At 39.7% G+C, this 56252-nt stretch overlaps 1 pseudogene across 14 annotated transcripts; it reads left to right on the top strand.

Annotated features, from left to right (window-relative positions):
• The first annotated feature begins 2346 nt into the window (after positions 1-2346).
• LOC143439766 (THO complex subunit 2 pseudogene) lies at positions 2347-39169 on the top strand (annotated as a pseudogene). Of its 14 annotated transcripts, XR_013107797.1 has the most exons (10): positions 2347-2572; positions 8561-8641; positions 17181-17357; positions 18293-23586; positions 24953-26237; positions 29702-29860; positions 32282-32442; positions 34054-34148; positions 34444-34558; positions 35735-39169. The product of XR_013107797.1 is annotated as a THO complex subunit 2 pseudogene, transcript variant X4 (transcript). The 14 variants fall into 14 exon arrangements; XR_013107802.1 differs by lacking the exons at positions 8561-8641; positions 17181-17357 and having other exon boundaries at positions 24953-24993; positions 26068-26237; XR_013107801.1 differs by lacking the exons at positions 8561-8641; positions 17181-17357 and having other exon boundaries at positions 24953-24993; positions 26050-26237.
• Positions 39170-56252: the final 17083 nt, after the last annotated feature.

Below are 56252 nucleotides of genomic sequence, written 5' to 3'. Positions count from 1 at the left end.
TGGGACATGTAGGTAACATGATTGTTAGAGTCAGGGGGACACTTGGGACATGTAGGTAACATGATTGTTAGAGTCAGGGGGACACTTGGGACATGTAGGTAACATGATTGTTAGAGTCAGGGGGACATTTGGGACATGTAGGTAACATGATTGTTAGAGTCAGGGGGACACTTGGGACATGTAGGTAACATGATTGTTAGAGTCAGGGGGACATTTGGGACATGTAAGTAACATGATTGTTAGAGTCAGGGGGACATTTGGGACATGTAGGTAACATGATTGTTAGAGTCAGGGGGACACTTGGGACATGTAAGTAACATGATTGTTAGAGTCAGGGGGACATTTGGGACATGTAGGTAACATGATTGTTAGAGTCAGGGGGACACTTGGGACATGTAGGTAACATGATTGTTAGAGTCAGGGGGACACTTGGGACATGTAGGTAACATGATTGTTAGAGTCAGGGGGACATTTGGGACATGTAGGTAACATGATTGTTAGAGTCAGGGGGACATTTGGGACATGTAGGTAACATGATTGTTAGAGTCAGGGGCACATTTGGGACATGTAGGTAACATGATTGTTAGAGTCAGGGGCACATTTGGGACATGTAAGTAACATGATTGTTAGAGTCAGGGGGACATTTGGGACATGTAGGTAACATGATTGTTAGAGTCAGGGGGACATTTGGGACATGTAGGTAACATGATTGTTAGAGTCAGGGGGACATTTGGGACATGTAGGTAACATGATTGTTAGAGTCAGGGGCACATTTGGGACATGTAGGTAACATGATTGTTAAAATGAGAAAGATGAGAAGGGGAGACGTTAGTAAAGGGCATGCTAGTGCATGGTAACATTGTTGGCTGCTGAGCACTGAGAATCTGAGAAATGGTGTGCAATGCACACTCATTCACTCTATCCTCCAATATTGACAGTAATTCTCTTGTACTAATAGTAAACAAGGTAAACCTTCTTGAGCTCTGCATAAGGAAACCTTGTAGACCTGATAGCTGAAAATCAGAGGGCACACTCTACAGGGGGACGCCAGAAGGAGTCCGCCTGTGTTCTGTAATGTGCATAATCATGTATGGCTCATGTCTTAGGGTTTCTATTCCTACACACAACATCATGACCAAGAAGCAAGTTGGGGAGGAAAGGGTTTATTCAGCTTACACTTCCACATTGCTGTTCATCACCAAAGGAAGTCAGGACTGGGACTCAAGCAAGTCAGGTAGCAGGAGCTGATGCAGAGGCCATGGAGGGATGTTACTTACTGGCTTCCTTCTGGCTTGCTCAGCTTGCTTTCTTATAGAACCCAAGACTACCAGCCCAGGGATGGCACCACCCGCAATGCTCCCCCCATCACTAATTGAGAAAATGCATTACAGCTGGATCTCATGGAGGCATGTTCTCAACTGAAGCTCCTCTCTTTGATAACTCCAGCATGTACCAAGTTGACACAAAACCAGCCAATACAGTGGGCAAAGACATCTAAATACAAATAATTGCCTGAAAAGTAACCAAGCCACTTATACAGTACCCACTGTTACATGCAAGGCAATGTATTAGATCCTAATCATAGTAAGATTTTAAAAAAAAGTGGGTCTCTATTGAGACAAAATCTTATTAAGTCATGTGTTTGAGATACATGCACATCTTACTTGATTTTTTTACATATTCAACATAATAACTGGAGAACAACAGAAATGGCATTTTTTGGAGATAATGTCAAAATACGAGTCCTATTCTTCATGTATTTAAAACCTGATGCTTTTGTACATTAAAAATAATGTTAATCCAAAAATAAAAGAGAAGTGTAGCTCTCACCCCTCATCAAAGCTTCTTTTCATAGTGGATGGGGAGCATGGCAGAACCCCACAACTAACAATATCCCAGTTCCCCCGGTTTAATGTCCGATAACTGTAAAATATCAACTTTCTGTATGATGCATACATCCCTCTGATAAAAAGTTTTATAAATGGCTTTAAGGATTTGGTTGGGAACAAATTTTGACCACAGTGTCTACAGTGAACAAGTATTTTAGTCATGCTTCCCTAGCTCATGGCTTGTTTTGTAGTCTTGAGACTCAGCATACTTCTCAACAGATTTTTCCATAACACACTACCAGTTGGGCCACATCATTTCAGAAAGCTTGCAGAATTGTTTGGTTTTATCAGTCACTTTCAAATGAAACCGCGAGTGCACATCACTCAGCAAGGCATTTTTCTAACAAAGGTGCAGTCATGACCTAAGGCCTCAGTTCCCCCCGCCCACCACCACCACCCAGCGGGCAACCGAAGTGCAGCCGCGCGTGCGCAGAGGAGACGCTGCGCCGCCGCTGTCCCTCGGCAGTGACGTCAGCCGAGCGCCAAGGAGCTCCCGACTCGTTTTCCACCGCTCTGTGAGGTTGCGGGTGTATCGTTGGTGTCCCTGTCGAGGTGGGTTAGGAGGGTGCGGAGCGGCGAAGCCCTTCCGGAGCTGCGGCGTGGAGGCGGTTTCCGGCGGCTGGAGTCGGGAGGCGCGAGCCGGCGCGGCCGCGGACGGCGACCCGGGCCGAGCGCGAGTGGTGGTGAGTCGGCATGGCGGCCCCCAGGCGAGCGGGCGGGCTGCGGCCTCCGTCCTGCTCGGCCGAGGCTCAGCGGACCGGGCTGTGCTGACACACGTAGGGAAAAGCCGCGGACCCCCGAGTCTTTCCGGGGCGTTCTCGAAGCGAACAGGCCCTTAATGAGCTCTGGTGTCACCAGGCGCTTCCTCAGCCCGGGCGTTTGGTGGCTCCCGTGAGCGTCACTGGGCGCGGAAAATGCCCACCTGGCCAGCAGTAGGTGATTTCTGACCGCCAGCTTCGAAGAGTGCAGTCAACTCAGGAACTGGAGCGAAAAGGGTCTAGAGTTGAAAGCATTACCGGGAATGGCTTCAGTATTCCTCACCCGGTTGTAATAAGTAGTTTAATGCAATATTCTGAAGCGGTGGAAATGCTGGGTACGGGGGAGTACGATTGGATTAAGAAAAAAGACGGGGTGCCTGGATTTTAGAAGTGTGTTTTGCCGTCCCTAGGTTTGCCTACTGCATCTACCCTCAGAAATTTAGCGCCTGTAGATTATTTTCAGGATCATATTCATAACCAAAATCAGAATATTATCAGCTGTGCTAAATTGTCACTGTTCATTATTGTTAATTCTTCCCCCAGTTCAAGAAACTTAGCCAAGGTGATTGGACAAGAACGTTGGTTGTTTATACAGCACTGAAAATACTACAGTATGCTTTAAACAAACTCGAAGGCATGTCTCCATAATATGCCCAAATATTTGGCAAAAGTTATTCTTTTAGATGCTTTTCAGAAGACGTCTTAATCTTAAAGACTTATATAAAAGTACTCACATGCTTCATTTCAAGCCAAACTTGGGATAAAAGCTTCTTCATACTTAACAGTTATTTTGATACCAGCAAGCTTTGTAGTTCCAAAAGAGGACATAAGCAGCATGGGTCGCTAAGAACATTGGAAACCATATTTACATTACAGTTCATAACAGTAGGCGAAATTACAGTTATAAAGTTGCAACAAAAATAATTTTATGTTTGGGGTCACCACAACATGAGAAACTGTATTAAAGGGTCGCAGCATTAGGAAGGTTGAGAACTGCTGACATAGAAGTAAAAGAAATTAAAGAACATCACAGAATAGAGACCAAGATAGAGGAATGAAACATTCTGGTACTATGAAAATAAATCATGTAGGCCAAGTTTAATTCCCACCACTGCCAGTATGGAGAGGCATGCATGTGTGTATCAAATACTGTATGTAGTATAGGGGGTTCCCATCCTCCTCCTTTTCCTCTCCTCGTAATTAGAATCGGTATAAACCATTAAACCCAACCACAGCAAAGAAGCTTGTAGAGTTACTGATCCTAGAACCTCATGGCATGTTGAACAGAATACCTAATTTGATACTGTAAAGTGTACTCATTAGGAAACTTCTGGACCTTTCTTGGAGAGTGAAATTATTAGGAAGGTACCAGGGATAGGTGTAAGGTGACTGACTGTTTTATACAGTCCAACTAATTGCCCTTAAGTTAGTTAGTTTGTTTTTTCAAATTTTTATAAAACTCACTTTACATTCCTATTGTTGTCTTCTCCCCATCTCCCCCTCCCATAGTTCATCCTCCTCATCCCTTTTTCCCTCCTCTGAGTGGAGCTTCCCCACCCACCCCCAAACCCTGGCACATCAAGTCTCTGAAGGGTTACATACTGCTTCTCCCACCGAGGCTAAACAAGACAGCCAAGTTAGGGGAACAGATTCCACAGACAGGTAACAGCTTTTGGGATAGCCCCTGCTGCAGTTGTTCAGGACCCAACATGAAGACTGAGCTGTACATTTGCAGGGGGCAAGGGGCTTAGTCCCGTCCATGTATGGTTTTTGGTTGGTGGTTCAGTCTCGGAGAGCCCCCTAGGGTTCAGGTTAGTTAACTGTTAGTCTTCCTGTGGAGTTTCTATTCCCTTCAGGGTCCTCAATCCTTCTCCCAACTCTTCCATAACAGTTTACAAGCTCCATCCAGGTGGAGCCTCTCAGAGGACAGCCAGGCTAGGCTCCTGTCATGCCTATCCTTTTGGGTCTGGGTTACCTTGCTCAGAATGATATCCTCAAGGTTCATCCTTTTGCCTGAAAAATTCTTGATGTCTTTATTTTTAATAGCTGAATAGTATTCCATTGTGTAGATGTACTACATTTTCTTTATCCATTCTTCAGTTGAGGGACATCTAGGTTGTTTCTAGTGTCTGGCTGTTACAAATAAAGCTTCTATGAACATAGTTGAGCAAATGTCCCTATAGTATAATGGAACATCTTTTGGATATATGCCCAGGAGTGGTATAACTGAGTCTTTAGGTAGATGGATAGGGCTATGTTTAAGAAAGGTTAGTAATAGAGTTTGAGACTAGTTTTGTTCTTTCAGTAGGTACTCTCAAATTTGGAGTTTTTAACTTAGTACTAAGTTTATCATGCATAAGCACTGCCTAGTTTGTCCATTCTGAGCTTCCCTTCCAACCAGAAGGCATGGGTATGTAGGCAACTTCTGAGATCTCTGGTCATGCCTAACCAGAGTCTTCTGCAATCCTTACTTCAGGCAGTGAGTGAAAGTCTTTCAGGTCTGTTTACTTTGAGAGTGGAGTCAACATAGCAGTTTTCCTTTGCTTTGGTGTTTCCTTCATGTTCCCACATTTTGGCTGTTGGCTTGCTTTCCGGAAAACACTATTAACAAGCCACAGCATAGTTAAATTTTAATTGCCTTTCATTGCCAGAATGAGCTTGTTCCTGTTACTGGCCTGATCGGTTCCTACTTTGGAGTAATAATGATTAACAGAGTCAGTGTTATGAAAATAATTGGGAAGGTTGAGAACCACTGCTGTAGGGGATGGATATTATCTCAAACTGGGTCAATGCTACTTTGCTAGGCATTGTACTATTAAATGAAGGAAAAATAGATAACAAACCAAATGCCAAATAGGTTTAGTTTGTAGACTCAATTTGAACCACAAAACAATTATTTTTAGTTATAGTAATTTAAAGAAAAACAATGCAAGAACAGTTAATTTTTAAACTTCAGTAGTTTTTAGTTAAAAGGTTCATTTGAACATACTTGTTAACTTTGGTTTTTGTTTAAATGAATCTAATTGTCAGTGTTTTAGAGAAGAAACGAAACTAGATGAGAAGGCTTAGAATAGCCATGTCACAGAAAACAGCGTAAAAAATTATTGTTCCTTGTAATGGCTGGTTTTGTATGTCTACTTGCCACAAGCTGTAGTTATCACAGAGAAAGGAGCTTCAGTTGAGGAAATTCCCCCATGAGATCCAGCTGTAAGGCATTTTCTCAATTAGTGATCAAGTGGGTAGGGTCCGTTGTGGGTGGTGCCATCCCTGGTCTGGTAGTCTTGGGTTCTATAAGAAAGCAAGCTGAGCAAGACAGGGAAAGTAAGCCAGTAAGTAACATCCCTCCATGGCCTCTGTATCAGCTCCTGCTACCTGACCTGCTTGAGTTCCAGTCCTGACTTCCTTTGGTGATGAACAGCAATGTGGAAGTGTAAGCTAAATAAACCCTTTCCTCCCCAACTTGCCTCTTGGTCATGATGTTTGTGTAGGAATACAAACCCTGACTAAGGCATTCCTTATCACTTAACATTTTATTAAGAGAAGGTCTGTTTTAAGAAACTGGTTTTAAACATAGAGAATCAAGTTTTGGTATATATTATTTCATCAAAATTTTGTCTCTTTAGAAAAACATAAGTATGTATCTAATTATAGCTCACTAAATTATGCATATATTTCCTTCTATAAACCTTGTTGTGGAGGCTGAAGTGATGGCTCAGCAGTTTAAGAGCACTAGCTGCTCTGTTCTTTTAGAAGTCCTGAATAATATTTAACAACCACATGGTGGCTTATTGGCTTATGGTCATCTATAATGGGATCTTCTGATGTGTAGGTGTACATGCAGACAAAGCACTCATATATAACTGTTACATTCAACTTATTTTTTATCATTTTTTTAATCAAAAGGTATGTTGTCTTTATAACCATTTATTTTCCTTTATTCCTTAGTTCTGTCTTTAAATTTACATTTTGAAGCATTACATACACATTTAGTAAATTTGGACACAATTATATTTTAAAACCAAAATAATAGACTTTACATCTTTTTCTAGATTTCTGATTTAAAATATAGCCACTTTCTTTTTATAATCTTTGCCATTAAATTGAATGTTATTTAGTTTTTTTAACTGTCTCTTCTTAGTTAAGGACCCATGAAAAGAGCTATTTAAAACTTACTCACATACCAACAGTTTATAAAGGTTCATTAATTAATGTAAACATATATCTTCCTTTCATAGAAATTAAGGAGCCAAGATTACTTGAATATGTATTTAGCCATTGATATTTTTATATTTCAATTTAGAGCTGATTCAAATATTTTACTTCTATTAGTTTCTTTTTTTAGATAAAGCACTCTTTTAGCACAGTGGTTTGTTTGTTTGTTTGTTTGTTTAATTTGATATTTTATTTATTTACATTTCAAATGTTAGCGCCTTTTCTAGTTTCCCTTCCAGAAACCTCCCATCTGATCCCCCTCCTCCTGCTTCTATGAGGGTGCTCACCCACCCACTCTCACCTCCCCACCCTGGCATTCCCCTATACTGGGGCATCAAGCCTTCCCAAGACCAAGGGCCTCTTTTCCCATTGATGACTGACAAGGCCATCCTCTGCTACATATGTGGCCGGAACCATGGGGTCACTCCCTCTGTACTCTTTGGTTGGTGGTTTAGTCCCGGGTAGCGCTGGGGGTTCTGATTGGTTGATATTGTTGTTCTTTCTATGGGTTGCAAGCTCTTTCAACTCCTTCAGTCCTTTCTCTAACTCCTCCATTGGTGATCCTGTCCTCAGTCCATCAGTTGGCTGCAAGCATCCACCTCTGTATTTGTCAGGCTGTGGGAGCGCCTCTAAGGAGACAGCTATATCAGGCTCCTGTCGGCAAGCACTTCTTGGCATCTACAATAGTGTCTGGATTTGGTGTCTATACTCAGCTATTAAAAACAATGACTTCATGAAATTCTTAGGCAAATAGATAGAACTAGAAAATATCATCCTGAGTGAGGTAACCCAATCACAAAAGAACACACATGGTATGTACTCACTGATAAGTGAATATTAGCCCAAAAGCTCGGAATACCCAAAATACAATCCACAGACCACATGAAGCTCAAGAAGAAGGGAGACCAGAGTGTGGATGTTTCAGTCCTTCTTAGAAGGGGGAACAAAATACTCAGAGGAGGAAACACGGGGACAAAGTGTAAAGCAGAGACTGAAGGAAAGGCCATCCAGAACACAGTGGTTTTTAATGTCCTGTTTGTTCCACTCTTACCCTCTCTTTTTCCTGGTTCTCAAATGAACATTTTGATGTTTATATTCCAGTTAGGTCTACTTGAAACAGAAAACTCCAGCTGACCTTAAATAACAAAAGAGTTAGCAAAAGATAAAGGAAAACTGCTTACGTAATAATCCTACAAATTGTAATTTAATGTCTTATAAGTGTTTGTGGTCAAACAGAATACTAAATTAGATGATGAAAACAGAAAAGAATTTACCAGAAAAAGAGTAACTAACAACAACAAGTCAAATGATTTAAAATCTTACAGGAGAAACCCTTTCGGAAAAGTATGATGCCTTTGGAAACTGCCAGCAAAGCTACACATGCTGTGGGCACCAAAGGTACACATGCCATGAACAGTTTACCTGGGAACCCTTCCTTTCATTTTTCACTTGCTTAGTCAGCATACAAACTCCTCAGCACCTCTAGCTGTTCAACAGGCTTCTGCATCTGCATTTGTGCACGGTAAATCTTGTCTGCTCTTGTCATTCTGTGTCTACTGTAAGCTTCCAGGTTGTCACCCACTGGACCTAAGTCTTACTTAATTAACTCATTTATTTTAGTCCATGCCCTACCTACCCCATTACCTATTTCTCAGTCCCTGCAACTTGGTGTCACACTCTCTCATCTGATTCTACCCATAGAGCCTCTCTGTGCTGGAAGTCCCGCCTTTCCTCTCCTGACACAGCTATTGGTCATCAGTTCTTTATTAAACCAGTCAGAAGGTAAGGGAATTCTGTATTTTCAAAATACTGAGGCAGGTGATAATCCATAAAAACAGTAATACCAGAGACCTGAGCAGTGCTCAGCAACTCTCTGCTGGTACAGAAATCAACATCTGAATAACACAAAGACAACCTTTACACGGTGCAAAATTACAAAAAAATTACCCCAATAAGTGAAAACCACAGTAAATATGGCTTTCTCATTTATAAAGGTAAATTAAATAAACTCTAGGATATAGTCCTGCTAAGATTGAGGACTAGAGCAAGAGAGTTATCTAGAAAACATTTCATCATCCTAGTAAAGCCAGAAATTAGCAGGTAGAATGTTCTGTGGAGACTGAAGCAGCTGAGGCAAGAAGTTTGGAGTCACTGGGTAGGACATAAGTTTAGTACTGGTATTCCACAATATGACACACTTCCATTGAACATGAGAGTCATGTTATGGAAAGGCGAATTGTATTTGTTTTCACTATAAAATAATAGATTACTACTAAGTATATGAAAACAACATCTACTCTGTAACATTTTTTTTTGTGATCAAGACTTAAAGCTAATCTAGGCTCTGTTTAGATTCCCAGAGACCAAATCGGTGTCAGCCATCTGGACTCAGCTAAAGAATTGTACTTGAAACTGCTTCCAATCAGAGTCCAGTTGTAGGTGGAATCAAATTACATTTGATATTAGCACTAAAGTCCCTGTCACCTATGATGGTTGTCTACTAGCCCAGCTGCCCTAACTTCTTCAGGCTTCCAGCAGGTTTTCCTAAGTGATCCCTTTCACCTTCAAAACAAGTTGAGTTCTTCTGAAAAGTAGGGTTTCTCTGATTTCTAGTTCTTGCCTTTAAAGGAATTTATGTGATTAAATCAGGCCTACCTTTATAATCTCACCTTTGTAGTGCTCACTGATTTAGAGTTTTAGTTGCAACCATAAAATCTTTCTGTTTAGTCTATTAGTGTTTGATGAAATAACTAGAGGATGTTTCTTGGAGAAGAATCATGGTGTGGTTAATGCCTGTGAGTAACAGATATTTGAGAAGCTAAGGTGGGTACCACTAGAGATAGCAAAGACTCCTTGAAAATAACAAAAGCATAAGGACTGTAGACGACAGCTCATAGATAAACACTGAGTGAGCGATAGGTACCATTTAGCAGTGCATGCCCAGACTTCGGGGCTTTGCATTGATAAATGCATGCTTGCAATTACTCACAAGAAACAGAATTCAGAAAAAAATACCCATGAAGAGCTAGCTTGTTTTTTCCTTTATCATCACTGATCTATGGGAGTGATTGTTTAAATTTTTGTTTTGCCCTCCGGGATACAACTTTATTCAGTGCAGAATACCTGTCAGTCTATACATACGTACATATATGCTCCCTCAAGCAACTTTCCATTGTGAGTTGTATTTATAATCCATTCATTAGGGTTGAAGTCACTTTATGTGCCTCATGGATATATACTTACCAGAAGTACATTTTATGTATGTATATTTTAAGACATTTTAATGCCCAAAAGGAACTCTTTCATGATCTTCAGTGTCTAGAAAAAATATGTTCAAATTAACATTTGGAACAATGAACCATGTTTGTTTGAAAGGTAAGCTTTTATGTGTTTTCAAGTCCAAGCAGATCAAGGACCTCCACATAAAACCAGATATAGTGAAACTAATAGAAGAAAGTGGGAAGAGCCTTGAACACATGGGCACAGAGGAAAATTTCCTGAACAGAACATCAATGGATTATAGTTTGAGATCAAGAATCGACAAATGGGACCTCATAAAATTGCCAGGCTTCTGTAATGCAAAGGACAGTTTCAGTAGGACTAAATGGCAACCAACAAATTGGGAAAAGATCTTTACCAACCCTACATCCAATAGAGGGCTATAGAACTCAAAGAAGTTCAACTCCAGAGAACCAAATAACCCTATTTTTAAAAATGCTGTGCAGAGCTAAACAAAGAATTTTCAACTCAAGAATCTCAAATGGCCAAGAAGCACCTAAAGAAATGTTCAACATCCTTTATCATCAGGGAAATACAAATCAAATCAACCCTGAGATTCCACCTCACACCAATCAGAATGGCTAAGATCAAAAATTCAGGTGACAGCAGATGCTAGTAAGGATATGGAGAAAGAGGAACATTCCTCCATTGTTGGTGGGAGTGTACGCTGGTACAACCCTTCTAGAAATCAGTCTGGTGGTTCCTCAGAAAATTGGACATAGTACTACCTGAGGATGCAGCTATACCACTCCTTGGTTTATGCCCAAAAGATGCTTCAACATATAACAAGGACACATACTCTACTATGTTCATAGCAGCCTTGTTTATAATAGAAGGTGGAAAGAACCCAGATGTCCTTCAAGAGAGGAATGGATCCAGAAAATGTGGTACATTTACATAGTTGAGTACAACTCAACTATTAAAAACAATGTCTTCATGAAATTCTTAGGCAAATGGATGGAGCTAGAAAATATCCCCTTGAATGAGTTAATTCAGTCACAAAAGGAAACACACAGTATGCACTCACTTATGAGTAGATATTAGGCCAAAACTTCAGAATACCCAAGTTTCATTTCACAGACCTTAGCCCAAGAAGGAAGACCAAAGTCTGGATGCTTTAGTGCTTCTTAGAAGGGAGAACAAAATTCTCAAGGAAATATGGAGACAAAGTATGGAGCAGAGACTGAAGGAAAGTCCAACTAGAGACTGCCCCACCTGTGGATCTATCCCATGTACATTCACCAAACCTTCATGCTATAGTGGATGCTAGGACGTGTTTTCTGACAGGATCCTTATATGGCAGTCTCCTGATAGGCTCTGCCAGAGCATGCCAAATACAGAGGCAGATGCTCGCAACCACCCATTTGAGTGAACATGGGGTACCTGGTGGAGAAGTTGGAGAAGGGCTGAAAAAACTGAGGGGGTTTTCAGCCCTATGGGGGGAGGGAGCAGCAGTGTCAACAGGCCCTGGGAGCTCCCAGGGACTAGACCACCAACCAAAGAGTACTCATGGAGTGACCCATGGCTCTGGCTGCATCTGGTGCAGAGGATGGCTTTTTTGGAAGTCAGTAGGAGGAGTGGCCCTTGGGCCTGAGGGTGTTTGATGCCCCAGTGTAAGGGAATGCCAGTGCAGGAAGGCAGGAGTGGGTGGGTTTTTGCAGGCACACCCTCATAGAAGCAGGGGGATAGGATGTTTTCAAAGGGGAGACCTGGAAAGGGGAAAACAATTGAAATGTAAGTAAAGAAAATATCCAATAAAAAATATAAAAAGGGGAACAAAGCAAACACAAATGAACAAAAAAACCCCAATGAATTCATGAAATTCATAGGCAAATGAATGGAACTAGAAAATATCATCCTGAGTGAGGTAACTCAGTCACAAAAGAACACACATGGTGTGCCCTCATTGATAAGTGGATATTAGCCTAAATGCACAGACTAGACAATTCAGTTCACAGACCATGTGAAGCTCAAGAAGGAAGACCAAAATGTGGCTGCTTCAGTCCTTAGAAGGAGCAACAAAATACAGGAGGAAATATGGAGAAGTCACTGTTTTTAATAGCTGAGTATAGACACCAAATCCAGACACTATTGTAGATGCCAAGAAGTGCTTGCCTACAGGAGCCTGATATAGCTGTCTCCTTAGAGGCGCTCCCAGAGCCTGACAAATACAGAGGCAAATGCTTGCAGCCAACTGATGGACTGAGGACAGGGTCCCAATGGAGGACTTAGAAAATGGACTGAAGGCTCAAGCCACAGGATGAACAATAATATCAACCAACCATACCGCCCTCTCCCAGATCTCCCAGGAACTAAACCACCAACCAAAGAGTACACACGGAGGGTCCCATGGTTCCAATTGTATATGTAGTAGAGAATGGCCTTGTCAGACATCAATGGCAAGAGGGGTCCTTGGTCTTGGGAAGGCTTGATGCCCCAGTGTAGGGGAAAGCCAGGGTGGAGAAGCAGGAGTGGGCGCATGAGCACCCTCGTAGACTCAAAGGGAGGGAGGGAGGATGGGTTAGGGGGTTTCCAGAGAGCAATCTGGGAAAGGGGATAACATTTAAAATTGAATAAGTAAAATATCCAATAAAAGTAAATAAATGAAAAATAAACAACAACTAAAAAAGAGGATAACAGCTGTGGTGGCATATTTGGGTAGGAGTTCTCATGCAGAGGTAAGATTGTGAATTCCAGGGTAGCCTGGGTAATACTTGCTGGTTGCTGGTTGCACATGCCTTTAATCCTAGCACTTAGGAGGCAAAGGCAGGCAGATTTCTGTGAGTTTGAAGCCAGCCTGGTCTACAGAGCTAGTTCAGGACAACCAAAGCTACACAGAGAAACCCTGTCTCAAAACAAAACAAAACAAAAAACGGTGAGGGAGGGAAAGGAAGAAAAAGAAAAATTAAGTGGATGACTTGGAATCCCTTGTGGATCCTAACTGAAATGGAAATCCCTATTCTTATATCGTTCAGGATCCTGGGCACTGCTTCTAAATTAAATATCTGCTTTCATTTGATAACCTATATCCACATCATCTTCAAGATAAATTTTAAAATCTGTAAGCAACAGATGAAAATTTCACTATGTGATCTTGAATCACCTTAAGTAATCCTCATAAACACTTGAACCCCAGTCTCACTGTGATTCTCAGAAAGACTTCCAGATGAAATGGTACCTTCCTTTTACCTTAAGACCTTTGGGAAAGTTTGTTAGACATGTGTTGAAAGCACTGTAGACTTTTTTCAAGACCATTATATAGAAGCATGTCAGTAGGGTCTGCAGTGAAGACAGGGTGAGTAGACTTAACTCTAGTTTGGAATGGACAAGATGAAATTTATAGCTAAGAATTGGGGCTCAGTGGATGCAAAATGCCTAAGGGACATTTTGTCTACACTGACTTTTAAAACTCTTTGAAAACATTACAGAGTAATTAGATACCATTTGGGAAATAATGGTAGATAAGTAATCTGCTGTTAATGTGGTGGTGATAAGATCTCAAGAATGGGTCCTAGGGTTCTTACTTTCCTGATTTCACAGAGTTCTTTGCTAAAGCTGAATTTTAAAAGAAAGGTTACATGTGGCTTAGGAGGAGAAAGTTTAGGTGTCTAACTCCTGGACAGCAGAGTAAAATCATTATCATTCTTCATCCTTGTAGATAACCTCAGGAGTCATATCAGGGAGCTTTGTAGGCATCTAGGCGAAGCTACCCCCTTCAGCTGTGCTGATATTCTGGGCCCACTCTGACAGATGTCTTCACCCCAGATTGCCAGGTAGCTTCTTCATGTATCTGTCATCCTCACAGAAAGGGAAGAGCGAAGCTTGAATGTTATAGTCCTGGCATAAAGAGCTGCTCCCTCACTGTTACATCCATTGCCCATTTCTGTTCTTCTGCTCCGTATTGTTTCTTACCTATTCATACACAGATCTGTTCCTGAAAGAACATTTAAATATGCCCAAGCCTAGGAATTGTTTAACTTACATGTACTCTGTGATCATATATGCTATATTTAGTCCATAGAATGCCTTCAAATATGTGCACTTATTTTTTGTCTACACGTTTCTGTGGAATGCGATACAATCCAAGTCAGCTAAAGAAATTTGGTTTTCTGTGTAGAGACAGTTTCATTTCATGACATGAGATCTCTGCTCTGAGATGAAGATATGTAGGAGCTTCTGTTTTCTCACTGAAGACAAATTTTTATAGCATTTGAGGTTTCTTTGACACATGAACTATTATGAATTTTTTAAATTTGAGTAGCTTAATTTTGCATATGTTTCTTGATTATCCTTTTATTAAATTTAGAACATGACATATGCATATTGTCTTTCATTGTTTTGTTTTTATTTGCATTTATTTGCTTTGTGTTTGGCTTACAATAGGAATTTATTGTGTCTTGAGTTCTGGAAGATAGATGTCCCAAAGGTCCCAGCAAGGTTTTGCTATCTACTAAGGTTAGAAGGGAAACCTCTCTGGCCTCTGTCTAGTGTTCAGTATTGGGGCACTCCTTGGTGTCCTTGCTGTGTAGCTTTATCATCACTCTAGTCCTCTTGTCTTCCTGTAGCATCTTCCATGTGTCTGTTTCTTATAACCATGCTCTTAAAAAATATCTACCCTATTGATTTTCAACTGTAGGGATTTCCTTGTGTTCTCTTTATGACCTAACATGATGAGTTTTTATAAATCTTGCACAGATACTTGAAGAAAGATGTGAGTGATCTTTTTTGGTATAATGCAGATTGACTGTCCTTCCTTTATAATACTTAGAACCAGAAGTATTTGGGATTTTTGGACTTTCCCCAAATTTTAATATAGTTGCATATACTTGATATATCTCGAAAATTGGACCCAAGTTCTTATGTGTGTTGTTTACAAGGTAATTTCATGCAATGTTGTAGTATTTTTGTGCATGAAATAAAGTTTGTGTTGTATGTTTTTTTTTAATTTGGGCATTTTCATTTGTTTAATCAACAATAAACAACTTTTCAGACTTTGTAGTAAATTCATATTTCAAAATTGGAGTCTAGGGATACCCAGGATATATGTAGTTTGATTTTTATATATGTTGAGTTACATATATAAATGTTTATAAATGTCTAACTCCTTTACATAAATACCATGTCAAGATTGAAAGAGTTGTTGATAGTGTGGCTTTGTTAATTTTCCATATGCTACTAGCAGGTGTTTTTTAAATGTCTTTTTTAAAAAATGCCTTGCTGCTTTGTTCAATATATTAAGAATTCATTGTAGTCAAATCACTATTTTATGATAACATATTGAATTGTTTTAAAATATTTTATTACTTTTTATTTTCATGTATCTGTATGTGATATGTGTGTGTGAGGGAGACCAGAACAACGTATCAGATCCTCAAGAGCTTAAGTTATGTGTAGTTGTGGGCCACTGGAAATGACTGGTGGGAACTCAGTCAGGTCCTCTGAAGCAACAGCAAGGATTTTTAACTACTGAATCATCTCTCTGGCATCAATATAAAATAGCTTGTATAAAAATCAGTATTCGATATCATTTTATCTAATGAGTATACTTATCACTTAACTTGTTTAAAAAATCATTTTATTCTTAAAGTTTTTTTTAAGATTTCTTTATTTTTTATATAATGTGTCCATTTTAAATGATCATAAAAGTTTTAAATATGCCTTTTTTATTTTTAACTAATTATTGAAACTTGGTCATCTAGTATTTCATCTGTTCATATTACGTGCCTTGTAATCATTAATCTGTTGTTTTTGTTTTACATTTTCCTTTTCTTACAATACATTTACAAAATACAATTTTATAACTTATGCATTATTAAATATACATATATGTTTCAAAGGAAGGAACAATGAAGATGTCTATGCTATACTAGCTATTTTGAAGTGATTGATTGTGTTTGTGTTTGAATGCTGCTTTTATTAATTTAAGTGCTGCCTGTTTTAATGACTTGTGTTTTGGTGTATATTGTTTTGGATTTCATTGTGGAGAAGTGGAAATTCAAGTGTTAAAACAAGAGTTAAATAAAGAATAATATCTGTGATACATGTATCTGTTACCTGACATTTAGTAGTATTCTTTTTGGTTTTCATTTAACGTTATTTCACACTCTTACTTTGTCCTTTAGAGTGTATTTAATTTAGAGTACATGGGATTTTTCCAACTAGAAAGAAATGAATTGATACCTTCCATTGCAATTGACACTATGCAAATGCATTAACATTTGTTTGTTTGGGCTGCACTGAAGCTCTTAATGACCTTATTCTCACTTTCAATAAAACTCAGGTTAACCTCAGGAGTGTTAACTGCTGTTCTAGATTCCAAGACAGGAACACATTCAGCCAGAGGCAAATAGATATTCAAGATGGAGTACAGCTGGCATATAAATTGTTTGACATCAGATCTAGCATGTGTCCAATGCTTTCTACCTTGGACACACAGAATAGCTGTTCCTGACTTGTGTGCAACTGTCATTCACTCATATGTGGGATTTCCTAGAATCTGGCTTAGGGCAGGGTCTGGGCTCACATAGGGTGAATTTAGGTCTTTTAAATAACCAAGCTATAAGCTTCTCTGATTATGCAGCAGAGGGTGCTGGAACCAAGCAGAGCTATGTGTTTCCTCTAAAAGCTGTGAAAGGTCCAACAGACCCTGAGAATTTCAGCAACAGAAACAGTTTAAAACATGAAAGGAAAAGGAAACATTTTAAGATCAGTGCTTAAAATGTATATATTTGTGTATACTTGCACATGTCTACAATATTTAGAAATAAAAATATTTTAAAAATCATTTTTAGCAATAAACTCACAAGAAACCCTATTACGATTAGTAATAGTTCATCCATTATAGTTTTACATTATTTGAAGTAATCTTAATCATTGTCAGGTCTTACTCCTTCAACTCTTCACCCTTCTGTTGACTTTATGGCAGTGGTTCTTAACTTTCCTAATGCTGCAACCCTTTAACACAGTTCCTCATGTTGTGGTGACCCCAGCCATGAAACCTTCATAACTGTTAAGAATTGTAATATAAATATCTGATACACAGGTTATCTGATGTGCAACCTCCAAAGGTGAGGTCATGACCCACAGCTTGAGAACTGCTGCTCTAGATTCACACAAGACTTCTGCAGAGGGCATAGTATCTGTGTCTGTTCCTCCATGAGAACTGGATGGGCAAGATACCTGGAGCTACTATGAGCTCTTCTACAGGGACAAATGAACTGTAGGTAATATTTATGGTTTTTATCTTGCAAATGGAAATAATGACTCCTGGATAAATTTTAATTATTTTTATTTCCATATCAGGAAAGTCTATCAAGTAAATAATTGTTCTGTTTTCTAGAAGAGGAAATTGAAGCTCATTTAGATTCAGTAGGTACATGGCCAGCCATATGTCAAACCTGTATCTTCATGTTATCTTCCTGTCTCCTCCTTGGTTCATTCAGTATGAACTGAAGAGTGTTTGTGGCTTGGGTTAGAGATTTCCACACAGGATTTGATTGACAGGAGGCAAGTTGGTATTTGTCAGTCAGCCTTCTCTGGAAAGGAAAAAGATAACGAACCAATGTACTAACTAAAGTGATGTGGTAGAGTTGCGTGTACTCTAGAGGCATTTGGGGGAAGTTAACACTTCCAGGCCTGAGGGGGACCAGATAAAACTGGAATGGTGTAGCTACAGGGAAAACAAGATTTTTCGGTAGCCATGGCCACAGAAATCAGAGGATCTTAGGTGGTAGTCAGGAAGGAGTCATTCTTTCTCCGGGAAAGACTGAACCAAGAAGAATGGAGAATTCACCTGGGGAACTGAGACTCATCTTTTAGTGTTTGTAGGGAGAGTAAGCAGATCAAGCACAGGTTCAGTATGAGGAAATGGCACGGCTAATGTGGAATTCTGAAGACAACCACCTCAGCAGCCATAGCCTGTCGAGAGTCAGGTGTTTTAAATAAGTTATATGAAGACTATGGAATTTGTAAGCCAAAGAGATAGTAATACCTAGAAAAATGATGGGGAAAGAAGGTAAGACTGAGAGAATATTAGAAGATCTGGGTAGATACATGCCCCTCATTAACAGCAGCTCCCCGATAGAGGCATTTGGCTTAGGGAACTCATGAACCTACTGCCTTCTGGAAGCTTATTTGGTTCTCTTCTTGTTTCAGTGACCTACAGCATTGAGCATCCAACACTCCCTGCTTCCCGATCCTGAACCAGAAAAACAACACTAGAACCCTTTGGAACGTCTCTGTGTTCGATGTGGGCAGATCTTTCCTTGGACCTCCTGGAAGCAAGAGTGTTAGTGTGCAAGTGCGGACTGCACATCCAGGCTCTGTTACTAGGGAAGAAAAGATGGCGATGGCCTCAACAACTGTAGTAGTTCCTGCGGAGTGGATCAAGACCTGGGAGAAATCTGGGAAAGGCGAGTTTTTACGTTTATGCCGGATTCTCAGTGAAAGTAAAAGCCGTGACACTTTGGCTTGTAGAGATTTCCAACAAGCACTCTATGAGTTGTCATACCATGTCATTAAAGGAACTTTAAAGCCGGAACAGGCCTCAAATGTTCTTAATGACATCAGTGAATTTCGAGAAGATATTTCGTTTATTCTTGCTGATATATTCTGCATATTAGATATTGAGACGAATTGTCTAGAAGAAAAAAGCAAAAGAGATCATTTTACACAGCTGATATTAGCATGTTTATATTTAGTTTCAGACACAGTTCTAAAGGAACGCTTGGATCCAGAAACATTGGAATCATTAGGCCTTATCAAACAATCGCAGCAGTTCAATCAAAAATCAGTTAAGATCAAAACAAAACTCTTCTATAAACAGCAGAAGTTCAATTTGCTAAGAGAAGAAAATGAAGGTTATGCCAAGCTAATTGTTGAATTAGGGCAAGATTTATCTGGAAATATCACTAGTGATTTAATCTTAGAAATTCTCAAATCTTTAATAGGATGCTTTAATCTAGATCCCAATAGAGTTTTGGATATCATTTTAGAAGTGTTTGAATGCAGACCAGAACACCATGATTTCTTTATATCTTTATTAGAAGCTTACATGAGTATGTGTGAACCACAGACACTGTGTCATATTCTTGGGTTCAAATTCAAGTTTTACCAGGAGCCAAATGGTGAGACTCCATCATCCTTGTATAGAGCTGCGGCAGTGCTCCTTCAGTTTAACCTTATCGATTTGGATGATCTCTATGTGCACCTTCTTCCAGCTGATAGCTGCATTATGAATGAATACAAACGAGAAATTGTGGAAGCTAAGCAAATTGTTAAAAAACTTACAATGGTTGTATTGCCTTCTGAAAAAAGTGATGAGCGAGAGAAAGAAAAGAAAAAAGATGATAAGGTAGAGAAGGCACCTGACAACCAAAAACTTGGGTTATTGGAAGCCTTATTAATTATCGGTGATTGGCAACATGCACAGAGTATTATGGACAGGATGCCTCCATACTATGCCACATCACATAAAGTAATAGCCCTTGCTATTTGCAATCTTATACACATAACTATTGAGCCTATTTACCGAAGAGTTGGTGTTCCTAAAGGTGCTAAAGGCTCACCTGTCAATGCTTTACAAAACAAGAAGGCACCAAAGCAAGCAGAGAGCTTTGAAGACTTAAGGAAAGATGTATTCAGTATGATTTGTTACCTTGGTCCTCACCTTTCTCATGATCCCATCTTATTTGCAAAGGTGGTGCGCATAGGCAAGTCATTTATGAAGGAATTTCAGTCTGATGGGAAACAAGAAAATAAAGAGAAAATGGAAACTATACTTAGTTGTTTGCTTAGCATTACTGACCAGGTACTGCTTCCTTCTCTTTCTTTAATGGATTGCAATGCATGCATGTCCGAGGAACTATGGGGAATGTTTAAAACATTTCCTTATCAGCATAGATACCGCTTATATGGACAGTGGAAGAATGAGACTTACAACAGCCATCCACTTTTAGTGAAAGTTAAAGCTCATACAATAGACAGAGCCAAATACATCATGAAGCGTCTAACCAAGGAAAATGTAAAGCCTTCAGGAAGACAGATTGGGAAATTGAGCCACAGTAATCCAACCATTTTGTTTGATTATATCTTGTCACAAATACAGAAGTATGATAACTTAATAACCCCTGTGGTAGACTCATTGAAATACCTCACTGCGTTGAATTATGATGTTTTAGCCTACTGTATCATTGAAGCACTAGCTAATCCAGAAAAAGAAAGGATGAAACATGATGACACAACCATCTCCAGCTGGCTTCAGAGTCTGGCTAGTTTCTGTGGTGCAGTTTTTCGTAAATACCCAATTGATCTTGCTGGTCTTCTTCAGTATGTAGCCAATCAGTTAAAAGCAGGCAAAAGTTTTGACCTGCTTATATTGAAAGAAGTGGTACAAAAAATGGCAGGGATAGAAGTTACAGAGGAAATGACAATGGAGCAGCTTGAGGCTATGACAGGCGGGGAGCAACTGAAAGCTGAAGGTGGATATTTTGGGCAGATTAGAAACACTAAAAAGTCCTCTCAGAGATTAAAGGATGCACTACTGGACCATGATCTTGCCCTTCCTCTTTGTTTGCTCATGGCGCAGCAGAGGAATGGGGTGATCTTTCAGGAAGGTGGAGAGAAACATTTGAAGCTTGTAGGAAAGCTCTATGACCAGTGTCATGATACCTTGGTACAGTTCGGTGGGTTTTTAGCATCAAATCTAAGCACAGATGATTACATAAAGAGAGTACCTTCAATTGATGTGCTTTGTAATGAATTTCATACACCCCATGATGCAGCATTTTTTCTGTCTCGGCCAATGTATGCACACCATATTTCATCAAAGTATGATGAACTTAAGAAATCAGAAAAGGGTAGTAAGCAGCAACATAAAGTTCATAAGTACATCACGTCATGTGAGATGGTGATGGCTCCTGTCCATGAAGCAGTGGTCTCATTACACATCTCCAAAGTCTGGGAAGATATCAGCCCTCAATTCTATACCACATTCTGGTCTCTGACCATGTATGACCTTGTAGTTCCACATTCCAGTTATGAACGGGAAGTCAATAAACTGAAGATCCAGATGAAAGCGGTTGATGATAATCAGGAAATGCCTTTAAATAAAAAGAAAAAGGAAAAAGAGCGCTGCACTGCCCTGCAAGACAAGCTTCTTGAAGAAGAAAAAAAACAGATGGAGCATGTACAGCGAGTGCTCCACAGACTGAAATTGGAAAAGGACAACTGGCTCTTAGCAAAATCTACTAAAAATGAGACCATCACAAAATTTCTCCAGTTGTGTATATTTCCTCGATGTATTTTTTCAGCAATTGATTCTGTTTACTGTGCTCATTTTGTTGAGTTAGTTCATCAACAGAAAACTCCAAATTTCTCCACACTTCTTTGCTATGACCGAGTTTTCTCAGACATAATTTACATGGTTGCTAGCTTTACTGAAAATGAAGCTAGTCGATATGGGAGATTTCTTTGCTGCATGTTAGAGACTGTGACTAGATGGCACAGCGACAGATCCACCTATGAGAAGGAATGTGGAAACTATCCAGGATTCCTTACTATATTACGAGCAACTGGATTTGATGGTGGAAATAAAGCTGATCAGTTAGATTATGAGAATTTTCGACATGTTGTACATAAATGGCATTACAAACTAACCAAGGCATCAGTACATTGCCTAGAAACAGGTGAATATACTCATATCAGGAATATCTTGATTGTACTAACAAAAATACTACCATGGTACCCCAAGGTTTTAAATCTGGGTCAGGCATTGGAAAGAAGAGTGCATAAAATCTGCCAAGAAGAGAAAGAAAAGAAACCAGATCTCTATGCACTAGCAATGGTCTACTCTGGGCAGCTGAAAAGTAGAAAGTCATACATGATACCTGAAAATGAATTTCATCACAAAGACCCTCCTCCAAGAAATGCTGTCACCAGTGTACAACCAAATGGGCCTTGTAGTGGGCTGCCTTTATCCATAGGAAGTATGTCTAAATTAGATGAGAGCAGTGCTGAGGAGGTCGACAAGTCACGAGAAAGATCTCAGTGTGCTGTGAAAGCTATGAATAAAGCTTCCAGTGTCACACCAAAAGGGAATTTAAGCAATGGAAACAGTGGCTCTAACACCAAAGCTGTTAAGGAAAATGACAGAGAAAAGGGCAAAGAGAAAGAAAAAGAGAAAAAAGAAAAGACTCCAGCTGCTACTCCAGAGGCAAGGGTAATTTGTAAAGACAGTAAAGAAAAACCCAAGGAAGAACAGCCAAATAAAGATGAAAAAAGAGAAGCCAAAGAAAGAATGCCTAAATCTGATAAAGACAAAGAAAAATTAAAAAAGGAAGAAAAAACTAAAGACGAGAAATTCAGGATTATTGTCCCCAATGTAGAATCAAAATCCACTCAAGAAAGGGAAAAAGAGAAAGAGCCTTCAAGAGAAAGAGATTTAGCAAAGGAAATGAAGTCAAAAGAGAATGTTAAAGGAGGAGAAAAAGCACCACTTTCTGGCTCCTTGAAATCACCTGTTTCCCGAATAGATATCACAGAACCTGAAAGAGAAAAACGTCGAAAGGTTGATTCCCATCCTTCTCCATCACACTCTTCCACAATAAAGGACAGTCTTGTCAAACTCAAGGAGTCTTCAGCAAAGCTCTATATCAACCATATTCCACCACCATTGTGCAAGAGTAAAGAGAGAGAAGCAGACAAGAAAGATTTGGACAAGTCAAGGGAAAGGTCCAAAGAAAGAGAGAAAAAAGAGGAAAAGGACCGGAAAGAGAGGAAAAGAGACTATTCAAACAATGACCGAGAGGCACCTCTGGACTTAATCAAGAGGCGGAAAGATGAAAATGGAATATTGGGGGTTTCTAAACACAAAAGTGAAAGTCCCTGTGAGTCTCTTTATCCAAATGAGAAAGACAAAGAAAAAATTAAGTCAAAATCCTCAGGCAAAGAAAAAGGTGATTCATTTAAACCTGAAAAGATAGATAAAATATCCAGTGGGAAAAAGGAGTCGGGACATGATAAGGAAAAGGTAGAGAAGAAAGAGAAATGGGACAGTTCTGGAGACAAGGAAGAGAAGAAACATCATAAGTCCTCAGACAAGCACAGATAATGAAGACTCAGCCAAAAGTGTGGGCAGGCCTCTAAGCTGAAGGTCTCCCAGCTGAGGATGCCAGAGCTCAGTGTGTCACTTTCTAAACACTATCTCCCTTAATTGAGAGCTTCTGGTGCTGTTTATCTTATGAGAATCACTTTAAGTCAGAAGATGAATATGCATTGCCATCTTCTTGAGACATTGCAAAGTCACTGGCTTTCAGAACATTATTTTCACCTCTGGGCAGTTCCTTGCAGCAAGATCCCTGTGCGTACAATATTTTCTTGAAATAATACCACCTAGAAACAGCATCTATGAAATTTTACCAGCTGAGTCTTGGATCACCCTTCTTAGAAAGGTGAGTTAATCTTTTCTAAGCTGAGCACCTTGGTGTAGAGAAGGCTGCATTTGTGTGTAAAATATAACTAACAACATTGGTATGATTAACCTGACAGTTTTATCTCCTTGCAAAAACTTTAATTTCAGCTTGTGAGAAAGGTCATACATATAAACCACAATAGCAATGTTTTTCTTTTTATATGCCATCTCAATTTCCCAGGTCTGTCACATGGCTTGAGGTACTTGCCACCAAGCCCAGACACCTGAGTTGGAACCCTGGTGCTTCCGTGATGGAGGCAAAGAACTCTGACGCCCACAGATTTCTCTCTGACCTTCACACACCATAAATTATTAAATGCTATTAAAACGGTTTAATTTCCCTTGCCCAGAAATTCTCCAAAGGTGACATCTTCATCTTAGAAAACTTATTTCTTACTTTCCTAATCACAGTCTCATGGACACCGTGATATTTATTGGAACATTTACTGTTTTAATTTAAAAGTTGAGATTACTTAACCTATTTAAAGTACACACAGTTGAGTGATCTTTAGCATATTAGTCACATTGTGAAGTCACCGCTAACTGTAGTCTCAGATTTCTCTAATCTGCAGAAGAAGCCTCAAGTGTATTAGCGTCCACTTAGAAATCTACCCTTCCTTTATACCCTGGAAACAACTGATATTTTCTCTCAGTGTGTTTGCTGATTTTGGACATAGCATAAACAGGGTTGTGCAGTATTGTAGCTTTTGTGTATGAGTTCTTTCATCCCAACATGTTCAATGTGTACTAATAATTTTTTCCTTTTTTATGGCTATATATTTTGTTTATCCATTAATAGAATAGTAATTTTTAAGTATTAAAATTAAAAGTTAAACCCTAGCATATCCACAGTTAAAGTAGATAACACCAAGATAATACATAGTATGAGCAAAATGCTGTGTTGAATGGTATATAAATTAATCAGGCTTTTGTTTAAGTGTGATGTTTTTCTAAAGGCCATGTTAGCTTTGATTATAAGAAATAGGTGAATGTGCTATGTTCATCGATAATAAGGTTTTTTTTGAAATTCAGATGAGAACATTAGACAAATAGAAATTGTATGTCATGTGCTTATGATCATCTTTTGAATTTATCTCACCATTATTTAAGAAAAACAACATATAAAGGAAAGGAATTGAGTATAAATGAGTCAACATGATTTAAAATATAATACGGCAAATATTACATTTTAATGTCACTTATTGGGTGCATTTCTTCAACGGAGGACTTCTGGAAGGTATTTGAAAGTGACTTTCAAAGAACTCATTTTCCCCTGAAAATTGTTCATTTGATGTCATAACTTCAATGCACAAGATAATTTATGTATCATCTGTGTATTTCTTTAGGGTCTGCTGTGCATTTACCAATGTAGAAGAAGTAGACTATGGTGAGTTGAAGTTACTGTTCTACCTTAAAGGAGTGGTTCAGTACCAGCTATAGAAAATCCTGCAGGTGCCTTGCAACAGATTGGGTCTTTCATACATTATTTATTTAACTTCCATAGTAATGTTAGAAGGTAAGTAAGTGCCAGTATTGTTTATAAATGATGCAAATTAGATAGAGTATGTTTTATTGTCACATAGCTAAGGAATGAGAGAAAGGAGTTTGTATGTTTGTGGCAGTTATTCTCCTTTATTCTATTATTTACTTATTATTTACTTGATTTAATGATTCAGCAAATACCGAATGAGACTCTCCTAGGATATGTAAGACATAGAAAGACAGATTGTTCTGTGTCCTTTCATTTAGTAAGATGATGGCATGTACCCCCAGTTCCCAAAACAGTGCCTAGCAGATCTTTTAAAATCTGCTGTTGTAAAAGCAACCAAATCCTTTCCCTAGTCATGAAAGGACCTACATAGTTTACCAGATTCAATGCATATACATTTATTTTTAAAAAACTTGAGAAAATTGATATCTTTATTCATATTTACTAGACTTTATCTGTTCTGAAGACTTGAAGTCTGCTTTGCCAGATAATCAGTTTAGCTATTTGAGGTCCTTAGAATTATGTTTTTTCATATAATAGATCAATCTATTGAGAAAGGTAAAGAGACCACAGGATATAATCACATCCCCAGTGCTCTTCCTCTGAATGCTACATAAAATGTGTGACCAAGTCATAGTACATTAGTCCTTTAGGGAGACCACTGATATCCCAACTGCAACATTCTACCTCTGACCCTCAACTTTTTCATGCCCATCTTACAATGGAAAATGCATTAAGATACCTCCCAAGTGTTCCCTAAATCTTGCCACTTCAAGTATTGTTTTAATAACAAATAAACAAAAAAACCTCAAAGCAAATATTCACCTCTGTGTGTGGTTTGAATAGGGATGGCCCCCATAGATTCATGTGTTTGAATGCTTGGCCCCTGAGAAGTGGCACTATTAGGAAGCATGGCCTTGGAGGAAGTGTTTTATTGTTGTGTTGGGCTTTGAGGTCTCCTCCTATGCTCAGGCTCTTCCCAGTTCAGAGGAGATTGTCTGACTGCCTTTGGATCAAGATGTAGAACTCTTGGCTCCTCCAGCACCAAATCTGCCTGCACAATGCCATGCTTCCCATCATGATGATAATGAACTGAAACCATAAGCCAGCCCCATTGCCAGGGGCCAGCCCCAGCGTGGGGGGTAAGTCTCCTTCTTTCTTCTTCTTGTCAGTTGTTCTTGAGGTAGCAGAGGGGAAAGAGTGTCGGCAGGGGTAAGACTTGGTCTTATGAGATATTTAGGGTTGCTGTAGAATAAAAGTTTACTTGTCTCTGTTACTATGCTACTGTAGCTGATCTGCCTTCTGTGATCCTCTGAGGCCAGAAACTGCAGTTTCTGGCACTTAGCACCTCATCCTAAAAACAGCCAAGGATTAAGTAAATAGCCTTTGCTGTATCTCAGCAGGAACTACTGGGCTCTAACTTATGCCTGCTAGTCTGAAGTCACAGGAAGAAAAGGACACTTACAAAAGTAGTTCCAATGTTTAATACTAAGTTGTAAAAAGTTTCCTATGAAAGGTATCTAAGGGGAAAAGCAGAAAGATACTACTCGGTGGAAAAGGAAAAATTCTACTCTATCTGGGGAAAGGGAAAAAATTCTATTCTATCTCTCTATCTGCCTCTCATCTCTTTGTCCTCAGTACTTATACATCTTTCAGAATACATGATCACATGTTACAAAGTTCATCAGAAGTTCACACCAAAAATCAAATCATAAATTAAAATAGATGGTTACAACAGAGAATGTTTACATGCATATTCATTAGGATTAATTATCTGACTAAACATCCATCACCTGTCTAGCGCCACAGGTTCACTGAAAGTTTAAAACCATAACTAAGTTTTGTATAGATAAACCCAGGCAATATTTTATCTTCTGTCCTGGCACCTATAATAAATCATTAGTTCCCTTTTAATGACTTTTGGTTAATTGTTTTACAACCTCTTGGAATGTGCTCTGAGTAGGAGAAAGTCTGGTTACTTTCTAAGAGCAATTAACACGTGGGAGACTGGCAGAGTTCTCATTGCAGTTTTGACTATCAGAAAAGGACCTAGTTGCAGTCCGACTATGAAAGAGCTTAATAATTATTGCTTTAATTTTAGGAATTCTTACAGGATTATCATTAAGACTTAAGAAATCATCTATTTGTCTATATAGCATCACCACAAGATGTACGAAGACAGTACATCTTCGTGGATCTGCACAGATCTGCTCCAAAGGGGTGTGCTATTGCTTAGTGATTGTTACATATGTTTAATAATAATAATAGTAAAAGCATATTAGTAGCAGGAATCCTTCCTAAAATAAGTCCCTAACAGCCTTGCTGAATAAGGGCTCACTTGTCGCAGATTATATAATAATCCAAGGCAAGCCATTTCAGGATGATCACCTGTTAATTATTAGCTTGTCCCATTATGGCTCCTGACACCCCATTAAATGTTTTCTTTTATTGAGAGTTGCCTTGGTCATGGTGTCTCTTCACAGCAATGGAAGATATAACTAAGACAGAAGTTGGGACTTGGGGCTGGGGTCTTGCTGTGATAGACCAAACCATGGTTTTGTTTGAAGGAATGTGGATTTTGGGACTTTGGATTTGGAAAGCAATGACTTTAAATGGGCTTAATTGGCCATTCTAGTAGAAATATGAAAGACATTGGTGCTCAGGGTGATTTGAACTCTTGGGCTATAAGAGAAGAATTTTAGTATGTTTCCTGGAGGTTGTTCTTACAGTGTTTTGGGGAAGAATGTAGGTGCTTTTTGCCCTTTTCTGGGGAGTCTGACTGAGATACTAAGGTGAAGAGATTCAGATTAGTTACATTAAGGAAGGTCTCAAAGAAGCCAGGATAGACTGTCCTATGGGTCACTCTTAGAGCATTTTGATCAAGTATAGCAAGCTTAAAATGAAAAACTACAAAATGTATGGTTCAAGTATTAAAGGGGCACCAGGAAGTGGAATGAAGCTAAATCCTGTATTTAAGGATATTAAATGGAATTAAGGGAGTTGTGACCTCAGGGCAATATCCCACTCAGCTAAACTTATGCATTAGCAGTTGTATGAGGGATGGTTATATCATGTTAGAATTTATTGTTATAACTTGTTTTCATTTGGACATGGAAGTAGGATTGTGTGTCAGATTGACAAGGGATGGGTTGTCATGGCTATTCTCAGTTGTTGACTTGAGTATGTCTGGAATGAACTACAATCCAGAATTTATAAAGATCTTGTGAAAGGAATTTGAGAAAAGCTTAGGTCCAGGCATGGTGGTACATGCCTTTAGTTCCAGCACTCAGGAGGCAAAGGCATGCAGATCTCTTGAGTTCAAAGCCAGTCTATAGAGCAAGTTCTTGGACAGCCAAGCTTAGGCAGTGAAGAAAACCATTGAAAACTAAGTGCAGAGGATGATGCAACCAAAGCTAACTGAACTCTACACTGAGCCTTCACTTGTTGTCCACAGATGGCTGGATTTGTTCCTCCCCTCAGAGCTCTAGCCACATTTCTCAGTTTAATCCATCTTTAATTCATACCACTGTATTTATCCCATGGGCTATGTCCAGTCCACATCACAGCCAGGATCCTGGGCCTGTGATTCTCAGGGTGGTCCATTGCTTTCCCAGTTGGGTACTTAGGATATTGGGACTTAGGATAAAAGAATACAGAGACTGCTGAGCCTCCTGCTCCAGCCATCAAATTGGATGAGGAAAGAGCCCTCTGGAGGGATGGTCCCACTTGTTCACAAGCTACAAGGTGCAGAAAACTCTCTGTGTGTCTGTTCCCACACAGATCACACTTCTCATACTGTTTTTGTGATGCCAGATTCTGCGTCTGACACTTGCCAGGGTTTCTTTCTCTTGATTACTTAAGAACCTATGGAAGATTCTTCCTCACCTACCCTGTCAAAAGGTCTTCTGTCTGGTCTTGTTCTTTTCTTTTTACACTACTCTCCTGTCCCTGTGCCATCTGCCTTTGTTTCAGTTTTCTCCTGGGGTTGCAGGATTGTGCTGGGTGTCTCTTCCCTCTATAATGTTTCTCCTAGAGCTACTTAAAGTGTGAGCTGCTGAGGATGTTTTTTTCTGGTATAAAGTCTAGTTTAGATTACTGATACTAAGTTTATATTTGTACATGGAGATATTCACAGAGGCCTTTGTCATTTTGATTTCTATGCTTTAAACACCTTGTGCTAGTGTTTATGAAGGTACTTATTCTTAGACTTATTGAAGAGAATCTAAAGAAATTAAGAACTCCCGGGCTGTTTCAGAGTGGCCCTCCTGTTGTCTCTTGTTATCTCTGACCTGAGGTGTATCTTTGAAGGCAAAGTCCTTGTTTTAATGATGTGTGCTGATTTTGTGAGGTTATATAGGTCATTTTATGGAAACTGTGTCATCCAAAAAATTTATATTTTCTAAATTACACCAGGGCATACTTTTTTTTTTTTTTTTTTTTTTTTTTTTTGACAACCAGATTATTTGTTTCTACCCAGAAGATACTCCATTTAGCTTCATTGACAAGAATTTAGTAAAATTCAGTTTTAGAGAAAAAGTACCAAGTCTTAAAAGCTGCTTTCCTATGTTATGACAGTGTGGATAGTTTCTGATGATCTGTTTTCTAGTGCCTAAAAAGCATAAGCACACTCTGGATCTGTGCTGCCTTTGCTGATAAGCTGCCTCATCTCACATCGTTGATAAGAGAGGTTTGTACAGCTCCTTCTGTGTGCCCGACCCTGTTCAAAGATGATGATCTCTCCTCTCCCTCATAGAATGCCTCTAAGGTAATTATCATATTTCATATAAAAACACAAAAAGTGAAAAGGGAGGTGCCTTTCTCTGTTTTCTATAATTCTCACTGAGAGCATTGTGTGCTGTAATCCCTGACTCACACACCAGGGAAGACAACTATGGAGACTTGGATCTGATGGCACAGGTTCTGTGGGCAGGCTACTTTTAGGGACTAAATTAGTATCACTAAATTTTAGGACCTTTATTTCTGAAGGTCAATAACTCTATGAAAATTCAGTAAGCAGTGAAACACCATGTTATATATATATTTACCCCAGTTAGAACTACTAAGATGAATCAAAGTGCATTGTAATTACTGGCAAGCTTTTCCTAATAATTCCTGTGAAAATCAGGAATGATAGTCAGATAACTGACAAAAGTCAATAGACTGTCTTAAATATGTCTATCACTTCCAAGATACTAAGATGAACATCAAGGCAGTTCCTCAGTAACTTGACAGTGTATTCTCAGTTTTTGGATATGGTCTTCAGACTCAGTTCCACAATGCGCTGTTGAGAGATGTCTTAAGATACATAGATCACTTTATTCTGAATTTACATGAAGGCTGTCACAGGGTAAGGCTTTCAGTACTGCTCTATTGAAAACACACTTGAAAAGTTAAGTAGTAAAGGATGAAAGATTTGGCAGTTGAGAGGAATTTTCATTTACCACAGTCCTGTCTTTGAGGCCACTGTTAGAACTTATGTGGATTCTGGGAGGCCAGCTTCTGGTGTGGCCCCTTGCCACAGTGGAGGCAATGGCATTGAATACCTGGCTGATAGCTTTAAAAATTAAAATTCTGCAGCTGGGTATTTTATCTTGGTACCATTAAGTGCATCATTTCACTTTCTCAGTATGGCATGTAGAAAGTGGGAATTTGTCAACATAGTCCTGCAGTTTCAGTGAGACACAAAATGTCACTGAGTGTAAAATGATATCACAGACAATTATCACAGACAATAAGCAGGTACTAAGTACTTGGGCGTGACAGAGCCCTAGGAGAGGGGGACGTCTACCCTGGAGGCCAACTGCACCTCTGATATGACTTACACACTGAGTGACCAAGTCCATACTTTATACATTTCAAAAGCAAAACAAAAAATTGATGAATGGAAGTAGGCAAAGGAACATGAAACGGAAAAGAGACTTAGCTGGGATGGGGGCCATTAAGGAAGGTTGAAGGTAGCAGAGAGCTGAGAGAGATGAGAGGGAAGGAGATCTCCTAAGACGAAGCTGGTATAAAATGCCACCACTGATAGCCTCATATGCTGGTTCAGTTTTTTCATGTGTTTGAGTCCAGGTCATTTTTAGTGACTAACTTCATGAATGCCATTGATAAGTATCATAGTCAACTATAGAATTCATATATTGGTGGAGAAAAATAAATCCTATTAAAATAAATTTATATTGTTATAATGTTTGTTTTTTGTTTTCTACTTACAGTAGTAACCATATAATAACATATATATCAAACATTGAGGAATAGAGGGATTTTTTTTTCAGTGTAAATGAAATTGTTCCGTCTTTGAGCATTTAGCATACTAGAAGTGTACTTGTACAATATAGCTTCTGTCACTGGATTTTTTTTTCCCCTTGTGGATTAAGGCGACATATTTCATATGATCCATTATTATTTTTCCTTTTTCAAGTCACTCAAACTGTGACCATACAAAACTGCTCCGTATTTTATATTAAGTATGTTGTGACTACTGCTTTTATGAATAAGGTCACTTCTGCTATTTGGATTCTTGTTGATTCTAACCCTGCATGTTTTGTTTAACACATATAGTAAGAGGCCATCTTAATATGTTCTCTGGTCGTGGAGCCCTAGAATAACACTGAGGTCTAAGTTTCACTTGATGTGAGTAAGCAAGTAAGAAAAAAGAAGTTAGAGAAGGGTGATGTGAAGTTCGGAAGGAACAGATACTCTACCTAAGATGGAGGGGCAGTCCCTTCTCTGGGAGAGGCAAGAGGTAAACTCACACAAGCCAGGTTCTGAGAAGTGTTCCACACATGAGGAAAACTCGGTGTAAGAGGGGATAGATACTGATGGTTGAGTAAGGAGAACAAGCATATATATGTCCTCTGTTCCTAAAGTCTGCATAGCAAAACTTAGCACTGTTCGTGGAAGCCCTTCAGTGACAGCAAGTGCATTCATACATTGCTCAGCAGTCATCACTGTGCATCAGCACACTGCTCATTATCCTAACATGAAACCACACTTTGCCTGTGAATCAGAGTAAATCTAAATGTCTCATCTAAAATCATACGTTTGGCTTTTTGCAATATGAATATGCCACTTGTCATGTTTTCAGTCACATCCATTCCTGTTATGGTAGAATTATATTCCAGTGTTTGTTTAGAGCACATTGTATTATGCATTCATATGCTAATACTATCCCTGTCTTTTGCAGCTTTTCAAATTATGAATTTTAACAAGTCCATGAACCAGCTTTCAACTATGTCCTGATGTGCCAAGGAATCTGTTTAGCTTTGCCATTGTGTTCTTCACTGCTTCCTGGTACATGCCCAATTGGCATTCAGTTGGGTGACTTAAGACCTTCCAGGAATACATGTAAGTATTTTCAAATCATAAAGAAAAAATTGATGCTCCTGCCTTCTCAATACTGTTTGTTATTTGGCTACCTTGTGTTACAAATAAAAATAAGAGTAAATTACTTATTTTACAAACCCACCAAAGAAATTAAGAAAAATCTGAATTGCTGATGCTTAGGAAAGCACTACTCATGAACCAGGCACAGTGGAGTGAGCTTATAACACCAGTACTGAGAAGTGGAGACAGGAGGATAGAAGTTTGAAGTCACTCCTTCTGCATAGTAGGTTCAGCTCTCAGTGAAATGTAATGAAACAGCTATAAAAATACCAGTACTATTGAAATGACCAACATCTTCTGAACATTGAGTGCAGCTGAAAGCATTTATTTTGATTAGTTACATTTATTTTATTTACTAGGAGTGTGTGTGTGCACAAACACATGTGCACAAACATAGAGGTAAGAAAAAACACATACAGGAGTTAGTTCTTTCCTTGTACCATGTGTGTTATGGTTCTGAGCTTGAGGATTGGCAGTGAGCAGGCAGGCATCTGCACTCCCTGGCCTGTCCTGCGCTGCCAGTGTGAGCTTTGTCTAACTTGGTTGTTAAGTTTTTGGCACTGTTGATCTCATCATAACAAAAGACCAATAGTTCCTATTTTTATTCCTGTTGACTGTTGTTTCCATAGTTGCAGCTTCAGATAATGTAATGAGTAAAAGAAAGTTATACTATTTTAAGATGGAGTGGTACAGGAAATTTTTAGTTCACATGTATGGGAAACAGCAGTAGTATTTGCTAGATGTTCTGTGGTGTTAACAAAGCAGTCAGCGTGTACGAAAGATTGTTACAGCTTTGCATTAATAGACTTTGGTAAAAGAAGGACAGAATTCTTAATTACTGATATTTGAAGTTAGGAGTGAGAGTGATTTCATTAAGACCCAACTTTGACAACACCTAGTCTTCTGGGCCTCAATTTGAGTAAATATGAGAATATTAAATGTTTAAATGCAAAATTCTGGCCATCCTTCAGAAATTGTTCATTTTTAAGAGCTTTTTAACTTCAAACCTAAGAAGACCTTGTGAAGATTTATTTACTGTTTTATCATCTAGATATTTGATTCTTAGATCTTAAATAGCATTTTGCATGTTAATCATACCAGGTGAGAATAGCATGCAATGTGGAAACATTTTGTTATCCAAAAGGCACTAACTGACACAGACAACCGGAAGTCAGTGATTTCCTTCCTTTGGCTCCTTTGTACAATGTGAGATCATCCTTAAGAATTGCTACCCTGTCGCTTAATGCACATGGGTTTTATTTTGTGGTTTTGTTTTGTTTTGTTTTGTCTTTTGGGGAACTGAGCTTTACCGTGGTCAAGGAAGTTAGTCATTGTTTTTCACCTCTGTGTTTTTTATTCTTTTGGTTTGTACACTTCTGTTTACAAGGATGGTGCTGACCCAAGTCCTCTTAGAGAAGCACTTTTGTTTGGAGTTGGATATCTTTCTAGCACAGGCTGTAAAGAGAAAACTGGCCTCCATTCATCAGTGTCTTCTTTGCTCCTGTGTGGTGATGTCTGTTTGGTTTAGACAATGAGTAATAATGAGCTGATCTGTGTTGTCTTAATTTCTAGGAGGCACTAAAACAGTAATCACAGAGCATGACCAGAAATGAAACCAGGAATTGAACATGATTGTCAGCAGATGAAAGCCGCCTCAGAGAGTGAAGGTGAGTCTAATGCAGAGGGCCTTATTGGCTTCCACACCCATCCTAATTGGTTGACCACTGCCCATCCACTCCACTCCTCTCTCAGCACTCCCGAGGCAGCTGGCGTCTTTCATGCTCACTGGAGGACACAGGCCCTGAGTTTCCACCAACAAAGCATGAGGTGTTCTCCAGACCTTAAAACCACTGGTTCTAACTGAACAGTTAAAGAGATAGAAAAAAAAAATCAGTTTGTTCTTCAAAAGACAGTTGAGCAAAACATGTTAACTAATGTCCTCTTACAACTGGTTTCCTGCAGCATGGTGAGAAATATGGACAGGCATAGAGCACTCCACTGGCAGCATGGTGTCCCAGAGCCAGATGTTGATCATAAGGCTAGAGATCATGGAGCTGCCAAATGGAAGAGACATGAGGTAAGCAAGACGACTAGATGCTGTGGCCATGCCATAAAAACTGTCTACTGGTGAACAAGGTGTTTTATTGTATGTGTATTTGTTGATGACAGTTTGCTATAGAAAAGAAAGCTCCATGCCCAGCAGTAGTTTTTACAGACCCCAAGACCCTTAGCACAACTGAGGTCATGATGAAAGTAGGCAGCAGCACCTGCCAGAAGAAGAACAAGAACCTAATCCATTAAAGTCCATAGTCTTGGAGAAGTTGCCTAATGGACTTTGCTTTCTGGCTTCAGACTGAGGTTTGTCAACCCAGGATGTGTTTTTTGTGCTTAATAGCTCACCATAAGAGTAGTACCAGACTGCAGTTGGGTCCTGAACACCCAGTATAGTTGCCAGCAGGCTAATAAACATTTGGTATTGGTTTGAACCTGTGTCTAAGTAGTCTTCTCTGGTACATACCTCACAACAGTAAGGGGCCAACACAAAACAAGCACAGTGGCACTTTTGGATTATCTTTGTCTTGGGGCCTTTTTTTCTTTTAATCTTAGAGGTGTTTTGTATGTATATTAGGGTTTCCAGTTCTCTTTTTATGGGATTCCTGTATGTGTGAATATGTGTGTGTATTCGTGTGCATATGTGTTTTCTGTGCTTTTTTTTTAGTGCTTTTTCTTCTGTTTTTTTCTATTTCAGTTTATTTGTTTTTATTTTTATTATTATTACTATTATTATTATTTTTTTAATGGCTGTTTTCTAAGGAGAGACAGAAAGGGTACAGGTAAGAGGGAAGGAAAAAATAGTAATCAGAATATTTTATATGAAAAAATATTTTCAATAAATGAAAAGTAGTTAAAAATATAAGTTTTTCAGTTACAATGTTTTCATTCATTTGCATTGATACAATTTTATAATTTCTGAAGCATCAATTTAATAATCATGTTCTGTAACTCTCACTTAACATAGCTTTTCTTTCTGTATGACTGCAGAAGAAATGATAATGTGCAGGCATGGCTCTTTATGCTGTCCTTGGGTGGTTCAATTAAGTGAGTGATGACTACAGTGATCGCTGCTTCTCTCTAGCACTTCCTAACTTTAAACATTATTTGGTCCCAAATCTTTTCAGGCAACTTTTATTTAGGAGAGTATTATTCATTACCTGGCTACTAACACACTCTCATTTTTCTTTTTTTTAAATAGTGACAGACAAGTGTTGACTGTGAGATGCACAGGGAACAGATGGAGCAGCTGGTGCGGTGTGGTGCATGAGCAGGTCAAGTGCTAGGACTGATGGTGTTGTGTTCCAGACAGGCCAGCGCCTCAGCATGACCGTGAGATTCAGCAGTCAGCCTTGCCCAAGATGTCCTTTCCAGTCTACAGTAAACCTAGAAGTTGGAGGCAGAAATGGGGGTGCCAGGATGCACATGTGGTAATCTACGTGTGTTACTGAGTGGATTTGCCCTAACAAGTACATTATTTATGTCTGGTTTATCATACGATGCTGGTCTTTCTAACTAACTATTAATCTTCTACACTTGGTTTTATTTTCCATAAACTTTACCCATGGATGAAAGAAGTTTTTTTTTTTTTTTTAACTTTTCCTCACATGACAGATCTAGACTTTGAAATATTGAACTAAAGAAGAAAAACTGAAAGTATGTTGAGAAGTACGCCCAATTGCTGCCCTGCCTAACTCTTCAGGTGACAATGAAGTAGCTTTCTAAAGCTTGGAACTGTCAAAGGACTTCTGAGTGCACTTCCAGCCACAAGTCAGTACTGACATTTTTAACCAGTGTGTGGAGAAGGAAGAGGGCATTACTTTCCACGCTGATGCAGTTCTGTGATTGTTCATCTCAGGTACCCTCTACTGGTAAACTTTAACCATACTGACAAATCATAGCACAGCTATGTCCCCATTGCGCTGGAATTTGTATGAATAGTTAAGATGTTAATACTACACTTTTTTGCCTACTTTCTCATAGCTAATGTCTATGGAACTAGCTGTATTACTTGGTTTTTTTTTTTTTAATTGTTTTAGCTCTGTTAAATGGCCCCCCCAAATTTCCAGATAGTGTCTCTAACTGCAACAGAAGAATTGTATGGTTCCTTAATTCACACTAAGTTTGACTTTCAACAATTTGTTCAGTGTGAATATTTTTATCTCTTTTTCTTGGCTTTTATGCTTACTTGAAACTCAGTATTAAAAACTGTCTAGTAGAACCAACTTATTAAATGTTACTTTGGTGTGCAGCGAAATGTTTGATTAAGCAAATGTTTAAGAATGATACTTTGTTTTAAAATTTATTATGACTCATAAAGCAAATTCACTTCATAGTATTTGAGAGATAAAGTCTCAAGTGTTCTTAGTCCAGTGTGTCAGTAGAATTTATAATACAAATAAAGTTTGCTTTAATAAAAAGAATTTTTTTTTCTGAAAGTCCATCTATTATCAGAAAGCACCAGGAAGAAGTAGCTGCTGTTTTCATTGGAAGAAAGAGTTTTCCACTAAATTTCTGTGTAAAAATCTCTTCTCAATAAGAGATTTGTTTTTCAAACATACTATGTAGTATGATCTTTTGCAATCTAAATGGATTAGAAAGATACAATTCTAGGCTGGTGATTCAGGACTGGTGGTGGTCATACAGCCACTACAGAAATCCTGTTTTTAGTCCTGTGACTTGCAGTCTCCAGTTAATTACTAGACTTTGTCAGTTTTGTCTCCAGTGAAAACAGGAGTGACAAGTCTTTCTGAGTCAGTTGATGAATGAATCGTACTGATTTTTTAACGGGTTTTTCATATGATTTCGTCCCCATCTTTTCAGTATGCTGACCAAGTTTTTTCTTCTAGGTGGTAAAGTTTGTGTTCCAGGTATATTGAGTTTATGTATTTATCATGTATACACAATTGTTATATGACAAGAAGATTCAACTTGAAGTACAGCCATTATGCAGTATCCATGTATACTGACCATGTACCCCATATCCATTACAATCCCTAGAAAGTATTTTTGATACATATTATTTACTGTGTTTTAATATACTTAGAAGATTATACGAAATTCTTTTCTTTACCCATGTGTTCTGTTTGGGTTTTGTTGTTGTTGTTGTTGTTGTTGTTGTTTTGTTTTATTGTTTTTAATTTTTTGTTTGTTTGGGGTTTTTTTTCTTCTTGAGTCAAAGAATAAAGTTTAATCCTTTTCCTGGTACCTTGCCCTTTGTTGGCAAAATTAGGATATAAATTGTTCAAATCTCCACAATTAAGAGTTTCAGAAATACTTGCTACTGGCCGCTTGATTTAATAAAGACTAGATATATAAACAGATAGAAAAAAATGTCTATTTCCTCACTAAAAAATTGGATATTTTTTTCTTTTTATTAGCAAATATTAGTAATAGCCTAGACTATGAATAATTTCTAAATGTTGTGGGGGGCACGTAATGAGACAATGCATATTACAGCCAAGTACCCATTTCAAGTAACCAATTAGGCATTGTAATTACTATAGGGCTATAATGCATGGAAACTCATTCTTCAGATTCCTTGGAGCTGTAACTTGAGACAGTTGAAGGGCGTGTAATTCATTTGGGAGGTGTAGATAGTAGTGAAGCTGAGGAAGCCTGGAAAGGGAAGGTGTACAGACGGTGTGCTGTCAAGCTGGCTAACACTGCAGACTGCTAGAGCTGTATTTCCTTTGTGCTACTCTGGAAAACACTAGAAGACACAATTCAGACATATCTTATGTGAGGACATGGGTTACAGAACTAGTCTCAGGGAGTGGTAGCTATCCTGTACAGTGAACAGCGGCTCTTGGCAACTTGTGATCAAGAGCTGTAACTGAACATGATGGCACATGGCTGCAGTCCCAGCACCTGAGAGGTAGAGTCAGGAAGACCAAGACTTTAACTAGCGGTAATCTGGGCTACAATGAGACTGGGTCAAAAAAAAAAAAAAAGAAAGAAAGAAAGAAAAAAGCAGTAGCTGAAGATTGGTAGATCCAGACTATCATTATAATACCCACATTGTCCCTTAGGTGTAGACTTTACATTCCAGCCTCTTAATACAGTCAGATGGTGTTCTGTGCGCTTACACTACATGACTGTGTAGCCCATGAAGGCAGAACCAGGAGAGGCTAAAAGACAGTGCTGTAGTTAGTTCTGATCCTGGCGATATTTACTATCCATGTGATCAGGTCTCATCTGTAAGTTCATAAGATGAATCTGTACCTTGGCTCTCTGGTGTGTATGGTCTAAAACACATTTGAGCTGAACTTTACACAGAAGAGAGGAGGAGGTACCTTGTTTTACAAAGAGGGAGGTCTGTTCAGTCAGCAAGATGGAAAAGATTTCTTGGCAATTTAAGTTTTCAAAGGCAAAAGGGACAGATATTGTCCAGTGATAATTAAAACCTTACTTAAAATGCTTTTCTAAGTCTCCACTTGAACACACATATTTCACAACTGCAGTTTTGTTCTTCTTTTTCCCTTATGTTGCATCATGGACATGCCACATATTAATGTGCATAATATACAAAGTATATAATGTAATGTAAATTGATATTGTATGATAATATCTACATATTAATACCAAATTATGAATGTATAATTTATGTGAAATAAAATACATCCCTGGTATTGAACACAGCTTGGTTCATTTTTTAAAAATACATCGCTTCCAGAGTTACATGGCTTTAATGTTTTTTTGTTTGTTTTGTTTGGTTTGGTTTTATTGAAAATATACTCTTCTCTTATATATTATATCCCGACCAGAGACTCCTCTACCATCACTCCCCTAAGCTCCCTCCCACAATCCATTTGCCCTCTGTCTCCCTTCAGAAACGAGCAGGCCTCCAAGAGACAACCAACCAAACATGGCAAAAATACAAGACAAGGGAAAGCCCTCACATGGAAGCTGGACAGTGCAACCCAATAGGAGGAAAAGAGTCCCAGATACAGACGCCCCCACTGTTAGGTTTCTGACAAAAGCAGCAAGCTAACAACCATAACAGACACAGAGGACCTAGTGCAGGCCCCATTGCTGCTTCAGTCTCTCTGAACCCATATGTGCCCTGCTTTGTTAATTCAGTAGGCCTTGCTGGTATCTTTCCATCCTCTGATTCCTATAGTCTGTCTGCTCCCCTCTACTGAAGAATAGCAGAGACCTCAAATTTAGGAGCTCTCTGTATGTCTGGCCATGGGTCTCTATCCACTCCCATCTGGTGCTGGAGGCACAGCTTTGTCAAGGCACTGATCTGTTAATATAGCAGAGTATCATTAGGAATCATTTTAATTTTTTAATGACAGTCAGTCATGTTTGGTTCTACCCCTAGGTCTCTGGGATATCCAGTCTCCAGTTCTTGACCATTCAGGCAGTGTCAGGTATGAGCTCCCTCTGGTGAGATGAGGTGTCAAGTTAAATCAGATGTCGGTTGGCCACCCCCACATGTTCTGTGCCCCCATTGCCCCAGCACAGCTTGTAGGCAGGATAAATTATAGGTCAAAGGCTTTATGGCTGGTTTGGTGTGGTAGCTAGAATGAAAGTGGGGCCATAAGCTCATAGGAAGTGGCGCTATTAGGAATTGTAACCTTGCTGGTGTATGTGTGGCTTTGTTGGAGGAATTGAGTTACTAGGAGTAGGCTTTGAGGTCTCAGATGCTCAAGCTAGACCCTGTGTGGCCCACAGTCTCTTTGTTGCCTATAGATCAATATGTAGAACTCACAACTCCTCCAGCACCAGGCCTGGATGCATGCAACTACTTCCCACCACTAAACCTCTGGGTTGTAAGAGGTTTACCCAATTAAATATTTTCCTTTGTAAGAGTCGTTGCCATGGTGTCTCTTCACAGCAATAGAAACCCTAACTAAGACAGTTGGTGTCTAGGTTTCTCTGAGTAGCCTGCAGACTACCTTCCTCAACCAAAGAGACAGAATGTAGGGGTGAAGCCTCCATGTAGGCAACAATAATAATCTTAAATATTAATGGCCTAAATTCTCCAAAAAAGATATAGACTGCATAAATGAATTATGAAACTAAACCCACCTATCGTGTACTAGAAACATTATCTTAGAGTTAAGACAGGCACTGCCTTAGAGTGAAAGGGTGAAAAAAAAATTCCAGGACCAGAAAGAAAGCTGGTGTCATTCTGCTGATGCCTGACAAAATAGACTTGGAAGTAAAATCAGTCAATTGATAAGGAAGGACACTTCATTCTCATCAAGGGAACAGTTAAGCAAGAAGACATACTATTCTAAACATACATGCACCAAACTCTGAGACACCCAATTTCATAAACATCTACTGCTGGATTTAAAGACCCATATTAGCATTAATCCTTTAAAAGTGGATGATTTCAGTGCTCCAAGTCATCTGAGTAGACAAATTTTAGAATTGGCATCACACATAAAAAGGACTTAACATTTAATTGAGTGAAGAGAAGTCCAATAAAGTAGTAAGAAAATTGTCAGCTATTGTCAGTGGATTAATATCCAGAATATGAAAAGAATGAAAAAATAATGTGAAAACTAAGAAATACCTTAAAAAAAACTTGATCATTCCTAGCAATCAGAAATGCAAAACAAGTAATAGATGGATCTAGGACGGTCCTATTGAATGAGGCCATCAGACCCAGAGAGGCAGACATTGTATGTTCTCTGCCATCAAACATCACATGTTTTCTGCCATCTGCAGCTCCTAGCTCCAGATCTTCAGATATGAGTACACAGCCTGGAGTAATTATAGAAGCCAGGAATATGAAAGGAACCATGAGATGGAACAGTAGAATAACAAGACAGAGGTGGTTTAGAGGGGGAAGATGGAGACCTTAATTTGGGAGAGAAATTGAAATGATAAAGGAGGGAGGAGGGAATAACAGTAAGAATGTCTAAAAATTTATAAGGACTCACTATTATTTAGTCACCTTGAATTTTATATACTAAAAGCAAGTCAACTATACACACCACATATAGTTGAATGAATTTTTTTCCCATCTGTGCTGACAATGCTTCCCCAAGGAACCACACACCATCTAACAAAATTCCTAACACCAGGCATTTGAAGCCCTCTTTTGAGCTGTTGGTCAGGGTTGTCTAAGAGAATCTCAAAATATTATGGACTGTTGCTATTGCCTTTGGTTGCCTTGGCAACCAAAAAACCTTGGTTTAAGGTTAAGTCCCCATTGCTGAAGACATTATGTACTTTAGACACAGGACCCATTGGATTTGACCTGGGTTTGAAATGAAGGCATCCTCTCTGAGGACTGGCTTTCATGGAGGCAGAAGTTGCCATGCAACCTTCCAAGGAAGAGAAGCAATCAGTAGACCTACCCAGCTATGACACAATGACCTGATGGTACATAATCTCTAAAGGTAGGGTAGGTCAAGTATACCTTGATGGCAACCAACAGCTCTCAGCTGGAGGTAAGACCTGTTCATGAGGGAAGTTATATCTGGTATTGGAAACCGAGCCAATAACCTCAGACTAGTAAAGTCATGGGTCTTGGAGGAGAACCTAAAGCAATACTTTCCCAAACCTACCACAGTGGCATCCCATCTAGACTGGAATCAAAGTGTGGCCTGAGCTGATGAACTGAAGTTTAATGAGGAATGAGATTCTGAAATGTTATAATATGTTCCCTCATAATATCAATCAAGACAAAAAGAAAACTCATGACTTCATGGCCAAATTTGACAAGCAGATATAACTAGGTAGTCAATTTTAATATTACCTAGTGTATTAGGGTTCTCTAGAGTCATAGAACTTATAGTTTCTATATAGTAAGGGGGTTTGTTGTTGACTTACAGTCTGTAGTCCAACTCCCCAACAATGGTCAGCAGCAAATGTGAATGGAAGTCCAAGGATCTAGCAGTTGTTCAGTCCTACAAGGCACACAGAGTAAATCTTCCTTCTTCCAATGTCCTTATGTAGGTCTCTTGCAGAAGATGTGGCCCAGATTAAAGATGGGTACCACCACACCTGGATGTGGGACTTGCTTTGTCCCATGTGACCTTGAACTCAGAGATCTCCTTGTCTTAGTCTCCTGGGATTCATGGCCACTATGCCTCAAGATCTCCATGCCAAGATCCAAGTCAGAAACTTGTATCTTCCAGCCTCAAGATCTGGATCACAGGTGAGCCTTCCAATTCTGGACTGTAGTTCATTCCAGATACAGTCAAGTTGACAACCAGGAATAGCCACTACAACTAGTATGGGATAAGTGGAGAAAATACCAGGTTTCCTGAGACTGAAGAGATGTGAAGTGGTAGCCAGACAAATATGCAAGGCACAAGCATGACCGGAGGCCCTTAGGGCAAATCTGCCTTCATTCTGAACTTATATTTTCCCCCAGCTGCTGCCAAACAACTGAAACAATTAAACAGAAGTTTAGAAATACTAGAGGAATGACAGATGAAGGAGCAGTGTGGAAAATCTAGTTTGAAGGTTCTCAAAATGTACTAATGACAGTGGGGACAAAGAGGGCCACTGTACTGGGAACAGAGGAGTGGCACCTGACATCTGGGTGAAGGAGTAACATTCCTCAAAGTTCAAGTTAAGAAATGTTTCTAAATAAACTATTTATACTAACAGTCTTCCCAAGAGTATAATGTATTTGCCTTAGGTTTGATAGGCACCCACACATGCTAGAATAGAAGAATATCTTATCCACAGATGTTCAGTATTGGAAGGAGATAATGTGCTGAACCTGGAACTGCAATAAGCCAAAGAGGCTACTCTCTGGGGTAATATCTTCAGAAATTCGGCAGTCATACATGTCTTCTTATAGAGGAAAAGAAAATCTGAAGGGAAAAAACAAGATTCACAAAATAACGCTGTTTTGAATGGCAATGCTACTATTCAACACAAATCAAGGCCCTCCTCTCCCACTGGTGCCTGACCAATCCATCCTCCTCTACAAACACAGCTAGAGACATGGGTTCCTCCATGTGTGTTCCCAGGCTAGCTGTTTAAACACAGGGAGCTCTGGTTGGCTGGCATTGTCCCTCTCCCCATAGGGCCACAAGCCCCTTCAACTCTTTCAGTCTTCTCTCTAACTTCTCCACTGGGAACCCTGTGATCAGTTTGATGGTTAGCTGTGAGCATCCACCTCTGTATATGTTAGGCTCTGGCAGTGCCTCTCAGGAGACAGCTACATCAGGCTCCTGTCAGCATGCACTTCCAGACATCCACAACAGTGTTTGCATATGGTAATTGCATCTGAGAGGGATCTCCAGGTGGGGTGGTCTCTGGATGTTTCTACTCCTGTTTCTGACTATTTGCATCTTGTATTGCTAGTCCCTCAACCTAGAACTGACCTTGATATATGCATGTAATTAAAATTGTATAAAAGCATAGAGGAGGAGGAGGATTGGATAGGGGTTCTAGGGAGGGGAAATTGGAAAAGGGGATGACATCTGTATTGTAATTAAATAAAATATCCAATAAAAAAAAACCTCTCCAGGTGGTAGTGGCACACACCTTTAATCTTAGCACTTGGGAGGCAGAGGCAAGAAGATTTCTGAGTTCAAGGCCAGCCTCATCTACAGAGTGAGTTCCAGGACAGCCAGGGCTACACAGAGAAACCCTGTCTCAAGAGAAAAGAAAAGAAAGGAAAGGAAAGGAAAGGAAAAGAAAAGAAAAAACTAAAAAAAAAAAAAAAAGATCCTGGAAAACTAATTAGAAATGCATCAAGATGATATTGAGCATCACTGTGACTACATCACTGCATTGTACACCTTAAAATGGAAAAAAATGGATGCTTGGAGAAAGCTCAGTTGGCAAACTGCCTACTGTGCAGCACAAGTGCTTGAGTTCCAATTCCTTCCACACACATAAAAGCCAGCATGGTGGGACATGTTCATAATAGGCAGGAACACCTGAGGCTCACAGAGCTCACTGCCAATCTAGCTGTATCAGCAAGATTCATGCTTAACAAGAGACCCTAACTCAAGGAATAAGGTGGAGTGCAACTGAGGACACTCACCCAGTTATAATATAATGGATGTAACATAACATACAACCAAATACTATGTAATATATATATATATACATCTATATGTGTATATAGATGTCATAGCCTTTCTCTGATACCTGAGTTGATGACATCATACTTTACAAGAACGTGTTAATACATAAAAAATCAGTACAAAGATGTAACCAGCTATTTCACTACCTCTTTGAGAGTTAAAAACAGTGCTGTCTATTTCACATTCATTTGAAAAATTATATATTTAAAATATAATGTGAATTGGAAGCCTAACTTCATGTATAGAATGCTTGCTACCTCCTCAGTGCTAGGACTACAGGCCTGTTCCCCAGGGCTGCTGGTCCTGGGTGCTATAAGAGTACAGGCTGAGCAAGCCATGAAGAATAACCCATAAAGACTAAGTCAGTGATCAGAACTCCATGGCTTCTGCATCAGGCACTACCAGCAGATTCCTGCCTTCAGTTCATGTCCTGAGTTCCCTGGGGGCATAGACTATAAGCTTTAAGATGAAGCAAGTCCTTTCTTCCCCAAGTTATTTGTGTTGATAATATTTTATTAAAATAGACACCTGAATTAACATACCTTGATATTCACAAAATATTCAGGACATAGAGTGGGTTATAAAAATAAGGTGAAAATATCTCTTCTTAAAGTTCAAAGTTAAAACAGTAATGTCGTCCAGACAGGTGTTGAAACAGTGCTGCAGAGCATCCACTGTGTGCTGAGTAAGACTCGGAATCCAATCACAGGGTCAATTGCAGTAGCAGTGAGTCTTCCATTGAGGTACCAGGTTAATGTCTTAGTGTTCAATGACTCAAGTAAATGAGGTCTTCAACAACAGCATCCTACTATCAAGTTATAGACTGTCACCAGTAGCTTTGTCAATAGTCTGTGATGTTAGTTGGAATCCATAGAATCCTGATTGGCAAATGACTCCACAAGATGTAATCCATTTCTAGCACTCATGGTGACAGACATCTTACTTGGTAATATAAGCTATCTTATTGGAGCCTTATCTTCTCCATTATATGGTGACTCTATTTAAATATTTCTTTCATAAATGTAAAAAACTGTAGGATGGTACTATGGTATGTAGCTGGAACCTTGGGCCCTCAAAAGTATCTCCTGCAGGAGGACCTAATTGAATACTGCCTGAGAGACCAAGGATTGCTGGTGCAGACAAAGCCAGCCAATCAGAAGCTGCTATTTAGAAGAGATGCTTTCTTAGAACTAATGGGGCACAGATGGAGAGTATTATAGGAGCTTGCAGCCATGTTCAGAGAGCTGGCTGCTGCCTTTCTCACCTGCTCCAGAAACCTGTGTCCTTGAATCTGTGTCACCTAACCTCCAACCTCCAAGGGCATGTAGGGTCAGCATCAAATAGTCCAGGGCACAGCAAACAGTGGTAATGACTGTGGATATGTCTTCAAATGGTCTTTAGTCATCTTGTTTGTTTATTTTCTCCTTTTAATTGTTCACTCCTGTTTTCATTATGGCTTTACTGCAGTGAACAGATACCATGACAAAGGCAACTCTTATAAGGACAACATTTAATTGGGCTTCGAGGAGAGTTAAGAGGTTCAGTCCATTATCATCAGTGCTGGAGCATGGCAGAGCCCAGGGGGCTGGCATTGTGAAGAAGGAGCTGAGAGTTCTGCATCTTTGTACAAAGGCTGCCAAGGGAAGATTGACTTCCAGACAACTTTGACAAAGATCTTTTTTTTGTTGTTGTTGTTTTGTTTTTGTTTTTGTTTTTTGTTTTTCGAGACAGGGTTTCTCTGTGTAGCCCTGGCTGTCCTGGAACTCACTCTGTAGACCAGGCTGGCCTCGAACTCAGAAATCCACCTGCCTCTGCCTCCCAAGTGCTGGGATTAAAGGCGTGCGCCACCACCGCCCGGCTTTGACAAAGATCTTAAAGCACTGTCATTCATGTAACAGAAAAACTTCATAATGCCATCCTCATATAATACAGAGATTCACCATAGAAAGGCAGCAAAAAAATTAACAGAGGCACTTAATTATATTTACTGTGGATTGAGATCCAAAAACAATAGATTTGAGGTTGCAAACAATCTTTAGTATTTTCTATTTCAGATGGTAAAATACGATCAATATAATAATGGTTACAAAATTTAAAATCATATCACACAGACAAGAATTTTCTGTTCTATGAAAATATAAGTAAAGATTAAAATGATGTTTTCACTGTACCAGGTGATGAACAATCATTTCTTGGCATAAATACTTATAATATGTCAAATTAATATTGCTATAGTAACTTGTAGCTTCTAATCTGCTCCATTTTAATTTGTTGACAAGTTGATAGTTGACACTGAAACAGTAGGGCATACATGGCTTATTTTCCAATATACAATTTAGTGAATACTTCTTTTGCAGAAAAATAGTTAAAAGTTCATATCATGTTTATGACTATGTGGTATGACATTTCTGATAGTTCACAAGGACAAAACACTGGTTAAAGGTTTTGTAGAGTCTTTATACAGTTTGAAAAGATATTTTGTTTTTGTATATACCAAAACAGTAAATAAACTTTGACATTTATTAAAGGATTTTTTTCAAGTATGGCAGTTGCATGCATTTTTTTATGTCTTCAATAAACAAGATTGTAGTGAAGGCTGTCACACATTCTTTACTTGGTTAAGGTTTCTCTAGAATATGGATTTTGAGGTAAATGTAAAGATTTGCAATACTTTGTACATTCTTCACCTGTGTCATTTTTTCCTCTTATATGGATTTTTGTATATACTGAAGAACATCTGAGACGTTCAGCCACATGGACTGAGCCACTACTGGATTCTGCAACTTCTCATTGATATACAGCTGCTGGTGGACTAGTTGGCCCACAGCCTGTGAGCCAGTCTAATAAATCCAACTTTGACATACATAGAGAGATCTGTTATATCACTACTGTTCACCTAGAGAATTCTACTAGCTCTCCTGTGGTTTGTTTTTGTTTAGGTTTTTGCACCTTCCAACTGAGGAAGACATGCTGGGTATCAATTCAGCTCCACAGTGTCATCCGTATCCTGCCTTTCTCCCAATGTTGTCACACACCTACCAGGTGAAAGGCAGCTGCAATAACCCTGAAATGAGCATGAACCCACAAACCCAAAACTTATTTGTTAAAGTCTCTCTTTAATGGTCAGTACTCGGGGCACCGTTCCACGTGTGGGACAGATGGTTCGCTCCACTGCAGCGTTGGTAATATACTTTATGGTAGTAGGAATAAGGGGGATGCCTCCTCGGTGCAGTGCTAGAAACACAGGAAAGAAGGGAAGTCCTGACCTTGAGCATAAGGTCACTACTCACAAAAGGGAGGAGCAGGCAGCTAATCAGAGGTGAGCTGGAGTGTGGGGCCTCCCAAGGGCTGGCTGGGAAGTCAGACATATTGTCTATTGGAAAACGGGAACAATTGCTATGAAAATACATAGCTCTAAAGACGTGGAAAAGGCGTTCATCTTGAATGGAAGCCTGTGCCAGGAACCACTATGGGGAGTTGCTTCAGCACCCTCTAATCCTGAGGGAGGTCCATGTCACTCAAGATTCACAATAGATATAAAAAGTGGCCAAGAAACATGGTTGGTAGAATGCGTTGAGACCAGGGAGTCTAGGTGGGCAAACCCTGAGACTTAGGTCTGCTGCCCTGCTGCCCCTAGACCTCTGGCCTGGAACATTTACCATGCTACTGACATGTGGTCAAGTAGGCCCAAAACAGAGACCTCCATGTTAATGAGAGGCCCTGAGGGCTTGGCCATTAAGATAGCCTTCCCAGAAATTCCTTCTTGCAAAAGGTATTTAATCTCCGATCAGACCTTGAGAAAAGGATGTGGATCGATTTTGTATCATGAACAGTCAATACTCAGTCAAGAACCATGGAGAATGGTTCTCTTTCATCTAGCACCACCATGGAGAATCTGCACAAGGTTTTCTTCACCTACAGACCTGCAGCATAGCTCTCCCATAGATGTTCCATCTGTGCTTCTAGCCTGCCTCTGCCAAGCTAAGGACCATCCCTGCTGAGATGAGCTGGAGCTCAGTATTCCTCTGGTGCCTGTGGGACCCCAACTCGGTTCTTGGCTCTTTGATGACACCCAGTGGTGCCTCCATGTCCAAGACTCAGAGATTCCCTCTGAGGCCCTGTAAGACCCCCCCCCCCCAAGGGGACCCTCACCCAAGTCCGGACCTGCACGACCCAAGGACACACGAGAGACCTTCTTGATGCAATTGCAGAGGAGGTTTAATGACGAGGGCCCTCGGGCTGGAACATATCTCACACAGGAGATAGAGGTTCCGTGCACCTGGACCCAGGGAACTTGGGATATTTATCAGTAGGGGTTGGGGAGAGCGGGAAAATTTGGCGCGGTTACATATGATTGGATATTTCAAACATCAGCAACTTGCAGAACTGGCAGAACTTGCAGAAACTTGGACCTCCCAGAAAAGGGAGGGAGAGAAAAGTAAACACCAGATAGCCCATTACTCACTTGGGCTAGTTTGGACTTGTCTGGGCATGCCCTTGTATGCCTTTATTTTTTGTCACCCTGCCCCTGCAGGGGCTTAATATTTTTATTATGACTATATTTAACAAATTGTTGGTGGTCTTTGCTGACCATGAATTTTTGTTATTGTTACAATGCTGCTTTCAAATTTTGTTCTCACAGCCCGACCCAGGAAATGGCAGGCCCAGGAAACCTGGAACCAGCCCTGGTGCCCCCCTCATCTCGTACTGCGTTTCCCATCCCCAAGCAGTGTCTCGGCATTTCCCTGAAGCCCAGCACCAGCGGGAAAAAAAATTGAGATAAACCCAGCTTCAGTGGCCCAAGAGGCTGTGCCTAGTGTAAGGGAAGATATGGACTGACATATTCACTGGCCAATCAGAGCCTCCAAGAGGGCCCGCCAGTCAGAAGAGGAGGCGGGTTCTTCTGGGAATCACATTGCAGGTTCCATGCACTTGAGCAGGTTTAAGTGATTAGGTGTGGTTTGACCTCCCTGCTGAGTCCTGAGGGAACTGAGGCAAGCTCTGCAGTTGCAAAATGGCCGAGATATGCTCACTTCCCACAAAGGTGAGGAGCGGGAGCTGTTGGGGTGGGTCCTACTCAGGGCTGGGTGGGAACCAGCAGCTTGATGCAGCCACATATGAAGTCCCTCTTGGTGTTAGCTATTTCCTGGACCTAGCCTTGGCATCTAAATAACTTCACTCTCTGGGCTGAATCTGCACAAAGCATTTGGAGCAGGGCCTTGTGTATAGAATCATCCTTGACAGGAAGCTAATGGAAGACAGGCTTAGTTTCTTTAGTATAGTCTACAAGATCTTCTCTTCACATGAAACATTTTGGTTGTGATTCATTTGGAGTTAATTTTGTCTGTGTAGTAAAAGGTATCTCATGTGGTGGGTAACTGAAAGCACATTCTTTCAATATTTCTCTTGTGGTTTTTTTAAGAAACAAAAAAATAGATGCATTAATTTATGTACTGCTGCACCTTTAGCCTTTTATAAAATATTTCTGAGACAAGCTATCTTGTCTGGATCATTGAAACTAGATTCTTATACAGTATAGCAGGGCCACTGTTTCTCCTCCCTGCACTCCTTCCAATTACCACACCACCTCTTCTATCCTCCTCTCCCACAGATTCCCTTCATTCTGTTTTCTCTTTAGAAAAGAGCAGGTTGCAAAGAGAGGAGAGCCAAGCAGAACAAAACAAATAGAAAACACATGTTGTAAGTCCTCATTTTGAGGCTGGATATGGCAAGACAGTAGGAAGAAAAAACATCAAGATCAAGCAAAGGAATCAGAGCCATACTTCTCTGAGTTAGGGTTACCACAGATCACCAAGCTAATTGACATAACACATAAGCAGAGACCTGGCTGAGATTAATGCAAGCCCCCTTTTTGCTATTTAAGTCTGTGCAGCATTTCTGAAAACCCAGGCATTGTAAGTGAAGAGCTCCAAACTCTGGAGACCCTTCCTCAAGTCTTAGGACATTGCGGCCACCCAAAAATCACAAGAAACCATACCTGGATGCAATCAATAGAGGTTTATTAGGGGAAGAGCCGGCGGTCAAAATGTCCAAGAGCAGGGTTTTGGCCCAGAGTGGTGGGTTAAAGGGTCTTTTATAGCATGGGGTGGGGGGAGGAAGGCATTTTCACGCGCTTACACATGAATGGTTGCATTTTCGCGCGCTTGCACATGATTGGTTGTTTTACAAATTTTGAACATAGCACTGGGAAGACCAAGGGAGGGGTAACCAAGAACAGTGGAACATTTCAGAGAATCTAGCCCAAATGATCTAGAGTCATGTGGAAATCGTTCTGCACACTCATTCTCAAAAATGTGGTTTTTACCATGCTATTGTGTCCTATCCTGCCATTTCAGATTACTATCTTACGGCTATAGCCCCACCTAGGTGGCAGCATCTTTATCTATAGTCAGGAATGCCTTCCTGCCTTGGGTGAGGCTTGGGGAATGTAATCCAGCAAGTGTCCTTCACCTGGAATGTGAAGGCCTGAAATCTTATTTTCAGTTCCGTGTTCTGTAAGGCGAAAAATCTACACATATTTCATAAAATGGCCTTTATAATTTTTCACTCTACAGTAAGGATTGGGTTCCCTCTGATATCCAGCTTCTCAACTTACACTGAATACTGGTTGGCCACTCAAAACTTTCACTATTTGACTCAACACATTTTCCAGGCCGGAGAGAGTAGGAGGAGGATGTTATTGTTTGCATTGTGTCCAGGATTTTCTTTCGGTGGCCTGTGGAGTACCTTCTCTCCATAAAGAGACTGGAACATAGAATGAAGGCTCCAAGCCTGCACAAACTTGATTTTCACTTTTAGTGAGTTGGGTGGAAGTGATTTTAAATAATGTGGCCCTGTGATCAGTTTGCAGAGAGCAAAATGTTTTTCATGGAATTAGCATGTGTTGTTTTGAGACCTCCTTGGCTACCACCTCAATGAAATGTAACCTGTTCTCAACACTGAATCCATTCTGCATATAAAGGGTGGCCAGTTCAGACTCTGTCCTTCATTAGGAGTGGTCACCAGGGTCACCCTCAGAGTTCCCTGATAGTTCTCAGGGAACTTTGTTCATTGACTAACCCTCAAATGCCCCCTGATTCCAGCTCTTTCTCCCTGTACTTACTCTCTTTCTACATCCCCCTTCTAAATGATACCTACCACTTCTTTTCCCATTTTCCTCAGTCTACCCAAAGAGTCTATTCTATTTCTGCTTTCCAGAAAGATGTCTGTGTCCCCTCTACATCTCTTTATATAACCTCTGTGGATTGGTAGAGAGGTAGCTGGATTAAAACTTACCTAAGGGGTAATATCCACTTATCAGGGAATGTATGACATTTCTGTCATTCTAGGTCTGGGTTACCTCATTTAGGGTGATTTTACTCTAGTTGTGAAAGATATTTAAAAACTTATGAAAAATATAGAAAGTTTTTATGACCCCCTAGACCTGAGCAAAAGAATGCAGGTTCACTAGTTCCAAGAAAGCGGAACTGAATGTAAGATTTCAGGCCTTCACTGCCCCGATACATTCTGGGAGGAGTACATTATCCCTGAGTCAGAGGACACTTGCTGGATTAACATTTCTCAAGTCTCAGGGAAGAGAACCCACCTGTGGGTGGGGAAGGCCCAAAGCAGAAAGACACATTCCTGATGCAAAGAAAGATGCAAGTCATCTGGGTGGTCCTAGGAACTGGCTGACCACAAGATGAATGGTTGGGCGAGGCTACAGTTTTACAAAAGATAAATATATAAGATGTTTTCCGCATGACCCTGACTAAATTTGGGTTGGGACTTTTTAAGACTTTCTACTGTTTTTATGTTATGTTTCCCTGGTAACCCCTTACCCCTCCCCCCCCTTGGTTTGTGTTTTGGTCCTATATAAGCCCTCCACTCCCAGCCAACTGGGTCGACACTCCTCTGGGAGTGTCATGAGTCTCGGCCTCAGTCGACTGATCTGGAAATATACCTCACGCTGTTGCATCAAGAATGGTGTCTTGAGCCGGGCAGTGGTGGCACACGCCTTTAATCCCAGCACTTGGGAGGCAGAGGCAGGTGGATTTCTGAGTTTGAGGCCAGCTTGGTCTACAGAGTGAGTCCAGGACAGCCAGGACTACACAGAGAAACCCTGTCTCTAAAAAACAAAAACAAAAAAAAAGAATGGTGTCTTGTGAGTTATTGGGGTGGCCTCGAATTTCTGAGGCTTGAGAGAGGGCCTCTCTTTATGGGGGGAAGTCTTACAGTTGTAATCATCAGCCTGTTATCATGCATTCATGACATGTTGTCATGTTCTTAGCTGCTGAATGGTACTCTATTGTATAAACATACCACATTTTTTAATCCATTCTATAGCTGTGGGTCATCTTTGTTGTTTTTACATTCTGGCTAGTACACAAAGCTGCTATGAACATAGGTGACTGTGTTCTTCTGGGTTGCTAGATGGAGTACCTTTTTCATATCTGCACAAGACTGATACAGCTGGGTCTGGAGGAAGACAGATTCCTAGTTTCCTGGGGAATCATGATACTGATTTTCATATTGGCTATATTAGTTTGCACTCCTATAAGCAGTAGAGGGTGGCACACTTGCTCTATATTCTCACTAATATGGAAAGGTCATTTGTGTTATTGATGGTAACCACTCTGACATATGTCATATAGAGTTCATGTTTTAAAATTGTACTCTATTCTTTTTGTCTGGAATTTTTTATTTTAGAACATCTAGTTTTGTGAGGTCTGTATATATTTTTGAATATTACAACTTTATCAGATGTTGATATGGTACAAGTACTTTTCTCATTCCTTAGACTGTCTGCTTTCCAGAAACATCACTGTTTCATGAGATCCAATTTATGAATTGTTGATATTAGTGTCTGTACTATTAGTTTTCTGTTCAGAAGGCTGCCTCCTCCTGTGACAGTGAATTGAGGGAGATTCTCCCCTTACTTTTCTCTCAGGTTTGCTGTATCTGGTCTAATTTTAAGCCTTTCATCCACTTGGACATGAGTTTTGTGCAGGGTGAAGAATATAGGTCTGTTTGCATTCTTTGCTGTACAGAGCTAGGATTTAACAAGCACCACTTTTCTAAGCCCTGCCCCTGGGACAGGGTACTGGTGTCAGCCTCCAGCTATTGATGGCTGCTTGGCCATAAATAAGTCTTGTTTGTATAATAATGTACATTCTTTGTGGATCCACTATCAGTGGTGGACTCTTTCCTTCAGAGTCCTCTCTATGAATGTTAATGACTCCATGGTGGTGAGAAACAGGAGTCTTGAAGTTGAGGGTGTGGCTATGTCTCAGCAAAGTGGTAAAAACTAGGATTTCAGAACAGCCTTTAAGGCTATGGGGAAAAGCTCTAAATACATCAGTTGAAAAATATATAATTTCTCAACTATATGAAAAATACAGCTGCAATATAAATTATGTGAGGGGCTCCTTAATGAATTTAAAAAAAAACAAAGGCAGATACACTATAAACTAGTGAGTGAGAAAGATGCAAAGGCAGGCGATAAAAAGGCAGGCACATTCCTGAGTTCAAGTCCAGGCCCAGGAGTGGTAAAGTGTTATTTCATGGTATGGTCCCATGCTACTAGCTTACTATGTGTGGTTAACAAAGACAGTCAGGTCTCTGAAGTCTTTTGCAATGTTAATTTAAAAAATCTATGTTTGCCATCTCTTAAGAATGGAGGGACTTGGGTTATAGGATGGTGATTCCAGAGATACTCCAAAGGAAACCTTGAGTAAATTGAGATTGGGTTGATATGTAAAATAAAGATTGGACCTGTGTTCTTCTGGAGATGAGGTATCCAGAAAATTTTATAGGAAAGATAAAAAGAGAGAATGACTTGGAGATCTCTCTCTCTCTCTCTCTCTCTCTCTCTCTCTCTCTCTCTCTCTCACACACACACACACACACACACACACACACATACACACACAGAGAGACACACACACCAAGAGAGAGAGAGAGAGAGAGAGAGAGAGAGAGAGAGAGAGAGAGAGAGAGAACATGGATAGAAATCTCTTAGAATAACAAGAATGCAGGACATGGACAGAGAGATCTCTTAAAATAGCCAGAAGGGAGAATATACAGAGATCTCCAGGGAGAAAGCAGATCATAGAGATCAGGAGATTGAAAAAAAAAACATATCAAATGGGACAGAGGTCATCAGCTTGAATCCACACTTTGACTTCTAATCATTGTTTTTGCTCTTCCCAGGGACCCCATGTCTCAGAGCCCCTCTCAGAGCCAAGGCTGTTCCTTAGCACCACCTGTCTAATGTCCTGTTGTTCTCAGTGTGTCTAGGCGGATTTTTTTAGCAAACACCAGGAGTCCATATGTGGTTGGAATTATCTCTGGGTCTTCAACTTTCTTCCATTGACAAACATGTGCCTTTGTATGCTAATACCATGCAGTGAATATTATTTTTATTCCAGATTGCTTTAGCTCTCCTGGGTTTTTGTCCTGGGAGCTGTAAATTGTCATTTCAAGGTTTGTAAACTCTTTTTTGGGGGCAGTTTGTCAGGAATTGTTCAATTTGTAGATTATTTTTTGAAGATGGGTATTTTTACTGCATTAATCCTACCAATTCATGAGCATGAGAGATTTTCCCATCTTCTTATATCTAGTTCAATTTCTTCAAATAATTGAAATTATCATAGAAATCTTTCATTTGCTTTTCTAAAGTGACTTGCTTTTTTTTTTTAAGAATTTATTTATTTATTTTGTGTAAGTACACTGTAGCTATCTTCCGACACCCATATGAGGGCATCAGATCTCACTATGGATGGTTGTGAGCCACCATGTGGTTGCTGGGAATTGAACTCAGGACCTCTGGGAGAGCAGTCAGTGCTCTTAACCACTGAGCCATCTCACCAGCCCTGTGACTTGCTTTTTTAATGTTCCTCTAACATATTTTATTTTACTTGTTATTTATTATGTTATTTCTCTGATTTTTTTCCTCAGTCTCATTTGTCATTTTGATATAGGAGGCATACAGGAGGGCTATTAATTTATTTTTCTGTTTTCAGTTAATCTTGTATCCAGCCACTTTCCTGAAAGTGCTTATAAGCTATAGTAGAATTTTTTGGGTCACTAAGGTCATACCATCTCCCAGTTGGGAGAATTTGAATTTTTACTCTCCAAATTATATCTCCTTGATCTCTTTCAATTGTCTTATTCTTCTAGGTAGAACTTCAAACCACGTTTTGAGTACAAATATAGGGACTGCTCAGACTTGTTCCTCATTTTAAGGAATTTCTCTGAGTTTATCATCATTTAATTTGATGCTGGCTGTATGCTGACAGTAGATGTTCCTTAGTATGTTTTTTATATCTCTTGTATCCCTAAAGCTTTTCTCAAATTCCCAGTGGTCTTCCTTCCTTTGTATTCTGAGTGCCGAGATTGAAGAAATGCACTAAGATGCCCACCTTGACCACAAGTTCTATGGTGCTAGTCTCTCTCTCTCTCTCTCTCTCTCTCTCTCTCTCTCTCTCTCTCTCCCTCCCTCCCTCCCCTCCCCTCCCCTCCCCTCCCTCTTTCTCTCTCCTCTCTTTCTGTTTCTTCCTCTCTTTCTTTGTTTTGCACCTCCCTCTCTTTCTGCCTCTCTGCCTCTCTCCTACCAAAAGAATATTACTCTTTATTTTATTTGTAGGTTTATTTGTAGATGTTTTGTCTGTATGCATGGTTTTGTACCCTTTCATGCCTATG

The sequence above is a fragment of the Arvicanthis niloticus genome, chromosome 27 (assembly GCF_011762505.2).
Source record: "Arvicanthis niloticus isolate mArvNil1 chromosome 27, mArvNil1.pat.X, whole genome shotgun sequence".
NCBI classification, from domain to species: domain Eukaryota; kingdom Metazoa; phylum Chordata; class Mammalia; order Rodentia; family Muridae; genus Arvicanthis; species Arvicanthis niloticus.
The sequence above is the reverse complement of the archived record's forward strand: the minus strand, read 5'-3'. Positions and strand labels throughout refer to the sequence as shown.